The 72,089-nt window shown below is 35.3% G+C and overlaps 2 protein-coding genes across 2 annotated transcripts; both read left to right on the top strand.

Annotated features, from left to right (window-relative positions):
* The first annotated feature begins 13,440 nt into the window (after positions 1–13,440).
* On the top strand, positions 13,441–17,355 carry LOC136222959 (beta-fructofuranosidase, insoluble isoenzyme CWINV1-like). Its single transcript, XM_066010660.1, has 5 exons — positions 13,441–14,303; positions 14,379–14,537; positions 15,847–16,103; positions 16,203–16,293; positions 17,052–17,355. The coding sequence occupies exons 1-5, from the start codon at positions 13,446–13,448 to the stop codon at positions 17,229–17,231; spliced, it is 1,545 nt and encodes a 514-aa protein (XP_065866732.1). The 5' UTR covers positions 13,441–13,445; the 3' UTR covers positions 17,232–17,355.
* A 42,894-nt stretch (positions 17,356–60,249) lies between these two features.
* LOC136224152 (beta-fructofuranosidase, insoluble isoenzyme CWINV1-like) lies at positions 60,250–64,422 on the top strand. The gene is made up of 7 exons (XM_066012416.1): positions 60,250–60,484; positions 60,602–60,610; positions 61,145–62,007; positions 62,238–62,399; positions 62,503–62,744; positions 62,962–63,052; positions 64,064–64,422. Exons 1-7 carry the CDS (start codon positions 60,292–60,294, stop codon positions 64,241–64,243), a joined length of 1,740 nt encoding a protein of 579 aa, XP_065868488.1. The 5' UTR covers positions 60,250–60,291; the 3' UTR covers positions 64,244–64,422.
* Positions 64,423–72,089: the final 7,667 nt, after the last annotated feature.

Raw genomic sequence — 72,089 nt, 5'->3', positions numbered from 1 at the left:
TATATATGTTTCATCGATGATTGTTAAAACAATGTTTGCTTTCAAAGGGGCCAGAAATTACTTATGTATATTGATCTAATTTTGTTTAATCTAATTTTGTTTAGTGTCTACTAAAGAATTTGAATGATTTTGAATGCCATTTGAATGATTTTGAATGCCACCATCTCATAGGACAAATAGCCAATCTGCAAATGAACGAAATCCATCATGATAAAATATGTTCCACGTTTCATTCAATCGCATGTTTGTTTAGTGTAAAAACCTCAAAATGTTTCCACAAAAAAGAATCTGTTACAGAGGCATTCAAAATTTCCTCTTGTGATCCATTTGATATAATAGCAATATTTTTCTAAAGTCCTAGCCTAAGGTGGTTTAGCTCATGTTTGAGCTAAAACACAGAGGCATGATAAGATGGACTAATGTCGAAGCCATGTTTATCAAGTCGGGTTGTTAATTCAAGGTTCAAAGATGAGATAGAGTTGAGATAAAGAGAAAATTGAATATAACAACTTAAATTGAATAAATAAGGATGAAAGACAAACCAATGTTTAGCTCCTTGATGAATGGAACGAAATAACTTCAATAAAACTAAAGTAAAACGAAATATAAACTAAAACGCAATGTAAGCGAAAGTATAATATAATGTAAATCTAAGCTAGGGTAACTAATTAATACTGTTGCAATAATGAAAACTCCTATTTATAATGCTCTTGGTCGTCCCCAAATCTTATTAGGTATTCTAGCCTCTTTTTGATCAGAATAGAATGGATTAAGTCGGATAAGATCGAACCTCTTGGAATAGAGTTTTCATAAGAAACAATTCCTATTTCAGTCGTAGCTCGTCGAGCTCTAGTGCCCAGCTCGCCGAGCTACTTGGGTTTTTGTGTCATTCAAAGGTTGATTTATAACTCTGAACTTATGGCTCATTGTCGAGTTTAGACTTGCACACCGAGTAAGGAGATTACCTTGCAATTGGAATATAATCATGATTTGAAGGGTGTTAGAGGCCGCTTGAGTCTACTATACCTTCCTAGTATGTAATCAGTGGCGAAAACAGGATTGATCTATTGGACGGGCTAATTTTACACCTACGTGCGTATATTTTTTTCTCAACCGAATTCACTCAAATTTTATTTTTGTGTGTATATATATATACATGTTATCATCTGAGTGGTTCAGAACTATTTTTTTTGTAACACTATAAAACTTCTCAAAATTAAAGATAGATTTGGACTATAAAAATAAGATTTGATCGTTTTGAACAAATTTGAAATTTATCCTATATCTTATATTAATCAAATTTGATTTTGTAATTAGTATAAATTCAATAAACTAATTAACTACCGTAATTTTAATTTATAAAAAATAAGGGTCAAAATCATCTATGATAGGATAGGAGGAGTTTCGACGGACAGAAAGGTTGAATGTCTGCGCCCATGTACGTATTTAGGATAATGACTCTACCGGTTTTGATCACATACACTTTAATGATCATATAGTATTTGGTCATTTACCGTTAGATCTGAGTTTGTTAGAATCCTATGGTGGAGATTCAAACATCTTAAGGTTTGAATTTAATGTACTTCAATAAGGTAAGAGTTTTAATATCTCTCAGCCCATATTAGTGACTTAATTGACATCTTTTGAGCAGGCCTGAAATCCTTTGTTGCTGACATTGAATTTTTTCAAAAATAAAACCAAATCCACAAGCATTTTGTGTAGCAGCATTTCTAATACAAATGCAAGTTGACCAAACTTAATATATTACTTTAAAATGTAATATTTTATTTTCTTTGTGGTACACATACTTTTAAAAACTTTTAAAAAAATAATAATACTCTAAAAATTATCATTATAGTTATATAGATAATGTATAATTTATTTTAATTATAAATATAGTCACATTAAACAATAAAAACTGTGGTAGGATGTCAGTATAATTGGAATATTCGCCGCTTATCTTTTCTTTTCTTGCTAACCAATCTTTAATCAAAAAGCATTAAACAATAAAATATTTTAGGATAAAGTTCAAATAAAATCTCTATGGTTTTACTAATTTTCAGATAAAGGACCGTGGTTTACTTTTTGTCAAAACGAGGACTGACGTTTTCAAATTTAGCAAAATAAAGACTTTTTCGATTGATACTATTAAAATCACCCTTGACGACTTCAAAAATGACATATTTTAAAAACTACTAATATTCTAAGCAACTTTAATTCTTCAACTTTTTTATTTCGAGATTATTTAGATGATATTTGATAAAGAGAGAAAGTTAATGTTTAGAGAGAGAAAGTTCCAAAAAAGATGATTTTCTAAAATCGAAAATGTAGTTCCATAGAAAATATGGCATTGAACAACTTTAATTTTTGAAAATTTTCATTTTTAGGTCGTTAAAGATAGTTTTAATAGCATTATTAAAAGTGTGAAACCTCAATCCTCGTTTTGACAAAAAGTAAACCATAGTCCTTTATCTGAAAATTAGTGAAACCACAAGGGTTTTATTTGAACTTTACCCAATATTTTAATGTTTAATTTTGTATATTTTTTATTAAAAAAATAGTAATGGTGTGCCAAAAACTAGCAATATTATTGTAAAAAAAAAAAAAGCAATCATTGTCTCTAATGCAAATAACTCTTCTGAACACTCCTCGTTAAAAATGCTCTAAGCAACTAGGGCTGTAAATGAGCCGAACCGTTCATAAGCAGTTCGATGTTTGGTTCGATAAAAAACTCGATCATGCTCGGCTCGATTTGTAAACGAGTCGAGTTTGAACACGACGAAACTCTCGCGAGCAGACTCGACTATAGGTTCATGAACATGTTCATGAGCAATCTCGATATAATGTTCACGAACATACTCATGAATATGATTGGTTCGGTTATTTTTTTAATAATAATATTTCTATAAGTGGGAAATGTAAAACATTGTAGTTTTGTGTTAAATAAATTTCAAATTAATATAATTAACAGACATAATTAATGAGATACTCACAAGCTCGTGAATTGAGTTCGAACTCATCAATTTTCTAACGGTCTAAATAGATCAAAGTTCAGTTCGATTCGACTCGACCCGATTCAATTATAAGCAACTATACATTCTTGATTGGATCCCAACACAGTCGTACCGTGATTTAAAAAAAAAAACAAAAGGTGTGTGATGATAGAAATTTTGGAAAGTAGGAGCATTGATTATTTTATCAAAAATTACTCAAAAATAGTTAAAAGGAGCAAAAGTACTGTTCTTGACAATTCGTTCTATCTTCGTGACACTATAGCAATTTATTTATGTATTTTTACTACCATATAACGTGAAAGCTGGTGCTTACATAAATGATCAATTTAATTATTTTACTATTTCATTTTGTAACGTGATATTGTTTTGAAATAAAAAGACATCCTAAAGCTCTTAATTATTTCGGTTTTGATGCATTGAGCTCACAATCTGTTATTTCAATAAGTTCTTGATTTTTTACCATTTCTTTATAATCATATCATACGTATAAAAAAATACTCAAACTATTAAAAAGGCAAATTTTGAATGCACGTATAATGAATAACGTTATGTTAGTTGTGTTTCACATTAAAAGTTGACATTTATTATTATTATTATTGGGGTCTTAATGTGATGAAATAAAAAATTAGAAACTTAATGTTGAAATGAAATAACACAGTATATCAAAATCAAAACCATCAAGTTGTCAGAGATTAATATAAGATATATGATTGAGCCTTAACTATAAGCTCGAGCTTATAGTTAAGGCTCAATCATATATCTTATATTAATCACTGACAATCTCATCATGCATTTTGTTTATTTTTTTTAATAAATTAATATAAAATTACATGTATAACACATGTTTAACAACAAATTATATAATATCACATGTAGTTTTAGAATAATTTACAAAAGAAAATAAAAATAAAAATAAAAATAAAAATAAAAATTAAGGAATTAAATTGTAGTAAGGTCACATTAGATTTTGGAGGGAAGATAGATTTGCCAAATGTGTGAGTTTTGAGTTTTTAGAGTATGAGCTGATGAAAGCTTTGATCGTGAGAATATTATTATTATTATTTTTTTTATATACAAAGTTTAACCGTGTGATTAATGATCAAAATGGTGATTAATATTTCCTTAATTAAGGAGTGTTTGTTTATCTACTTTTCACTTTTGTTTGTCTTTTCACTTTAAAAGTGAGAGTTTCAGGTATTTGGTTAGGAACTTCATTTTTTTTTATACATGAAAAGTGACTTAAATCTCCGTAAACAGAATTTTCTAACAAAAAATAGTAAAAAGAAAGGACGAAAAATGTTATTCTCATAAATGTTCAATGTTAAATAGCATAAAAAATGTCCTGAAAGCTTAAAAAAAAAAAAATAACTCATGTAAATTAAATAAAAAGTTATTTATAGTTTTAAGGATGTAAATTGCATAAAAATTATTTTAGGAGATTAGGGGGGTGTTTATTTAACTACTTTTCACTTCCTGTTTGCCTTTTCATTTTAAAAGGCATAGTTTTATGTGTTTGGTTAGACTTCTCCTATTTGCTTTTTACAGTTGAAAATCAGCATTAAGTGTTTAGTTAGTGACCTCCTGTTTGCATTTTACACATGAAAAGCAACTTTTTACAAAAGCAGAGAATCTCTACTTTTTGGAAAAACAGTTTTTTCCAACAGCAACAGCAATTAGCAAACCATAACAGCAACAACAAACAGTAGATAAAACAAACGGGCCCTAGGAGAAAATGATCCAATAAACCGAAATTAAAGTTGTAGGTTGATCCTTATCTAAAAATGTCCAGAAAGCAAGATTTAAGTTTCCCTTTTTCTAGAAAATGAAAATGTGGCCTACTTTGTAGTTTGAACACTTGTAAAAGAAATTGAATATGGCCTCTTGATGGAAGGAAGGAAGGAAAGCACCAAAGATTCTTCTTCAAAAGGAATCGATTTGTTGGAGATATGTCAATTTTATATATTTCACAATTATACCATGTCATTATTTATATGTTTCTCATACATTTATATATTTATGAATTTATCTCAATTTATATAAAGCCTTCGGTGAATCTCTACCTTAGGATTTTAATCAGCCTACATCTAACGGTGAATGACCAAATTCACAATGGTCATTAGGGTCCATGTGAACACTACTGTATAATGATAATTATATTTTTATTAATTGTTAAATTTGTTAACCAAATAATGTAATCAATATTGTAAAAAATGTTACGCGCTAGTTGGACACACATGACTCTCTACTATTGTTCAGATTTTGGATTTTTTTTTTTATATTTTCTTATTTGTTGATAAACAAATTATTATTGATATCATACTAAATAAAGAGTTAGGAGAAACTGGACACAGGGATCAATAAGAGGTCTTCTACGAAAAGCATAACCTCCAGGACACTTGTTCCATTTACATAGTCCAGCTTCCAAATATACACTTTTAATCCCTAAAAAGCGCCATAACTTACGGTAAAAGGAGACAAGCACAAAAGCGTTCAGATATATGGGCCACTCAGACATTGACACGTGGAGATCTATACATTAGCAGGTACCTTTCATTCACATCTATAATAGTGATTCTCAAAGAAGCACATGATACAAAATCATTTTGGCTTCATTTTTCTTTCTAAGTCCCTTTTACTTCACTCATAGTAATATCACTAACTTAAGTATTAGAGAAGAGATGTCATACACCAGCCCTTCTCTGATGTATTGTTGATTCATTCTCAGGTGAATCCAACTCAGCCTATCAAGCCTACATTGTAGATTGAGAGACATCAAATGGTATGGTGAGCGCAGAGCTTACTTAGTAAGATGACCCAGATGAACAATTTTGTACTTCAACCTGTCATTCAGTCGGTTTTAGATATTTCAAGCACTTCGGCTACTCAAACCAGAAATCGTGGCATCGTTGATGCTAGTGACAACTTGCTAGAGCCATTGCATATTATGCCAACATTGGATCAAAAGTCTACAGCTTATTGGTACTACCAGCTCCTCCCAGGTTCTATCCGATCATTTAACCAAATGTCAAACATATCTATTCTTAATTATATCTATTCCAGAAAGTAAGACAATGCAAGATCTGAATTAGTTAGTGCAAGAACTAAATGAATCTCTCAAATAATGGGTGGAGCGATTCTATAGAAAAACCATCCAGATCAAAAATCTGAACATAGATGGAGTAGTAGAGGCAATGACCAGTAATTGCCGAAATAAAGACTTATTTAAAGAGTTGAATACCCGAAGGCCAAAGACGTTTCCATATTTGATGAGGAGAGCTCGTGACTTCGTTAAATGGGATGGACATCACCTCAATCCCTTGCTTAAGGATATGCTGGAACCAATCAATCATCTTAGAGAGTCTAGAGGCAACGGGGGCAAGAAGGAGCATAGAAGATCTAAAGAACAAACAAATCAAAATTACACTCCTCTGAACACTCCTTGAAAAGAAATTTTGTATTGGGTGGAAACAAACATACAACACATCCAGTACCCCCCGAAGTTGAAATCCTCTAGCATGCGACACAATGGCATGTACTGTGAATTCATAAGAGGCGAAGGTCATGACACCGAAAATTGTAGACAATTAGCTGCACAACTTAACAAAATGGCCGAAGCATGAAAGTTGGACTAGTACATATAAGTTTTGCTTACTGACAAAGGTTAAAAATTTCATATAGAAAACATGTTGCAATATTATTCTCAATTGAGAAAAGATTTTTTTAATAAGAAGTTTCTCCAGACAACTATTGTACCATATGTGGCTAGTTAGGTGAACATGACTTGAACCTATTATATATTGTCAATTTGTGTTAGATTGTTGGAGGCTGGTGGTGTTGAGGTGGTGGAGCTTCATATTAATGATTTTGCTCATGGTGTCCTCCATATTACAAGGGCTCCCACCTTAGCAATTCAAAGATTATTTTTGCATGGTGTTGTAGACAATTTGGTGCCTGCAAAATCAATGGTTCTGGAATAGGAAACTAACATCGACGAGTTAATATATTCCTCACTCTCTCAATTTTCTCTAGGTTTTCCAAATGGGTAATTCTACTATCATCCGCGTGAGGAAAGGAAGGCCAGACTTGCTGTCTCATTATGGCTTCCTCTAGCAGATGAGTGCATGAAAATAACCATTGATACGAGTTTGTAGATTGCTGATAGAAAGGTTAACCGAAATTTTAGAGGTCAGATTGTAAGACGTAGCCTATTCAGTAGTGATGATCGAGGCATTGGAATGTGTCTATTCTCTTTTCTCAAGTTTTTACCCTTATAATGGCGTGGTGGAGTCCAGGTGATACGCCATTCAGATGACTTCCTTGATACGCCATCGCTTCTCAGACCGTCCCAATACGCGGTCGTTTGGCAAATATCCTCTTTGATCCCTCTGATAATATCTCGATATTATCAGATCCATTCAGGAATCTATAAACATGTTAAGAGCAGAGCATGTTATGCAAATGGATATTATACGAGCTGAACACAAAGAAGCGAATGAGGTAGATGAGGCAAGTAAGAAGTCTAGCAGACACAGTTCCATGGCATGTTCTACCAAACATCACATCGTCCGAAATTGTCCAAGAAAAGAAAATGCGTCGGAGGAATCTCAACATGAAGTAGATAGATGCCGATCAAAAGAAATGACTATTAGTCATGTGTATCGAAGGTGTCGACATTCAACAACACCTCATAAGCAACCTCATCGAGTAGAAAAATCAAGATCTCTAAAGGGACGCAGAGGCGTTAGTCATGATTCCACCGAATCCCTACTATGTAGATATGAGGCTAGCTATCGTAAGCCTGCAAGATCAAGATCTGCAGAACGAAAGAATCCTATATCTGATCCAAAGCCAAAGGTTAGCGAAGCAACTTCCCTCAAAGATGACATATACAACCTCATCAGGAAGGAGCTTCATCATGCAATGATGAATGGATGAATGATGTCACGAATTCCTAAAATCACAGATGTGGATACTCCTCTGTGTGTAGAGATAATAAATCAGTCCATGTCTAGGGGAATTAAGTATCCTTTATATTGAAGGATTACAATGGTATGACCGTTTCTACTCTTTTACATGTAAAAAAGTTTCATAAGGCATTGTAGACAATGATGACAACAAATGCTCTTTTGTGCATACTCTTTTCTACAAGCTTGAAAAAATCTGCAACTTATTGGTACGACTAGCTCCTCCCAGGTTCCATTCGATCATTTAACCAGATGTCGGACGAATTTGCCAATCACTTAATTACATCTATTCCAGAGAGTAAGACAATGCGCGATCTGAATTAATTAGTGCAAGAACCGAATGAATCTCTCAAATTGTGGGTGGAGCAATTCAATAGGACAGCCATCCAGATCAAATATCTGAACATAGATGGAGTAGTAGAGGCAATGACTAATAATTGCCGAAGTAAAGACTTGTCTAAATAGTTGAATACCCGAAGGCGAAAGATGTTTCCAGATTTGATGAGGAGAGCTCGCGACTTTGTTAGATGGGATGGGCATCACCTCAATCCATTGCTTAAGGATATGTTGGGACCAGTCAATCATCCTAGAAAGTCTAGAGGCAATAGGGGCAAGGAGGAGTGTAGAAGACCCAAAGAACAAACATATCATATTTACGCTCCTCTGAACACTCCTTAAAAAGAATGTTTGTATATGGTGGAAACAAATAGACAACACATCCAGTACCCTCCAAAGTTGAAATCCTCTAGCAGGCGACACAATGACATGTATTGTGAATTCATAAAAGGTGAAGGTCATGACACCGAAAATTGTAGACAATTAGCTACACAGCTTAACAAAATGGTCGAAGCAAGAAAGTTGGACTATTACTGTAGTACATATAAGTTTTGATTGCTGTCAAAGGTTAAGAATTTCATATAGAAAACATGTTGCAATATTATTCTCACTTGAGAAAAGATTTTTTTAATAAGAAGTTTCTCTAGACAACTATTGTACCATATGTGGCTAGTTAGGTGAACATGACTTGCACCTCTTATATATTGTCAATTTGTGTTAGATTGTTGGAGGCTGGTGGTGTTGAGGTGGTGGAGCTTCATGTTAATGATTTTGCTCATGGTGTCCTCCATATTACAAGGGCTCCCACCTTAGAAATTCAAAGATTATTTTTGCATGGTGTTGTAGACAATTTGGTGCCAGCAAAATCAATGGTTCTGGAATGGGAAACTAATACCGACGAGTTAATGTATTCCTCACTCTCTCAATTTTCTATAGGTTTTCCAAATGGGTAATTCTACTATCATCCGCGTGAGGAAAGGAAGGCCAGACTTGCTGTCTCATTATGGCTTCCTCTAACAGATGAGTGCATGAAAATAACCATTGATACGAGTTTGTAGATTGCTGATAGAAAGGTTAACTGAAATTTTAAAGGTCAGATTGTAAGACGCAACTTATTCAGTAGTGATGATCGAGGCATTGGAATATGTCTATTCTCTTTTCTCAAGTTTTTACCCTTATAATGGCTTAAAATTTTGTAACTATTACATATAGATAAAACAAGATTAATACATACCTGGTGAATGATATAATAGCCTCAGCTCAGTTAGCAGAAAACCAAGAAAAAACTCATAATTGTATAATTAATTAATATATTTATCCATGTGACTCATACCATTACAATATCCAAATCAATAATACACATTAAAATCAAAATATCACTTTTTGCTTGGAAAAAAGAAGAAAAAGTATCCAATTAATTAATTTATCAAAATCGATCATATCCACAAAGAAATCCAAATGCTTCAATCCATAACTTTTCAAACTAATCTACCAAAAAATAAAATGTGAAACATTCTTTTATTATTGGAAGGTTAGGATCAACTAATTAATTAAATTATTATTTTTCAATAATATAATCAAATAATTAAAATTTCATAAAGCTAATAAAAAGTATATATATTCTTTATCCATAAAATTTAATTGATACGATATAAATTTTAATTTTAATTTCTTTTTTTCTCCTTATCAAATTCTTATATCCTTATCTTATAAATGTGGAAATATGTAATTGTCCAATATCAGCTCACTTTTCACTTTTCAGCGCTGAAAATAAGTTGCGACGCAATCCTTGACTCAAATTATTATTATATTAATATTTATACACATGGAAAACACAATTTAAAATTATATTTACATAATTTAATTTCAAGAAAAATTATATGAAACTAACATCTAGAAATTTCAATAATAATTTATACCCGACATAGGATCTGTGCAATTTCCACGCACGAGGCCAAGTTGGTATAATAAATTAAATGAAAAATTAAATAAGTAGAATTAAATAATTTTTACTACAAGATCTAGATCAGATTTTGGTGGTCATAAATATTTATGGACATTATTTAAGATAGAGGGCAGCTAAAATACCAATTAAAAAATGGAAATCTCATTTGAAAATTTTCTTGTAATTTACAATATGGTTTTTCTTTTTGAATAAAATTTACAATATGGTTTATTCATAATATAAACCATTAAATTGGATACTCATTAAACCAACTCGGGTGGGAGGTTTTTGGTTGTTACAATCCTATGTGTGATTCTTACAAACTATTACGGTGGTTATTACAAAAATCTGTTTGTTACAGATTTAAGTAACATAGACTAGATAACTCCCTAAAATCCAAAAAGTAGAAAATTGAATGGCACAGACGGTGATGATGCGCCAGATATGGGGCGTTAGTTGCCGTTCCATGCCTTCAATTTCTGCTTTATTGAATTGGTAAATTACAATTGTGAGTCTGAATAAGTTACGTTTTGATCCTGAAAAATTACAGTTTTGATATCTATTATTAATTAATATATTTTTTTAACTCCATAAAATTTTGAAAAATTTATCCCTTTTAATGGAATGTTACTTCCTTTTGTTACTTACCTTACATAAGTCACAATGGTTGTTACCAACCATTATGGATGCTTTAGTGGTAAAAAAAAAATAGACTAATATATGGTGATTGATTAATTGGATGTTAACATTAATTATTTTGTAATACTGAAATTGATGAAATATTGATGTAGACATAGTGTCACTAATATATAAATATTAGATCTTTGAATATATATTATTATCCATTGACTTTTTGACTTCAAAGTAAAACAACTTAGGCACAAAATTTCCAGGATGCTGCTGACTAATAAATATAATAGTATCAAATGTAGAAAATTCAACAAAATTCTTTTAACTTATTATCTTCATATAACTCTTGAAAATTATAATCAAAGATTATTATTATATTATTATTAGTAGTAATTATTTAAAATAAATAAATAAAAGTCATCTCTGGCACCAAACTTGTCCTATAAATAAGTTGTAGAGTTGTCACAGAAATATACATTATTCATTTCAAGAATAATAAATTAGAGTAAAAATGATGATTTCATGCTTCAAGTTTTTTATAATTTTGTTAGCTTTTCATGAGATTGAAGCTTCTCATCATGTTCATAAGAAGCTTAGAATCTCCATGGAAGAATCTGCAAATAATGTTGCTTCTTCATCTTCCTCAAATCAACCTTACAGAACAGCTTTTCATTTTCAACCACCCAAAAATTGGATGAATGGTATATTTTATTTTTATTATTATTTATATATAATATTATTTATTTAATCTGATATTCATGTTCTTGTTTCTTGTTTTCTGGTTTTTGTCAACTCTTTTGCAAAATGGGCCACACAGATCCAAATGGTGAGTTCTTTTCTGCCATGGTTATGTATATTTCTATTTTTTTTTATTTAATCTTCAATTAAAAAAAAATGGTTATATTTATTTTTTATGGGGGAAAAAAAACAAAATTAGGGTTGCACATCGATGACATGAATATTTAAATTATCATGTGAATTTTACTGATAAGATAAGAGCATGTCAATCATGATTGCCAGTCTTGTGATAAAAATTAAATACCAACAAAAAGTAAATTAGTACAAGTTTCAGAATTGTCACCTTCGTATATAAACGACAATTTTTCATGTTTTATTTTTCAATTTTTTGTTAAATATGGTAAAAGAAAAAAATTATTTTTATAAGATTCTTATAGTAAGATTAATTAGTCTAATTCATTAAGAATTAGACTTAAAGAGCCCATGAGAGTTGACCTAAGTTGATACTCTATTTGTTTAGTTTGGGCTTCAAATGGACTTAAAAACAAAATTCCAGATTTTGTATTTGATTTGAAATCCAACCAATATTTCTTGTCATTTATTGAATATTATATTTTTTATTATTTGAATATTTGCATATTAAGATTATATACTAATTAAGGTTATAAATGTCTTCTTCCAAAAAAAATAATTTATAAATGTCTTATGGTTACTAAAGTAGGTGGTATTTGTTTACCTATTTTTCACATCCGGTTTCTTTTGAGAGGTTTAGATGTTTTGTTAAGAATTTTCTATTTACCTTTTATATATGAAAATAGCTTTTCACAAAACAAGGAATTCTTGCTTTTTTGGAAAAACAGTTTTTTTTTTTTCCAATAATAAACCGTAACACTAAACAACAGATAAATCAAACAGACCGTTAAATTAAAAAATTTGAATTTGAATGTTTATTAAAAGATTACCTAATAATTTCAAACCGATTAATTATGTTTATTTAAGAGAAATTGTATTCAAATTATTATAAATTGCATTTATTGTCATTTAACTTTACTTTTTTTACTAATAACTAGTTTTTGACCCGTGCGATGCACGGATTCATCTTAATATATAAATATTAACAAATAATGAAGTGACACATCAACTTCATCGTTAATGTTTTATATTATATATAGATATGCAGAGAATTAGAGAGATTTTAGGAATTAATTTAAATTATGTAGAACTTTTAGATATAGATATGCAGAGAATTAGAGAGATTTTAGGGATTAATTTAAATTTTGTAGAACTCTTAGATATAGTACGGATAAAATAATTTTTTTATAAATAAATATAATAATATAACTAAAGTTAATATATTATATTCTATATTATATTTTTTATCAGTAAAAAAGGATGAAGTGACACCTCAGCTCCATCGTTGCTGTTTTATATTATATATAGATATGACTATTAAATTTCAAAACTTGACACAAGATCTTGTTAAAAAATTTCAATTATTAATATTATAATATCTTATGAAAGTAAACGATATTAAAATGATTATTTACAATTTTAAAATGAAAAAATAAAAAGCTCAAGGAGTTAAATTGTTTCAAATAACCACGTTTTTTATTTTTAAAATCATAATTTTCAACATTATGCAATTTAGATAAATAAAAAAAAAATTGATTGAAATGTGTTTTTTTTAATGATTGACATTTTAAGAAACTAAACCACCTCAAAATAATAAATGATATAAATGTGTTTTTTTTTCCTTTTCTGAAATGATTAAAATGTGGATTTAATTAAGGAAAGATTTGATTAAAATTTACAGGCCCAATGATCTACAAGGGAATTTACCACTTGTTTTATCAATACAACCCCAAAGGAGCAGTATGGGGTAACATTGTGTGGGCCCATTCAACATCAAAAGATCTTATTAACTGGACCCCACACAAACCAGCCATCTACCCATCTCAACCTTCCGACATAAACGGCTGCTGGTCGGGATCCGCCACCATCCTCCCCACCGGGAAACCGGCTATCATCTTCACCGGAATCGACAAAAACCATAACCAGATCCAAAACTTAGCCTTCCCCAAAAACCCATCCGACCCATATCTAATCGAATGGGTCAAATCACACCATAACCCGCTCATGACACCCACCCGAGAGAACCAAATCAACGCGACCTCATTCAGAGATCCAACCACAGCCTGGTTAGGTCCAGATGGCAAGTGGAGAGTGATTGTCGGAAGTAAAGTCAACGATGTAGGAATGGCAATTTTATATACTAGTACCGATTTTGTCCACTGGGTTAAATCCGAGAACCCGTTGCATTCGGCTCCGGGTACCGGAATGTGGGAATGCCCGGATTTTTACCCGGTTTCAGTTGACTTGGTAACCGCTGTGGATATGCCTGTTTTAGGACCAAGTGTTAAGTTTGTGCTTAAGAAGAGTTTAGACGACACTAAACATGATTATTACACAATTGGAGAGTATGATCAAATTAAGGATGTCTATACACCTGAAGATGGATCAGTTGATGATGGGTCTGGATTAAGATATGATTATGGCAAATTTTATGCTTCTAAAACATTTTTTGATAGTGCTAAGAATAGAAGAGTTTTATGGGGTTGGGTTAATGAATCTTCAACTGATCAGCAAAATATTTTGAGGGGTTGGTCTGGAATTCAGGTAATTATTTAATTTAATTAATTTTTTTTTTTAATTTTAGAAATAAATGATGTAATTTTTAATTATGAATTGCAGGCAATTCCGAGAAATGTTTATCTAGACAAATCAAGGAAGCAGTTGGTGCAATGGCCAATTAAGGAAATTGAAAAGCTGAGAAGAAATCCTGTCTATTTGACAAATAAAGTGCTTAAACAAGGATCTGTTGTTGAAGTCTCTGGCGTTACAGCAACACAGGTAAATTAAAATATTTTGAATTAATCTTTAAAATGACCCTTAAAGTTGTTAGGTATTATCAATTTAGTATGCAAATTGAAATTTAGATATCAATTTTTGACTTACTAGTGATATTTATAAATTAACCTAAATACAAATAGTTTTAATGAATTAAGAGTCAAAATATTTTTTGAGGTTGCCATTGAGGATTACTTTAGTTCAAATGGAAATTTAGGTATTTTGTTATTCCTCAAAGAATATTTTGATGGATTGTTAGGTATTAAAATTGATTATATTTGGATTAGATAAATTAGTTCAAATGGAAATTGGATTAGATAAATTAGTTCAAATTTGATGGATTTTTAGGTATTAAAATTGATTATATTTGAACTAACTTAGAATTAAGTTTACACCTAAATTTGAATAAAGTAATTTTGGACTAATTTGAATAAATTTTTTTTGAATAAAGTAATTTTTATCGAAACAATACTTTAAAAAAGATAAAATTGAACTATATTATTAAATTGCTGTCTCAAGAAGTTGAGTGGTAAAATTTGTAATATATTGTTAACAAAATTGCCATTGGGTGAACTCCATGGCAAAGAAGTGACTCTTTGTAACCCTTTTACAAGGGTTATATTCCTCCTATTATTGGTAAAGTTTGCATAAATGAAATTAGGAAGGTAAAGGAGCTGAGCCTGAATCTTGATAGATTCAGTATTGACTCGTTAGTATCTCGAGTTTAGTCTTCTCGAACCGAGTTTTGACCGAGCCGAGTTTTAATAAAGTTCATCATACATGCATAAAATAAATATTGTAAGAGACAAAGAAAAAACCTTATAACGTATTCCATATCAGTTTAAAATATTTTATAAAAATCACATGTTATTGGCCAGAAAATTTTAAAACATTTTTTGTGTTATTTTTCTCATGAGTTAAATCTCATGTGGGTTGTGAATTGCAATGAAAAATTAATACCAATGACTGAAAGAAAAATTTAAAACAATAAAATATATATTAAATATAAATAAAAAAATTAGAAATATATATAGTAATTAAAAAATAATCGAGCATGTTCACGAGCTTTCGAGCCGAACCTAAGGAAGCTCAGACTCGGCGCGTTAGTGCTCAACTCCATTCCGAACTCGAGTTGAATTTTATCGAGCTGAACTTTGACAGAGCCGAGCTCAAATAGTTTGCGAACTATCAAGACTCATTGACACTCCTAAATGGAACAATATGTAAACCTAGACCGACTAGAGGTACTTTTTTTTTTCCACTTAACTTTTTATTTAGTTTACTTATTGTAAAATAAAATGGTGAAATGCAGGCAGATGTGGAGATATCATTTAAGATATCAGAATCAGATCTAATGAAAGCAGAAGTCATGGAAGCAAGTTGGAGAGACCCCCAAATTTTATGTAGCAAAAGGGGTGGTTTGGTAAAGGGAAGTTTAGGTCCTTTTGGGTTACTTGTTTTGGCATCAAAAGATATGCAAGAACACACTTCTATTTTCTTCAGAATTTTCAAAGCCCAAAACAATACTAGTAGTAAATATGTGGTTCTCATGTGCTCTGACCAAACTAGGTAATTTAATTTTCTAATTTACTTTTCAAACCCATCATCATCAATTCTTTTAATTCACCTTATTAATAATTTTCAACAACTTATTATTATTATATGCAGATCTTCACTTCATTCAGACTATGATAAGACTACTTATGGTGCTTTTCTGGATGTCAATCCTCTTACTAATTCTCTCTCCTTGAGAACCTTGGTCAGTTTATTTTCATCTTCTTTCTTCGCATATTCGATTTAATATTTAGCACCAAAAACGAATTATTTAAAAAAATTATTCCCAACATAGTAATGGTTAGAAAATAATTTCATTGAACGGGTTGTTTTTAAGTTTGTAGTTAAAAACAGTTTTATTATGGTGGATCCACTGCTGCAATGGTATCATTACAGTGCCTTAGATGTTCGTAATAAAACTATTTTTAATTACAAAGTTAAAAACAACCTCAACCATAATTTTTATAAACGACCCCTTTACCCAACCAACATTATACTACCTTCACTATTATTACCACTACCTCCTTTGACATTTTCAACCTCTCTTGTAGATTAGTTAGGTAAATAATTTAGTTTAGTAACCAAAAGAAAAGGTAAATAATTTAGTAGCTAGGTCTAGTCCACTATTGCTTAATTAGGAGCATTTTATTATAAACAATTAAGTAATCTGATCCCAATCTATTTTTAGACTATGGATATTGCTATCTAATTCCCAACCTCATATTAATTTACATGTGCACTGCATAATTAGATGATGGTTTTTTCCCTTTGTATTATTGGGGCTGTAACTGAATGGACTGCTCAGGCTCGGGTCATCAGAAAATTGACAAGCCCAAGCTCAACATTCTGTTCGCGAGTTTGTTAATGACCTCGTTCACGAACTTTGTTCGCGAGTAGTTCGCTAATTCAGTTCATACACTTTGTTCGCGAACAACTTATTAATGGTAGACACTATATTTACAGATAGATCATTCGGTAGTGGAGAGCTTCGGAGGAGAAGGAAAGAGTTGCATAACAGCAAGAGTTTATCCAACATTAGCCATAAATGAAGGTGCCCACTTGTATGCTTTCAACAATGGAACTCAATCTGTCACCATTTCCAAACTCACTGCTTGGAGTATGAACAAGGCTCAAATCAACTGATATATATTACAACTAATTAACAAATCTTTGTTATCAGTTTTTTTTTTTTTTTTAATAGATATATATTGTTTCTGAATTTTCATATAGATTGGGTTAAATATATATATCATTTTTACTTTTTCTATTCTTGTATGGGTTGGAAAATTGATTTTTTTTTTAACTCGTGATTGTTTGCTAAATTGAGGCTTAAATATATAATGAATAGATGAAATTTTGGAAATCAAGTAATATGTCATTGTGTAATGAGATCTTTCCAGCGGTATAATATAAGCCCAATATGGATGAACGATAAATGAAAAATTGATGCTTAAAATAAATCACTTGAAATGATATTATTGAGGAATAAGAAACCAACCCCACATTGCCTTTCTAAGAGAACTTTGTATATACAAGGATCTTTTAGAGGATCTAAGTCATAACCAATTAGAAGCCTCTTCCGTGCGCAGGGGTGCATATCATATCCTGCTGTGTTTGGGGGTGTACATTTATGACGTGGGCAATGCAAATTTTGTCCTCTTGAGTCGGCCTTTGTTTGGCTTAGTCTGTAATATATTTTTTCCTCATATGCCATCTACCTATTTGAAAGGCACCAAAATTTTTCCCGTTCATGCTCCGTACTTGTTCCTCATTTTACAAGGGTAGTTTTTGGGTAAAGAAAAAGACTTAAGACTTGTATGAAAGTATGTATTGTGATCATAAAAGAGAAGAAATGAAAAAGCTCAAAATATATTAAAAAGCAATTGAGGCTTATATAGCCGTTATAATAAAGAACGAAGAAAGAGTAAAGTAACACTAACAGCTCGAAATGACTATGACTAATTACAAAAATAGTACTCAAACTTTTCTTAGCTAGCTAATTACATCTTAATAGTCGCCTATCAAATTGGGAGTGTAAGTAAAAACAATCCTAACTTGGATAAGGATGATTGCATTTGAGCACAAGTGCTTTGTAAGCAATCTTCAAGTTGTTCATGTGTTGGAACAAAAGGAGTGATAATAAAACCTTCAACCATTGCCTCCCTAACTAGGTGACCATTTATATCAATATGCTTCACATTTTCATGATTGCCTACAATGAAAATTGCGGCATAATTGTCACATTTCAATGGAATTCACAAACAGTTGTGGTCATAACTCGATTTTCTGCCTTTGTGGATGATTTTCTCACTTGTGGGATTCGCAAACGTCGGTTCTCCATGATTTTTCTTTTTTACTGATTTTATCTTTTAACGTTTATTGATTTTCTGAATTTTGTTTTAATGGAACCAACCGTTTCAATTGCTCAACATGGGTTTTTTCATAGGTCCTCTGACCCAGTGTCTACACCTATATGTGTGGAGAATAGTGACTGTCCAGTCTCTACCAATAAGCTCAATGCAAGCGAGTATCAGGCTGTTACATGAGCTGGAGTTCCCACATCTTCTATTTAGCCATTGGACATCCAATGATGAATCAGTCTCGACAACAATATTTTTAATCCTTATGTTCCAAGCCAGATCGAAACCTTTATAAACGACCCATAGTTCCACAAGAATGGCAGAGCAGATTTCGATGTTGATGAAAAAACCCGACACACACTTGCCTTCTGAATTTATGATGACCCCACATCCTCTTGCAATACTTGGGTTACCTTTACTACTTCCGCCCGTGTTCAGCTTGAAGTAAGGAAGAATAGGAGCCTGCCAACACACCTGGATATCTCTTCGTGTCACAAGTAGACGACTAAGATCCTCCCCAATCCTGAAAGCGTTAGAGGTCTTGTTTAGATTGGAGACGAGGAAGCCAATTTGTGTTCCGATCTCTTGCTCCGTCCCCTCGAATATCTTAATGCAACACCATTTCCAGAGCCACCATACCGTGGTGGAGAAAAGAATTTTTCCATATACTAATAAACTCAGGATGAACAAAGGATTTAATGTTAAACAAAATCCAATCCTGTAAATTTAAAGAGGTCCAAAAATTCAAAAGACTATTCGGAATGAAATGGTCCAAATTTGGCTATTACAATCTATAGCAATCTCTAAAGGATATGCAAGGTTGTCTCAGAATGGGCATAACAAACGAGGCACATATCAATTTGGCTAAAGCAATGCCTACTCCATTCATAATTGCCTTAGAAATGTGCAGATTTTTAGAGAAACTTTCAGCTGTCGAATGATCTTCCAGTCGATGTCCTGCAAACTTTCCAAAGTACTTAATTGGGAACAGTACGCATACTTAACTATAAGGGAGCCATTAGGGGAAAGTGCCCAACACATTTTATCTAGGTTTGTAGGATCCATATTAATCATCATATTATTTAGCATTTTAGCAGTTTCATGGGTGATATACTTATTAAGCAAATCCCACCTCAATCCACTCGAGTTCCATTAAAAAGCAATGATGTTAAACCTCTCCACAAAGAGAATTTCTATACTAGTAATGGCTGATATAATTGGTCTTTCCAGTAACCATTTATCAGTCCAAAGGAATCTATTAACTATAGAATGATTTTGCAATATTACCTATTAAATAAAATTTGTTTATTAATGGATTACTAACCGAATCGATAAATTTCAATTTGGTTATCGAGTTTGATTGAATCGAATTTAAACCATGTGCCCATAAAGTCGCTCACCGCCAATCTAGCCAGTCGTCCATAAATTTACACCCCAGATGTTAATTTATGTATTATCCCTTAGAAGTGATATGAGTTTCTAATTACACCCCGTGTTTAAGGAAACAACAGCCTAGATTGCTCAGTCTTCACATAGACGTGCAAAATCGAGAATTCATTCTGATTTTCCTAAATTAGACCTTTTTTGGCGATTTGGGAGGTGCTTAGGCTGCTACGATAGCGCTTGACAAGAGTTTATTATATTTTTTTTAGTTTTTTTTTGCTTGATTACAATTTACTTGCATGATTGTTGGTGAACTGTGTTTATTATTTTTAGATATTTTGAATTATTTGTGTTTTCTACTTGTTTCCATGATATAATTTAAGACTTCAAAAATATTGTTTAATGGTTTTTGATGAATTATATTACTTGTGAACATTATTTTTATTTGTAATCTGAATTGTTTTAATGATATTGTTGTTGAAATATTGTCATCTATATATTTTTAAAGATATATATTATAAATATACATTTTTTATATTAAATAATTTTATATCATTATTTTTAGATAGTATATATATATTTTCATTATATTTGTATTTTTTTTGTCAACAAATAATAAAATATAAAAATACAAATTCGATTAATCTCCAATGACCCTATTGACCCAACTAGCGTCAAATATATTTACAATCTTGAGCCTTTTTGTTTCGGCTGTTAGCTAATAGCAGTTATTGTTAGCTGTTTGTTATTGCAGTTAGTTGTTTGTTGTTATTAATAATTTTTTTATTAGCTGATTAGTTATTAGTGTTTGGTAAAATCGTAATTATTATTATTATTAGTATGTAATATGTCTAATTAACAAATAAATTATAAAAACAAAAATTTAAACAAATTAATAAAAATAACCTAAATAACTAAAAATACAAAATTATTTGCTATCAGTCAACATTGCATGGACCTGTTTTAGTAGACTTTAATTTCTCTAGGCTAACTTTAATTAAAATTCAGCAGTCTTCATTAATTAATGACATTGATAGATAATTAACTCATTACTTTTATTAACAATCAGTCAATAATAATAGAATTATGCATCCCCTATAAAATTATAACACAATTTTTCCTACATTTGACAAATCATATAGGTAGTTACAATTATATAGTCAAGTTTCATTTGTGATTTACACTCTACCACATCTTAATAATAATAAGATAATTAAACAAACAAATATCAAAATAAATGATAAATCTTTACACTTTCAAAATTTGAAGGATTAAATTTTAACTTTTAATTTTTATGCATATTCAACTTTTTACTGACGAAACATTAATAAGAATTTCAATATATGTGAAAATTAAAATCCACAGGTTTAATATATATAAAAAATAATCAAAAGTAATCTTTAGAACACTAAAAATTTAAAGACTTCTGTTTTTTTTTTTTTTTTGAAGAATTTTTTTTTCAAAGACTTAATTATGAATTTACAAGTAAATAAATTCATAATTATGAATTTAACCTTAATGAAACTATTAAGTATTAATTAGTCTAAGCTAGGTCCCACTTTTCATTTTGAGTATGACTTGTATATACAGTAAAACCTCTATAAATTAATACTCGATAAATTAATAAACTCTTTAAAATAATAATTTCTTCTGGTCCCGACTTGGACCAGTTTAAAAAATAATCAATTTTAATAAATTAATAAGATAATAATTTTCTGGAACAACTCTTTATAAATACATTGTATTATTACCTTTATAAATTAATAATTTCTCAAATACATATGCGAAATATATATAGATATACATACTTGGGATAATTTAGCAAAATATGAATCTATAGTATTTTGTTTTTTCTTGAAATTTAAATCTAGTTGAATTTCATCTCTGACTATTCTCAGTGCATTTAAAAGTTCCGGTGTATTGTTGTCAAATTTTAACAAAAAATTTTATAAAGAGTGTATGATGCTATAACTTCTTCATTTCTTGTGACTGTGATAACTTGCCGGATCCGATTTGATATTCTCTGCCAGAGTTACCTGCAAAACAGAACCGGAGACAGGATCTCCGGGAAAACTCTCCGACGATCAAGTCAGTTTTTGTAAGAAGGTTGGTAATTTGACAATAGTATTGCGGGGAAAATTGTGAGCGTACCTTTTTCCCTTGTTCTTAAGGCCTTTTATAGGTGTTTTTTAGGTAACCGCCGAGGGCGGTTACTCCTTAGTGGGCCACGTTCTGAGGGCGGTTCCCCCTTTTTAGGCCATGTCCCTTTCGTGGCTTTCATGGCAACGAACGTGGTTCTGAGTGGGAGTCTTGATGCTCCGTTTAGGAATTCGGGGCGGTTACTCGCTTCACCCGTTTTCGCTTATTCGGGTCCCATTCGGGGCGGTTACTCGCTGCGCCCGCTTCCTTTATTCCGGTCCCATCCGATCTTAGACCATGGGTCTAAGTATGGGCTGGGCCTGCGAAATGAATATGACCCGGTTTAGCCTCGCGGGTCATCACATGCCTCCCCTTTAGTTTGATACAAGAGCCCTTTAGGGTCTATTCATAGGGGACGCTTCGTTTTTGCTTGTCTATTGAAAATTCAAAAACTTGTGAATTTTTCCTCTTTCGTTGTTTCTTTTCCGGCGTCATCTTTTCCGGCGTTGACCTCTTATTTCCGTCACTTCTCTGTGTTGTCTTTCCCATGTAAGTTTTCCTCTTCATAACTTGTACCTTGTTCGGCTTTTTACTTCTGTTTATTTCTTTTCCTCAACATGTCGAACCCCGACCTCGACTTCGCACCGTTCGATGAGAACTACGTCCGCGAGGTTTCTCATGAAGTTGATGAGATGGTTGATGAAGTTTCAACCAGTTCTCATGGGTCTGATTCCCACCCCGCTGACTTCCTCCATCTGGCGAATACAACCGACGAGGGTCTAGATTTTGACCCTAAGAAGTTGATTCCGCCACCTGTCCCAACCCCCCGTTTGTTACCAAAGAGGGACATGTCGGGAAGCCTAGTTTGTCGCGAGACCATTGAGGATTTGCGGGTGCAATATCCTTGGCTCCAAGGTCTCGAGACCATCATTCCCGGGGAGGATAGAGGACCGGGCGATTACCCAAAGGGGTATTTCACCATTTTCGTCGCCCAAATTATCTGCGGCTTCACTTATCCGCTGGCGGATGAGATTGTTTCCGTCCTCGGCGGTTACGGAATCGCACCCGGGCAGTTACATCCAAATGGATGGGCCGACTTGACCCTGGATAAATTTCTGGCGGATTGTTTGGAGGTTCCTTTCTCGCTCAAAATTTTCTCCAAGCTTCATCATTTCAAGAGTTCGGTGGGATATTTCACATTCATCCGCCAGAGCGGATACTATGGTTTTGACGAGAAGCTGAACAAGATCCGCGAGTGGGATCGCTCTTACTTTTTTATCAAGTTTAATGAGGGAAATCTGAACTTCCTTCGCCGTTGGGGCCGGCCCAATGTGAAGAGTTTGAACTTCGGTTACCCCAGCAAGGAAGAATCCGCTGTCATCGAGTTCCTGAAGAGTACCCCTCCTTTTGTATGGACATATGATCAGGCCTTCCATATGCTAAGGAGCCGAGTAGCGATTGCCTACCGCGAGGGGGATCGCGTGGTCTATATCCCTTATCGCGCTTTTGTACAAGGTACTTTTTATTTCCAAGTTGATGATTTCTTTTAACCCTTTGCAGGGGTGATCCTTTATCTCAAATCGCTGCAGATCGGGAGGCTAAGGCCCTAGCGAGAAGGAAGAAGCGGATGGCAGGAACCGCTTCCGTTGTAGGGGCGGATTCTTCTGGAGGAACGATTCCTTCCATTGAGGCGGCTTCTCCTATAAGGGCCTCCGTTTCACAAGGTCCCGCTTCTGCCTCCGAGGATCTTCCTTTGACGAGGAAGCGGAAGATAAGTGCGGATACAGAGTCTTCTCGTCCCAAGAAGAAGAACACCTCCGTGTCCCTTACTGTTGGCGGTACACCCGTATCCGCCTCATCCAAAGGAAAGAGCAGTACCCCAATTCACAAGGTATCTTGATCTATTCCCTCTTTCTATATTGCTACTTTTTTCCTCATGAGCTATCTGCTGTTCTCTTGATATTTTTCTTTACGCCTTTGCAGCCAATTCCCGACATCACCGGATGGTGGACTAGGACCTTTGGCATGGCCGTGAGTTTTTCTTGCAAGGACATTGTCTCTTCCATATGCAATGTCCTCGGGCGGCTTCCCTCTGCTTCCCGTGTGCACGAACAAGTACCGCTCCCTACCGCTGTGGAGGGGATCGAGAAGCGTTCTGTAGAGGTATATTGTTGCTTGTCATTCTCTTTCAAGGATCTTGCGTCCATTGTAACCGCCTATTTCTATTCGCCCTTTTTTATTCGTGAGCCGTCTTATATGCAGATTATCAATTTCGCTGAGGGCATTCTCCGAAGGGATGCCGAGCGAGCCAAGGAGTTGGAAGGTCTTGGTACTGAATTGGCGACTCAGAAGTCGCTTTATGATGATGTCCAAGGGAAGGTGAAGGTCCTAGAAGGCGCCCTTCAGAAGGCTGTGAGCGAGAAGGAGGAGGCTCTTAAATCTCTTCAGGCTAAGTCCGATGAGCTGCGAAAGGCCCTCGATGATCTAGCTGATTCCAAGGAGACACAAAAGAAGAGGGCTGAGGAAATTCTGGCTGAAGACGGTGCCCGCATCTACTGGTATGGGGAGCGGATTCATGCCGCTTATGAGCATGGACATCAGGGTCTCGTACTTAACCGCCCTAAGGTTCCCATCCCTGAAAAGGATTTAACTGAGAAGTGGGACAAGCTGGAAGCCGAGGATGCTGATATGGATGAGGTGCTCCTCTTAGATTGGAAGAGTTTTCAGGAATCTCCAATTATCGGCGAGATCCCTACCCGGAATGCGAAAGAAGGGGCACCGCAGGACATCTCTCAGCCTGAGTAAGAGGTATCGCCCTCTGAAGCAGTTATTGATTCGAGGGTTGAGGATTCGCTTGAAGTAGATCCGCCCACTGGAGGAGATGAGGGAGTCGCTGGAGGCGAGGAAAGCAATAGGGGTGAAGGAGAGGAAGCTGTAGCATAGTTTAATTTATATTTGGACTTTTTGTATGTAACAAACTGCCCGTCTATATTAATTTTCTTTCACTTGCCGCTTTGCCTATACGTGCGATTATTGTCACTTTATTTTCATGTATGATCCTTGCCTTTTGCCGACTTCATACTTATAATTCTTCATAGTAATTTTTGCTTTCGCTAGGGTGGCCAAACCTTTTTTGCAGTTTTTGAGTACTCGTTTATTCGCTTAATTTTATGCCTTACTCTATTATTTTTCTTTCGAAAATAATATAATCATAAGGTTAATCATAAGGTTTTGCGAGTGATGCGTAATCATGCATCCGCCTTTCTTTAATAGGCAACACATTTATGTGTTTTTTGAGTTTAACCCTAAGGGTTTTGCGAGTGATGCGTAATCATGCATCCGCCTTTCTTTAATAGGCAACACATTTATGTGTTTTTTGAGTTTAACCTTAAGGGTTTTGCGAGTGATGCGTAATCATGCATCCGCCTTTCTTTAATAGGCAACACATTTATGTGTTTTTTGAGTTTAACCCTAAGGGTTTTGCGAGTGATGCGTAATCATGCATCCACCTTTCTTTAATAGGCAACACATTTATGTGTTTTTAAGAACAATCCGCCTTCGGACGTAACATATTGAATAAATGTAATAATTGAATACCTTTATTGATAAAGAGAAAAGGTTTATTACATAGGTACACCAACTGTGTGGGATCAAAGCCTCATTAAAACCTTTTATCAGAAAACCCAATGGGAAAAACTCATAAAAGGAAAAAGAGTACTCGTCATTTCCTCGAACTACTCGGCCTTTTTATATAGGCGTAGATTCTCTAGATTCCAGGTGCGCGGGAGCTTCTTTCCGCTCATTTCTTCTATTTCAAAAGTGGCTGGTCCCAGCTTCTTGGATACTTTGTATGGTCCGATCCAGTTGACGCCCAGCTTGCCTTTGCCATCTCTGGATTGTATTTTATCCGCTTTTTTCAAGACCAAGTCGTTCTCGTTGATTATTACTTTTCGCACTCTTCTGTCATGATATTTCTTGATTCTATTGCGGTACACTGCCATTCGCATGTAAGCTTTTTCTCTTCGTTCCTCCACAGAATCCAAAGCATCTCTAATGTTGATAGGATTTTGTGTGTCGCAATAATAAATTATCCGATCTGTGGGCGACTTGATTTCAACAGGTAGGACTGCTTCGGCTCCATAAACTAGCGAGAAAGGTGTTTCGCCTGTTGCTGCCTTTACAGAGGTTCTGTATGCCCACAACATATGGGGTATCTCATCCGCCCAACCTGTTTTTTTGTCTCCTAGCCGCTTCTTGATGCCTTGAATCATGGCCCTGTTGGTAACCTCCGTCATACCATTCGATTGGGGATGGTTTACGGAAGAAAAATGATTTTTGATCCCCATGCTTTCGCAGTATGCTTTGAACTTGGCACAGTTGAACTGGGTGCCACTGTCGGTTATGAGCTTTTGCGGGATTCCAAATCGTATGATAATGTTCTCTCGTAAGAACTCGATCATTCGCTCAGGTGTTTGTGCGGTTACTGCCTCCGCTTCTACCCATTTGCTGAAGTGGTCAACTGCGACTATCAAGTACTTCCTTTTCTTTGTCGTTTCTAGGAATGGGCCCACTATATCGATTCCCCATGTTGCGAATGGCCACGCCGTCATTATAGCGATTTGTTCGGCTCCGGGAACATGCTTTTCATCCGCATGTATTTGACAATTGTGACATTCCGCAACCATCTTCTGAGAATCTTCCACCACCTTGGGCCAGTAGTATCCCATCAGTTTGACCTTTCTTGCCAACGCCGCCGAAGCTTCGTGCGCGCCACAAATTCCTTCATGTAGTTCTCATAGCACGTAGTCTCCTTCGTTGCGACTAATGCATTTCAACCATGGACATGTGTACGATTTCCGATACAAAGTTCCATCCCGAACTAAGTATCGAGCTGACTGTCCAATTAGCTTTTTGGTTAAGCTCTTATCAACCGGTAAATCTCCCTGCTCCAGATATTGGCGGATGGGCATCCGCCAATCTTCATCGTCTTCCAATTCTTCGATGACCATAATCTGATCAACCTCGAATGCTGGTGCCGATTTTATTTCCAAATTGCATGCCTTCTGACTCCATGGTTCTCTACTTGCCGCTGCTTTTGCCAATTCGTCAGCCTTTGCATTTTGGCCTCGCGGAACATGCACCATCTCCCAAACGACTCCCTTGTGCGTTAACTCTTGTGTCAATCTGCCGACTACCTGATGGTATTTTACTAGCTCCTCCTGTTTCACCAGATAATTTTTTATGATCTGGTTTATCATGAGTTTGGAATCGCTGTAGATTACCACTCTTTCTGAGGTGAGTTCATTGAGCAACTTCAATCCGCATATCATTGCTTCATACTCTGCGGCATTATTGGTAGTTTTGAAAGTTAATTTTGCTGCATAGCACAGGCGAATAACCTCCGGGCCCTTGATGACGACTCCCAGCCCAGCTCCATCTATAGATAATGCCCCATCTGTGTACATACTCCACTCTTCTTTTTGTGCCTTCGGACATTCATCGTCATCCCAGGCTGAATTCGTTCACGAAATCGGCGAGTACTTGGCTCTTTAGCGCTGGTCTCCCTTCATAGCGAATATCGAATTCTCCCAGGCGAATTGACCATTCCATCAACCGGCCGGATGCGTCAGGTTTCTGTAATACCTTTCGCATTGGGATGCCAGTTCTCACAATGATAGTATGCGCCTGAAAGTATGGTTTCAATCTAGCCGCCGTGGTTATCACTGCGAGGGCCATTTTGTCCAACTTCGAATACCGGAGTTCTGCATCCTTCAGGACTTTGCTCACGTAGTACACTGGATATTGTTGCCCTTCTTCTTCTCGCACCATCACAGTGCATATCGCCATATTGGTGATGGATACGTAGAGAAATAAATCTTCTCCATCCTCCGGCCTACTCATTAAGGGCGGATAACACAGTAATCGCTTTATCCCCTCAAATGCTTCTTGACAATCCGGCGTCCATTCAAAGGACTTGGATTTTTTGATGGCATTGTAGAAAGGTAGACATCTCCTAGCTGAGCATGATATGAATCGCCCTAATGCCACCAACCGCCCATTTAATCTCTGTACTTCTCTTATGCTCCTCGGCGTTTTCATCTCCATTACTGCTTTAACCTTCTCGGGATTCGCCTCAACTCCCTTGCCGCTAACAATGAAACCTAGGAACTTTCCCGCTCTTGCTCCGAATGTGCATTTCTCTGGGTTCAATTTGAGGCCATATTTGATTAGCACTTCCAGGATTTCTTTGATATCCTGCGGGTGGTCTTGCATTTTCTTGCTTTTGATGATCATATCATCAACGTAGATCGAGAAGTTCTCACCGGATTTGTCTGAAAATATCTTGTTCATCATCCTCTGGTATGTTGCTCCCGCGTTTTTCAATCCAAAGGGCATCACCTTGAAGCAATAAGTCGCCTGGTGAGTTATGAACGATGTTTTGATTTCATCCGCCTTCTCCATGGGTATCTGATGGTAACTGGATTTCACGTCGGTGAATGATAAAGCTTCATATCCTGCAGTTCCATCTACCAATATATCAATGTTAGGAAGCGGATACATATCCTTCGGACATGCCTTGTTCAGATCTTTGAAGTCGACGCACATTCTGTACGTTCCATTTGGCTTTTTGACTAGCACCACATTGGCTAACCACTCCGGATAGGTGACTTCTCGAATTGCATCTGACTTTAGCAAATCCGCCACTGCTTTTTCAATCGCCTTTTGCAGCTCAGGAGCATGTCCTCTCTTTTTCTATCGCATTGGGGTTGCACCTTTGTCTACATTCAAACGATGGGTTGCTACGTCTGGACTTATTCCTTTCAGTATTTCATTTGGGGCGGCAAATGCCGACTCACATTGGACCAGCACCTCGGCAATGGCTTTCTTCGTTTCTTCGGGGAGGCCCGTCGCTATTCGCACATTTTTATCGCTTGAGATGGCGAATAGTTCCGTTTCTCCCAATGCTTCCGCTGGCAACTTCTCCTCTACCCTATCTTCCTCGTCTGGCTTTGGTTCAAGTGACAATGTATAGGCCTGTTGAGATACAAGTTGATCACCTTCAACTATGACTCGCCCTTGGTGTGTTGGTAAATGTAATGTTAAATGCTTCATTGAGATGAGCGACTCCGTTTCTGACAGGAATGGGCATCCCAGAATTATGTTGTAGGCCAATGGGAGATCAACAATTGCGAATTCTAAATCACCTCGCCATTTTAGCTTTTTATCGCCCATTTCTGCCTCCAACACCACCTGTCCACTTGTTTGAGAGGATTGACCCCCAAAACCTGTTACATCCATGAATGTATGTTCCACTCGCTCGTCATTAATTCCCAACTTGTTGAATTCAGTCCGAGTAATAACATTACAAGAACTGCCAGTATCAATAAGGACCCGTTTGACGTCCCATCCTTCTACAGCCATTGTAATCACCAAAGCATCCGCATGCGGCTCCGTGATTCGTGCGAATGAGTAATTGAGGGCATCCCCCCTATGAGTGTTGCTTTTTCGCTGTTCACGGCGAGCTCTTTTTGTTGGAGGCTCATAGATCCCGCCGGCTATCACGTTTATCACTCCTTTTTTCGGCTTCTTTTCGGGCCTTGCCTCTTCTTCATGTGGTAACGTTGCTTTCTCGTCACTAGTCTCCTTTCGTACAAATTAATTCAGCTTGCCCCTTTCGATCAGCCTTTCAATCTCATTCTTCAATTCATAGCAATCGTTCGTGTCGTGGCCGTTCAATCTGTGGAACCTGCAATATTTGTTAGGATGTCGCCCCAAACTGGTTCGACCTTTTACCTCGGGGAACCGCACATCCTTCTTCAGGCGGCTCTTTTCGATCCAAAGTAACACCTCCTGGCGAGTCGTGTTTAATGGTGTCTGATATCCGCCACTTTGAAAGGGGCGATCGCCTCTTCGAACAAAATTACTTTTGGACTGGGTCTGGCGCCGATTGTCCGAAGTGGATCTAGCGGCATCTCTTTCTCGCCGGGTTTGAGCCCTATGTTCCCTGTTGACATCATCCACTTCCATGAATTCCTTTGCTATTTTCATGAGTTCGGCCACTGTGCGCGGCTTGTTGCGGATGATTTCCTCCCGCATACTCCAATCCGTGGTTCCATCTGCCATGATGTTGCGGATGCTCACGATATCCGGGTTTTGCAATCGCACCAGAATATCGTTGAATGCGACAACAAATTCCCTTAGGGAATTATAGTTCCTCTGTTTGATCTCCTTCAGCTGCCTATCCGTCACATCCGCTGCTTTACAGCCCACAAATTTCGCACAGAAATCCCAACTATATTGATGCCAATTGTGAATAGATTCTGCGGGTAAAGATCGAAACCAATCAGATGCGGCTCCGCCCAAAGTTGTCGAGAATAACCTGCAAATGATGCTTTCACTCGCTCCTGCAACATCCATTAGTTCTCTGTAGTTCCTGACATGAGCCTCAGGATCAGAATTTGGATCCCCATAGTATTTAGGTATCGCGGGCGCCTTGATTCTGTGATCTGGAATGAATTCCCGCAACGAAGGGGCAAAAGGTGAATCGCTCTGGACCTCTGCTCTCGGCCTAGCCGAGTACCCCATTCGCTCCATCATGCTTCGTAATTGATCTTCTAAGTCAATATCGGGTATTCGCCGGACTTCTTCCATCCGCTGCTGGTGAATTCTGGGTGGCATCCACCCGCCCATCGGTGTTGAGACGTGTGCCTGTTGGGGGACTAACCGCTGTCCCGTTATAGGATCAAAGTTCCATATGTGCTCTCGCCCAAGAGTCATCAACTCCGAATGTCTGTGAGGAAAAGGTTCCACTTGCTGTAGCGTGCACTCCTGGCAACGGTTGGGATGGCTGCCAGGTCGGATGTATCTTCGTAATGAGATCTGGGTGCGAGTAGTTAATCGGGTGGCTATGTGGGTTTGTGCGACTACTCTGGCCCACTTGATTTGGCGCCTGAGATGGCTGCGGGAGGGCCGATATGACAGGGATAGTCGGTGATTGTGTTGAGATAACCACAGGTTCTTGAGGAGCAGCCGCCACGACGGTATTGTGTTCGGCGAGGGCAGTTAGTAAATTAATCATTCGATCTCCAGCCGCCTGGCTCATGTTCGAAGCCAAGACTTGTCCTGCCATCTGCACGAAATCACTATTGGACATTTCCATCTCAGTTTGCACTTGGACTTCCAATAAGGGACTCAATTGTCCCGAAGGACCGGATGAGCTAGGCACCACAGGCTGTGTACTTACAGGTTGCGAATTCGCAATCCGTGGTCCCCTGGAGTTCATACTGGTTGATCTAGTGGTAACGCCGGTCGTTCGTGATGGTTCTGACATGTTCTTCGCGTACCTTTAACCAAATGTTGGTAAAAAAGGTCCACGCTCACCGCACCAATGATAACTTGCCGGATCCGATTTGATATTCTCTGCCAGAGTTACCTGCAAAACAGAACCGGAGACAGGATCTCCGGGAAAACTCTCCGACGATCAAGTCAGTTTTTGTAAGAAGGTTGGTAATTTGACAATAGTATTGCGGGGAAAATTGTGAGCGTACCTTTTTCCCTTGTTCTTAAGGCCTTTTATAGGTGTTTTTTAGGTAACCGCCGAGGGCGGTTACTCCTTAGTGGGCCACGTTCTGAGGGCGGTTCCCCCTTTTTAGGCCATGTCCCTTTCGTGGCTTTCATGGCAACGAACGTGGTTCTGAGTGGGAGTCTTGATGCTCCGTTTAGGAATTCGGGGCGGTTACCGGCTTCACCCGTTTCCGCTTATTCGGGTCCCATTCGGGGCGGTTACTCGCTGCGCCCGCTTCCTTTATTCGGGTCCCATCCGATCTTAGACCATGGGTCTAAGTATGGGCTGGGCCTGCGAAATGAATATGACCCGGTTTAGCCTCGCGGGTCATCAGACTGGTTTCAAAGGTACCAAATCATCCCTAACTTCATCCTCAATTGAATTTGCATAACGCTCGACACAATTTTTTCTAAACTTTGGACTTGTGAGCATTCATTGTTTTCACCTGGGTAATCCAATATTTGATTGACATTCATTTGATTGCGGTAATCAAGCTGATCAATCATTCCCTCAAGTTCATGAATGTCTTTTTTCGTGATTGTTTCCTCTAAATTCGTTATGATATATTCATCCCCTGTATGAATTTTGCAATGTTTTAAACAATTAGTAATTTAAAATTTATTTTTAAAAAATTTAAAATCACTCTATAAATTAATAATTATTAATTTATCGATTAATTAATATCTCTATAAATTAATAAAATTCCATGGTCCCAACATTATTAATTTATAGAAGTTTTACTGTATAACGAGTAATAAAATAGGTAGAGGCTATGATTAAACCATAACACACAATTATTTCTTTAAAATAACACACACAATTATTCAAACTTAGGGCTTGAAATAATATAATGATACCAATTAAGTAGCATGTCTTTGAACTTCATTGTGTAAGACAAATTGTGACACATGATCAATATTTCTAAAATCACTTTGACTTCATTAAATTTTTTTTTCTTCTGTAATATATATATAAAAGCTAAACTCTCATGGTATTTTTTTAAGGTTCCATGTCATTTTTTTTTTAATTTTCATAATCTTATGCTACATTTTCCATCCTAATTTAAACTCCATCTATTAATGGTTTTTAAATCTCATGATCCCTTCATTTTCCTACATTTTCGGTTTCTTTCTTAAAACTTCATCTATTAATGACCTTTAAACCTAAAAAATCCTTCATCTTCCTACCTTTTCCATTTTTCTATAATAAACTCTATATTTAAGGTGTATTGTTGTATTAAAAAAAGAGAGTTTTTGATGTTTGGTTAGGGAACTGTTTTTTGCTTTTTATACATAAAAAGTAGTTTTTTTTCCAACAGCAAGCAGTAGGTAAACTAACCACACCCTTAGATTATAAACCATAACCCCTCTCTCTCTCTTGTTAGATATGTAAATAATCCTATTATTTAGGATTATTTACATATCTAACAACATGTCGAATATGTCATAACTCCATTTAAACTTCATTTATTATTGACCTTCATTTTCTTACATTTTCCATTTCTTCCATAAAACTTCACGTATTAATGACCTTTAAATATGAAAATCCCTTCATCTTTCCACTTTTTTCGTTCTTTCCATAATAAACTCTATATTTAAATTATAAATCATAATCAGAAATTTGAGAAAACATCTTTGTAGATATATAATAATTGAAGCACATAGAGTATTCGGTCATGAAGAATACTATTGGGGTGTTCCAAGATATTCCCTGGTTAAGTGATAGCATATGAAACCGAGTATAGTCAAATTTTAAATGTGTGTATCTTATCTCAAGCGTTCACATAAAATATTTCTAACAACGATTAGAAATAATTATCCATATGGTGGTACCATGGTCGAACCGAGATGACTCTCTACTGTGGCATTTCACTTCGAATGGCGATTATTCAGTAAAGTCGGGTAATCGCAGACTCGAGTCAATGCACCTTGGAAGTGTGACGGATCAGGTGTGGCAGCGCATTTGTTGAATGTGCCTCCAAAAGTTCGGATGTTCACCTGGAGATTGTGCTCTAAGCTATTGACGCTGCAAATCCGATTAATGCAGAGATATGTTCCGACTCTTGTGAGTTGTGGGGTGTGCGGATTAGACGTACAACATGGATGCCATTTCTTTTTGGGGGTTGTGCATTCGCAACAACATGTTGGCTAAAGGCTAATTTAGCGGCTCCAAGGAGCGATTGGGACTGGGTAGAGGATTGGCGTCTCCATATGTTGGGTTCAGAGACGTTAGAAGAGGCAAGTCGGCGAGCGATGGTACTATGGGCAATCTGGTCGTACCGGAATGTGAAAATATGGTCGGGTTCAGTAGACTCTATGGAGAATGTTGTGGAATGGGCAAAAAGGTTGCGAGTCGACCGGCAGATGGCGTAGGAGGCAAAAAAGAAAACACAGTAGGGAGTAGTGATAACGGATCAGATTCGTTGGATACAACCACAACTGGCAGATTTAAATGTAAAATGGATATGGCGCTGTTCATCGATTCTGGGGAATTCAGAGCTGGAGCAGTCATGCGAGGTGATTCGGGCATATTTGGGGCTTGTTTCAATTGCTTCAATCAGGGTTGTCCATCCGTTCTATTAGTAGAAGCTCTAGCCCTTTTGGAAGTTATTCGGTGGTATGGTAGATTAGATATCCAACAGGTTGTGTTCGAATTAGACTCGAAGGGTATTACAGAAAGAATCAATTCAGTAAGCGTTGATGGTTCAGAAATTGGAGGGGTGGTTGAGGATATCCAATACTTATTATCAGAACACCATTATTATTCAGTGACTTTTGTCCCAAGATTAGCGAACAATGTGGCTCATATTATGGCGCGCCATGCACGTTCCAATGCTAAGTTTTTTAGTAATGCTTCAATTCCCAGTTATTTATATTCTGCAATATGTAATGACATTTATTCAAGATTAATTAAATTCAGTTTTTCTAAAAAAAAAAAGGTAATATACATACCATATATATAACAACTGTTAATAGAATAATCCCAGAAAGATATCCATCGCTGCTGTCCTAAGTTGGGAGATTTGGAATGACTGAAACTGTTGGGTATGGGAGCAACGCACTTCTAATCCGGGTATCAGTATCAGAAGGGCTACAACGCTGCTTAGCAGTTGGCAGTAGGCCCACCCTCTTTCTCGAGCATCCCAGGCAGTCCAATTTCCAGTTACGTGGCAGCCTCCCCGGGCCAATTCGCTCAAATTAAATACTAATGCGGCTGTGTTCATCTCAGTAGGTAGTTCAAGCTACGAGTTCGTCCTCTGCGATGATAGAGAAGAGTTTCTCACGGCCGGAAGCGGGATGATCAGCAATAACACAAATCCTTTGATAGCTGAAAGCATCAGTTGCCGAGAGGCCCTCAGCTGGCTAAAAACATCAAACTTCAACAATGTTCAATTGGAAATGGATTCACAGCTTTTAGTATTAGCATTAAATAGTCCTATTGAGTTAGTTTCCCCCTTTGGCATTCTCATTAATGATTGTAAAGCTTTGATAGTTGAATTAGCTATCGAGTCGGTTACTTTTTCCAAGCGATTTGCGAATCAAATGACTCACTTACTAGCAAGGATGGCTGATTCCGAGTCTGATCGTAGGGTCTGGGTGCATGTACTTCCTTTTTTCTTGTCACAGTGCTTGCTTCTGATCAGTTATAAAATTCTTTCATTCTTTAAAAAAAAAAACTGTTAACAAGTATATATATTATATTATATATAATAAAGAATAACAAATATAAATGCTATATATAATAACAAATACATAAATACTATATCAATATTATACTATATATATGTCACAGAAAACTAACTAGTATTTAATCATAATAATAATAATAATAATAAATAATAAATAATAATAAATACCATAGTATATAACTATATATAAATAATTAATACTATAATATAATACACAATATATAATAAGTAATAGAACTATATATTATATATGTAATATAAAGAAATAAAAACTATATATATTATATATATAATAAATGCAACAAATATATATACTTAATAACTACACATATTCCACAAAAGGTCCGACATTTTGGTTGGTAATTAGCACGCAATTGTCTCCCAACGCGTGTGAATCTTCAATTTCGTGGGTTACATGTATGTAGTAATTGTGTGATATGTAACGAACCTTGGGAGGATGAATGACATCTTTTTATTGAATGTGCAGGAACTATAAGAGTGTGGCAGAAGGCGGGACTTCTAGAACGAATTAATGCGGAGGCGGTAGTGGCTGAGAACCTGACAGCATGGTTTCATAATATGATTAGAGCAGCACCGAAACAAACTGTAAAAACATTTTTGATTCACCTCTAGAGTTTATGGCAAGCTAGAAATACCCGTCTTTGGCAGTATGCGATTCGCAGAACAGGTCAAATAGTGGCTCAAGCTTGCACAATACTTAATGATTGGTCAGAAGCAAATGCCTTGAGGAATCGGACTGGTACGGGAGAACAGTGGATCAGAAATACAATAGCAGGAAATATTTCATCGGCTGGTTGCACGGCTTGGCACCCGCCATCGGAAGGATTTCTCTCGTGTTGTGTTGATGCCGCATGCTTTAACGCTGATGGTCGTGCAGGGATGGGAGCAGCAGTACGAGATGCAAATGGACAGTTTGTAATGGGGAGATGTGCGGGTTTGTTATATTGTCCGACAACACAAGAATGTGAGGCCGAAGCTCTATTACATGCTATGCAATGGCTAGAAGTTGATGGAATAAGGAATGTGGTATTCGAATCTGATGTTAAACAAGTTATTGATGCAATAAATTCTAGCTCTGTTGATGATTCTGAATTTGGAGATAGAATTACTCAAATACGATCGATTCTAACATCAAATGACTCTTACTCAGTCAAATGGATACGACGGCAAGCGAATGGGATGGCACATGTGTTAGCACAGTCTTCTCGTTTATCCACTTGCCCTTCTTTTTTTAATTTATTACCGAGTTATGTTTCTGATTCATTGTTACAATTTTGTCATGATTTGACTCATTAATCCATTGTTTTTTATTCCAAAAAAAAAATAACTACACATATAATACATAATTAATATAGTTTAAATATATAATAAATAAATTTTTCAAAAAAGATATATAGGTGCCTTCTATGATTACTTTGTTTTTGATAAAGTACCATTACTTGATGTGTTTTCACCATTGGATGATGGAGCATAAAATTAATCCAATAGTGGAAACACACAAAGTAAGGCTTACTTTGTAAAAAACAAAGTAAGCATAGCCTTTACCAAGATTATATATATAATAAATAAATAAATACTAACTTTATATATAAATAATAGGCAAATATCATCTCTAACCCAAATGAACTTCAAAAATGCCAAAAAGTCTTTAAAAACCCTGTTGGTCCCGTGTAACGTGACAATATTAGTTCCAAGCGGCGGGAGGAGGGGGGGGGGGGGTTAGGAACTATTTAAAAAATTTCAAGTAAGGCTGACTTAATTTTTACAACTTAGACTTTTTCTAAGTCTATTAGCATAGTGGTACTGAGTATGTTTTAGATGCAAGCTTAGTCAACTGGTGACTAAGTCTGAATCTAACATTGAGTTAGGAGATAGCACTTGAGTCTATTCCTGAACTCAGCTTCACAGTTCACTCAACTCAGCTTATGTTCTTTTTAGTGTTTAACCAGACAGTATTATAGCAAGCAATATGTTAAGGAGATAAGAGTTAGAAAGATATTACTCAGCAGACGTATCCTGGTTCGACCTCTCCGCCTATATCTAGTCCCTAGAATTCCTTCCGTGCTTTTTAGAATCCTCTACTGAGCTCTTTAAAGGTAGAGCACAAACCTTTTACAATAGCAACTGAGTATACAAGAGTACATTCCTCTATTCCTCTACTCAATCCTATTTCTACCGCTGAGTACTATGACCGAGTACTCAGCTTCTCATTTCTATACTTCTAGAAATGATAAGTGTTTGTTTGTCCTAAACAACAATTGCTAAGACACTTTAGATGAATAAGATCACTCTAGACTATTAAACAATATTGGAATTGGTGTAAGATTTGCTTTGCTTTTCTCACAGAACTTCGAATATCAATTTTTGGTCAGCGTTTCGACTTGATTGAAGATCTGCATCGAATGAAGCGTTTGAGTGGCCTATTTATAGTGACACTTGATGCACCGGTAATTTCAAATTTCGAAATAACCGTTGGAGGGAAAAGGCTTCCTGTCGCTTTCACTCAGTACGTGCTCAGCGTCCTCGGCCAATCAAATTCTTGTATCTTCTGTCTTCGGCAGTACTCAGCAGCTTTTTGTCAGGCTGGACAGAAGGTTTCCACATTTATGGCAAAGTCTTCCAGACAACTTCCTGTGTCTTCTGAACTTTACCCAAAGTAGAAATACTTTGTCTTCAAGTTTGTTCAGGTCAGCAGCTGACCTGACTTCTTTGTCGCACAACTCAGCAGCTTCGTCTTGAACCTTTTGGACGAAGGCTTCTCGATCCTACTTCTTGCTGGGCTTGCGTTTCATTCAGCTTGAGCTGCGTTTTGATCTGCTTGGGCCGTGTGGTTGACTTAGGCTTGAGTTTCTCTTGTTGGTCTTTGGGCCTTACAACTTAATGTCTTATGAATTGAATAACTCAACATTGAACAAACACATTAGTATAAATAAATCAAAGCATTTAAATTTAATGTGTTAGAATATTTTTTATCATGGAGATTTAATTCTTGTTAAATAATTTTGTCAAATCAAAATCATGTGGAAAAGTGTTTCAACAAACTCCCCCATTTTGATGTTGGCAAAAATATTCAATAAGGAACTCAGTGTTGAGCTCCCCTATGACAATTGACCTTTCCTTAACTTTTTAAGATTCTCCCCCGTAAGGGTTGAACCACTGACTTAGTTTTACTCTAAAGATTTTAAGGTTTAATTTAAGTAAGTCTAAGGTCAGGTTTAGAGTAAGGTCAGCAATTGGAACATTTTAACTTTACTCAGTTTTGATACTTAGTTAAGCGGAAGATAAAGTTCAATTATCAGAGTGGAAGTAAACTGAGTAAATTAGTTGGGGCTGAGTAGTTTTACTCAGTGGCCTAGTACTTGTTTGATTTTTATGTTCATAAGTTTCAGATTACATTGTTCAATGAGTTTTAAGTAAGGAGACATATGAGAGAGGTCATGCATTAGATCAACACAGTAGATAAGCATAAAGCGATAAACAAATAACACAGTTGCTTGAAAGAAGATACGATTAATATATAAACTCAGCAAAACAAGACTCATAGCAGCAAACATCAAGATTTACACAAGTTAAAAAAAATCTATTTTCTAATGTTGACTTAAACTTGGTTCGATTTGGGCTTTGTTTGCTGACTAGGCTTCGTTGTATCTTGATGTTGAGTTTGTGTACTGGGAGGGACATCAGAAGTTGAACCGGGATGTTTCTTCTTTTGAGTTCCTTCTGCCGGTTGTTTGTCTTTCTCCCCCATTTTGCCAGCATCACTGGGCTGAGGGACAGCAGCATAAAATTGCCCTCGTTCAACAGCACGAGTCAGCAAGCTGGAATACTGTTGGAGTTGACTCGTACTGTGCTTAAGCCCGTCAAAAACTTGGATACCACCAGTCATGTTAGACGCTGGAATTTTCATATGAGCGCTTATGACACTGAGTATAAACTCAAGTGACTTGCCCATCCAGGTAATGGAGTCCGTCATTTTAGCGTAAGACTGATGGTACATCCTGAGTAGTGAAGCATCATAGTGGTGGCGCTGAGTGGATTGATGCTTGACATGCTAATAGGTAGACTTGGTGAGTTGGAAAATTTCAGTTGACTTCGCCTGGTCGGTTTGCATCTCTTCTCTAGTTAAGCTGAGCATGCGAATAGCTTCAACTATTTGTTCTATTGTGCATTGTGAGGAAGAGGAAACCAAGTCTTTGGTAGCAGTCAGCTCAGAATTCAGTTGTGTGAAGAGCTGAGTGACCTGAGCAGTTTCGGCTACTATTGAGTTGGAGGCAGATAAGGCATTTAGCTTTCCTTCAATAGTGTCCATGTGTTGCACTATGTGCAAATGAAGGTTAGCCATTTTTGTAGCAAACTCCTGCTTTGGCTGTTGAGCGACCATATCGGTTAGTACACATAGAAGCTCCTTAAGACCTTTGAGTTCGGTCAGAAGTTGTGTTATGTTACTCAATTGAGTAGGCTCAGCAGAATGACACTCAGCATCAGAGGCGTGAGTGCGTTGAATGTCTGCTGTCAGTTCTTGAGCATCTTGCAGGATTCTTTTCCCAGAATGGGAAGTAGTAAGGAAGCTCAATGGGTCAACTGATGGATTCTCAGGAACTGAATTCTGGTTAGCAACATGTGTTTGGACATTTGGTTGCTGACCAGAAGTGGAGGTGCCCTCTTGATTAAGTGGTGTTTGAGCAATAGGAGTGGCAACCTTGGAGTTTGGTTCGTCAGTGGAAGCTGAATTGTTTACTTGCTGCTCAGTTTGAGTCGGAAGTGTTTGCTCAGCAGAAGTATTTACCTGCTTAGTATCAACTTGAGGCTGAATTGGGATAGTTGGTGGAGTCAGTTCAGAGTTGACTTGAGCAGGAGTATTTTCCTTTGCTAGCTCATTGTGTTGAGCAGCAGGAACTTCGAACACTTGCTCAGTAGAAGATGGAGCAGCGATGTTGGCAGAGATCTGACCCTTAGAGGCGTTAGCTTTGGCATGTTCCTAACTACGAGAAATAGAGGCTTGTTTTTCCTTGACTGGTGGCGTTGATGCAATTGATTTGGAAAAGAAGTTGAAGTCCAATGTAGTCAGGTCAACAATAGGATCACGCAGTGGGGAGTCATCCAGTACATCAAACACGGGCGGTTTGCGTGACTTCCTTTTGAACCGTTTGTCACTACCTTCCTTTGATAGTATTGGAGAAGGAGTTTGGTCAGCAGTGATGATGTTTGTTGACTTAGGAGAGACATTTAGATGGACATCCTCAGTAGACTCTTCAACAGCCGTATTGTTAACAGGAGACTCAGTTCCTTGCTCAGCAGCCTGCACTTCAGCAGTTGAGTTGCTGGGTTCATTCTCCTTTATCTTCTCAGCAGAGACAGACTTATCCTATTGACCACTAGGAGTTGTTTCAATTCCATCAATTTCCTGAACTCGTAGGAAGAAGGAGTCCTTTGGAACAACAAAGTCTAGAGGAGTTGCGTTCAGAGGTGTAACTCCAAAAACCTTCTTCCTCTTTAGGGGTTGCTCAGTTTCCTCCTGTTCATCCTCAATCTCTTGGACAGCGGCATGTCATTTCTGGGAAGCCTTAGCAGGTTCAGCTTTCTTCTTAGCTGACTCAGCTGGAGAAGGTTTGGTTAGCACCACTTTAGTTCTCTTTGCAGTCTGAATCACCGATTTAGCTTTCTGTTTAGCTGATGTGTCTGCTTTTCTCTTTTTCCCTTTACTGGGTAGCTCAGTTTGCTCTTCATCTTCTATCACTATTTCCTTTCCTTTCTTTGATTTGGATTTGAAAGGAAGGTTGTGTGCTAGTCCAGTAAGGATCTCAACGGTGATTTTCGTCCCCACTACACTTTCTTCACCCTTGAAGCTTATCTTATGATCCTTGAGGATCTCAGTGATGAGTGAGCCCATTCGAAGAACTCCAGTGCTTCGTTGAATTGCCCCGATAAAAAATACTGGCATATTTAGGGGCTGGTAATTCAGCATGTGCCAGATGAAGCACTGCTCGAAGTTGGATGCGGAAGATGTGGCATTGACCTTGGGGAAGAGGTAGTTAGTCAGAATATAGTGAGTTTGTCTTTGCTGCTGACTGAGTGAGGTGCATGAAACTTCACCTACATGCCCTTCTGGCTTACAGAACTCGGTATTGTACTTGACTCGTTTATAGTCATTGGTTTTCCTTAACTCAGTTCCTTCCTCTTTCAAGTCTAAAAGTATGGCCAGGTATGAGGGGTTTATGATGATTTGTTTGTCATTTACGTATGTTACCATGTAATCAACATCGTCTTTTGCAACCAGCAAGTTGGAGTAGAACTCAGTCACTAGTCTTGGATAGGTCAGGCCGTTGAGGGAGAAGAGTTTTGTCCATCCATTCTTTGAGATCCATTCGCTGTTGGGTTTCTCAGCTTCAACGAAGCTTTTAGAGAACCATCGTGAGGGGATGACATCAATGTCCTCAACGTCTGTAAATACAGACAGGAAAGTTCTTTCCTTAGGCTTTTTGTCCTTGTTCTTCTTCTTCTTCTTTGAAGGGGTTGAGTGTTCAGTGTTAGGGTTCTCACCGAGGATTCTAACCTCAGCCATTGGTTGTTCATGCTGATCATGACCATATTGAGTTTCTTCTCCGGAGGTTTTATCGTACTCATGCTCAGCTGGAGAAGGAGGGTCGATATCTGATCGGTTGTCCTCGTATTGGTCATTGGAGAGATTCTGGGAATCAGACATGGTGTTCTTGAAGGTTTCTTAAGAAATGCAGAGGGATTTGGGATTTGAGAGAGAGAGAGAGAGTTCGAGTGCAAAAATCAAGCGTTGAAAGTGAATAGTGAGAAATCTTTCACTACTTATAGCCGGTAAGTGTTGATTGATAGGTCGGGGAAACGATGGGAATTTGAACCATCGATAGTCAGTTATTACTGACACTAATTGCGAGAAACGGCGCATGGTTTTACTAATGATGACACTTACGTCATCCTAGAGGCTACTTAAAGACGCGTGCAAACCCTAATTGTTCAAGTTGCTTTACTCAGCAACATAGGTACTCAGCAGTTCAAGTGCTGAGTATATGAGTTAGATTTATAAATTTGCATAGTAAAAAGCACTCAGCATGCACAACAACTCAGTATGTAACAATCACTCAACATGAATAGTACTTGGAATTTATTGAAGAGGATTAAACATCATGACGCTTACGTCATCCTAGAGGCTACTTAAATAGGCGTGCAAACCCTAATTGTTCAAGTTGCTTTACTCAGCAACATAGGTACTCAGCAGTTCAAGTGCTGAGTATACGAGTTAGATTTATAAATTTGCATAGTAAAAAGCACTCAGCATGCACATCAACTCAGCATGTAACAATCACTCAGCATGAATAGTACTTGGAATTTATTGAAGAGGATTAAACATACCGATAGCTTCCCTTAGTATGCAAAACTATTCACAAGCCAGCGGCGTCGTGAAGATATCAGCAAGCTGCTCATCCATTGGGACGTAGGTCAGCTTTATCTCACTTTTGAGTACATGATCTCTGATGAAGTGATGTCTGATGCTGACATGCTTCATCCTGCTGTGCTGGATTAGGTTCTTTGATAGGTCAATGGTGCTTTTGTTGTCACATTTGACTTCAATCATTTTAGTTTGAATGCCATAATCATCCAACTGCTGTTTGATCTAAAGGACTTGGGCAACACAACTTCCAGCAGCAATGTACTCAGCTTCAGTGGTTGACAAGGCTACTGACAACTGCTTTTTACTGAACCAAGACACAAGATAGCTTCTAAGGAAATGACATCCTCTTGAAGTGCTTTTCCACTCAAGCTTGTCTCGTCTATAGTCAGCGTCAGTGTATCCGAGAAGTGTAAAGTCATGAGTGTTGGGATACCATAAACCTGCATTCACTGAGCCTTGCAAATATCTAAGGATTCTTTTTACAACTATATAATGAGAGTCCTTAAGTTAGATTAATATCTTGCACAGTAGCATACAGAGAACTGAATATCTGGCCTGCTGGCTGTTAGATAAAGTAGAGAGCCAATCATACCTCGATACGATTTGCTATCCACCGACTTACCGTTTTCGTCAGCACAAAGGACACTGTCAGTGCCCATTGGAGTTGATATCGACTTACAATTTTCCATTTCATATTTCTTCAATATCTCCTTCGTATACTTAGTCTGACTGATGAAAATGCCATTTTTACCTTGTTTGATTTGAAGTCCAAGGAAGAAGTTGAGTTCTCCTATCATTGACATTTCAAACTCAGTCTGCATCTGCTTACTAAATTCTTTGCACATAGACTCATTAGTAGCACCAAAGATAATGTCATCAACATATATTTGTGATAGCAGGGTATCCTTACCCTTTCTCTTAATGAATAAGGTTGTATCGACTTTTCCTCTAACATAATTTCTAGTCAGCAGGAAGCTAGTCAGCCTCTCATACCAAGCACGGGGTGCTTGCTTGAGACCATACATAGCCTTTTTGAGCTTATAGACATGGTTTGGGAACTTTGGATCCTCAAACCCTAGAGGCTGATTAATATAGACCTCCTCGTTTATAACTTCATTAAGAAATGCACTTTTGACATCCATTTGAAACAGTTTAAAATTCATAAAATTGGCATATGCACATAATATTCTAATTGCTTCAAGCTTTGCCACTGGGACGAAGTTCTCACCATAGTCAATACCTTCCTGCTGACTGTAACCCTGAGCTACAAGTCTTGCTTTGTTTCTGACTACATTCCCTTGTTCATCCAGCTTATTGTGGAAGACCCATCTTGTTCCTAAGGTATGCTGGCTTCTTAGATTTGGCACTAAGTCCCATAATTCATTCCTCTTGAATTGATCAAGCTCCTCTTGCATTGCACCCATTCAGAACTCGTCGTTCTCAGCTTCTGCAAAGTTCTTTGGTTCCAGAACCGAGACGAATGCTACATTACTGAGGTATCTCTTGAGTTGATTTCTTGTCATCAGGGTATTCTCAGCAGCATCGAGAATGGCGCTTTCAGAGTGTCCTCTTGGGATTCTGATTTCTTTTGGTAGTGTAATGTCTTGAGCTGGTTGTGTTTCAACAATCTCTGCAGGTATGGATTGGTCAGCGAAAACAATTTGAGTTTCGTTTTTACCTTTGGTCAGCCCTTGAAGTGGTAACTCAGCGGCTGCACTTTGGTCAGCAGGTGCTGAGTACGGATCATCCCAGTTGGTTGATTGACCTTCCCTGCATGGTTAGTTTCATCGAACTCAATATGTACTGACTCTTCTAAGACCTAAGTTCGTTTATTGAAAACTCCATATGCTTTGATGTTTGCTGAGTAGCCTAAAAAGATAGCTTCATCAGCTTTTGAATCAAACTTAGCAAGGTTGTCTTTTGTATTTAGAATAAAACATTTACAGCCGAAGGCACAAAAGTATCCAATGTTGGGTTTTCGTCCTTTCCAAAGTTCATAGCTGGTTTTCTTCAATATGGGTCTGACTAGAGCCCCATTGAGTATGTAACATGCTGTGTTAGCAGCTTCTCCCCATAAGTACTTTGGAAGCCTATTCTCACTCAGCATTTTCCTGGCTATTTCAACCAGGGTTCTGTTCTTCCTCTTAACTACCCCATTTTGTTGAGGAGTTATAGGAGCAGAAAAATTATGGTCAATGTCGCTGGCTTCACAGAACTCAATAAACTGTTGTTTTTTGAATTCTCCACCATTATCACTTCAGATGTGAGCTAGTTTTATGTCTTTATCATTTTCAAGTTTTCTAACTAATGTTGAAAACATCTCAAAAGTTTCATTCTTGCTAGTTAGCAGAATGATCCAGGTGTACCGAGAAAAGCCATCTACAATGACCAAGGAAAATCTCCTGCCACCCAGGCTCAGCGGCTGGACTGGTCCGAAGAGATCCAAGTGTAGCAACTCTAGTGGACGCTTGGTTGAGACAATGTTTTTACTTTGAAAAGATTTCTTGGTTTGTTTTCCTTGCTGATAAGCATTGCATAATTTTTTTTTAAATTTGCACAATGCGCTTACATTAAAGAAGAAAGAAAAATCCCCACCAGACCCGGATGTGATTCGAACCTATGACCTCCCAAGGCATAGGTAAGCTCTCAACCACTAGGCTAAGAGCTTCACCACAAGCATTGCATAATTGATCCTTTTCGAACTTGAGTTCGGGCAATCCCTCAACTAATTGCTTTCTTGCTAATTTGGCTAGGAGGTCCATGCTTACATGACCAAGTCTCATGTGCCATAGCCAGGAATTTTCTTCCTTTGAAACTAAGCATATATTTTTTGAAAACTTCTTTTCAAGATTTAGCATGAAGACATTGTCAACACGAGGGGCAGTTAAAATCAACTCATTTGTTTTCCCCTCGAGTATTTTACATCCAGTGGCATCAAATATAACTTTTCTACCACTGTCACACACCTGAGCTACGCTCAGTAGGTTATATTCAAGTCCTCTGACTAGGGAGACTGACTCAATAGTAGGATTACGACCAACGGTTCCTGAACCTACTATCTTACCCTTTTTGTTGTCTCCAAAACTTACGCTTCCTCCTCGTTTAAGCTCAAGCGTGATGAACTGAGTTTCATCACCCGTCATATGCCTCGAGCATGCGCTGTCAATGTACCACAACTTTGACTTCTCAGCACACCTCAGGCTGACCTGCAATATAACTAGTTATCTTTAGGTACCCAAGTCTTTTTGGGTCCTCGTTTGTTAGGCACAGCAGGTGATACATCATATTTAATCTTGTGATGGCACACATTGGTGGTGTGGCCAGTCTTCCCACAGAAGTCACAATGGACCTTCTGCTGGGGAGTCCATTTCCGCTGACTAGTACCTGAGTACTCAGCATACTGATGGAATCTTTTCTTATTCGAAACCTTCAGCTAGTTCTGAATGGATGTGATGTCCTTCCTCAGTTTCTTAGAATCTGATTGGACCTCAACGGATTGAATCATTATGTCATTCTCGTTCGGGTGGATAGAAACGTCTCTTCGTAACGGATACGACCCTTCACAACGGACACGACACTTTAATCACGACTCTTCAACATCTATAAATAAAGATTTGATTGAGAGTTGAAATATGAGGAGAGAGTTAGATTTTAAGATTAGTGCAGAGTTTATGCAGAAACTCTGACTCAGAAATGAGTCAGAGATTAGAATTCGATTTTGTAAAAAGCAATATGATGTACACACATTGTTTATCAAATAATTACAAACACGGTAGCATTTAGATTTGTTCATATTAGTTTACATTTTGGTAGTTGACGACCCATCTCTATTCCGAAGATTCAGCGAGAAGATTTAGTAGAGGATCCGCCCCTGAGCCTGACAAACTCTAACGAAACCCAAGGAAAGGATTGACAACCCGTTCACTTGCAAGCCGTCGAAAGTTTCCATGCTTCTTGTTCTCTATAAACTTGTATCAAATTCATATTTCATCTAATAAAGTTCATTCTATTCGATAGATTTTTATGTAGCACTTTAGTAAATGTTCCGAAGTGAGTTCTGGTGTTTTCATTAAAACGTAGTTGAATTCAAAATCATTACAAGGAAACTTTGTTGAACACTTAGACAAATTGATATCTCGGTAGAGTATTAATTTGGTTAAGGAAGCAATCTAACCGGTAGGGGATTGTTGCGTTCAAAGCCTTTTAATTAGAGGAATTTACGTTATTTCATTTTTATAATTTATACAAAGTTTAAAGTTGTTTTCTTTGCTTAATGCAAACGAATACATTTGTTTACTTTTCTAAAGAACTAAACGTTTCTGTTTTGCAAATTCACCCTTAAATCAGAAGTGGTTTCTAACATTCGTCATACTCTAATCTAATTCTTATTTTAGCAATTTTAAAACCAAATCCAATTAAACGATTTTCCATATTATAAACCTTAAAAGTAAATCTAACCAATTCAAAATAAGTTTTCGTTAAAAAGCGTTCCCTGTGGGTTCGATATCTTTTATTACTACAAGCGTATACCGTGCACTTGTGGAAATCGCTCAATAAGGGTCCACCTCCACGGACTGTGAGTCCACGATCGACGTCCTAGGGCCCGTTTTTAGACGTGCCTGTGACCAAGACGGTGGGACCGATGCTAAATTCGACAATTTTTCTTAGCTTGACTAATATGAGCCTGGCGTTTTCGTTGGAGCGAATTGTTTGGGATTTTTGTGAATTTTTTATGTTTTGTGTGAATTAAGCGTTTTTTTTATCATTTATCGTAGGTTTTCATCACAGGTCCTCCACCTCCGGTGTCTACACTTGCTGAGTAAAAAATAGCTCGATATAAGTCAATTACTGTCGGATCATGTGTTCCCCGGCCATAAGTTCCCTCAATGGCTTCCATGAAGCCTTCTTAACGGGTTTTGTGTTCCATGAAGTCCAAAAGGGGAACCCCTCGAGATAAAGGGCTCCTTCAAGTGGTATCCCTTCCTTGTCCTTTATAGCATGAATCCAGAACCAATATGGTTTGAAGTCCTTCACGCTAGAACTTGTGTTTGAGATGAAGGGTTTCCGTTCGGAAGGAGTCTTATTGAACCAAATGGCGTCGTCAGTAACCCTAGTTGTGGGAGTCCATATTCTACGTAAGAGAGGCCCCGTCATGACAACATTCAGATCATCACAGTCCTCATCTAAGGACAGAAGGTTGAGCCAACCGTTCGGCAAAATCCGAGTAAGGTAGAGATCACATTCGTTCAGGACATTCATAACACCATCTAAGAAAGGCAGCCTAACCCTTTGCTCCAAAAAAATCCTATAAAAATCCAGATTACCCTAAAGAGCCTGGGTAATTATTTGGTTAGAACAGGGCATAACGACCTTTAATTGACTAAACTCTAGGTATTTAGACGTAAGTTCAGTCAAGGAAAATTCATCCATGAATAAGATTTGTTGGAAATTTTTAGGTTTTGGATCAAAAGTCTTTTTAGCTTTGCTAGTGGTGGGTTCGTCAGAAGATGAAGTCCTTTTAAGAGCCATACCAGAAGAAGATAAGCAATAAAGAGAGATGTTTTGATGCACTTACTTGGCCGAAAAAGAGGAAAATCGCCGGAGATGAAAAAGGTAACACTAAAATTGCAGCAGAGGTTTGAGAGGGAGATAGCGCAAGCAGGAAGAAAACAAAGGGGCATCACCAGGTATTTATAGGAACTCTCAATCATTGGAAACGATGACGGGGTTTCTCCAACCCATATTTAATAAAAGGAGTGATGAGGTACAATATTAGAAGAGTCTCGAACAATCACGCGCAGAGTAAAAAGATCTGTTTGACATCTGGCGTGACGTGCACAAAAGAAAAGGTGCAAGTTCATAGGCTTAGCTACCTAATGCTAGGCCCAAAGCGTGGTAGCATGCGCTTCGTCAAAATCCTCGAAAGAAAAAATGACAACATTTAAAGTCCTTCACGAAGTTCATCTAGCAAGATAGTCGAACGTAGTTCTCCAAGCAACGCTCCGAACCCTAAAGATCTCGAACGTAGATTGAAGGGAGGCATATGATACCTTAAGAAATATTCTATAGGAACATTCTTTACACATGGATCAACATCACCTTTCGGATAAACAAGACTCGCATGAACCGTCCGATCTGAAGAAATAAATATTCTCTAAAGATGTGAATGATACCATTCAACCATGTGGATGAACATCCACCATCCGTCCCAGTAGTTGTACGGCTTGGAAAGGAGAACCGTTGGATCAGGATAAACGGTTACGTGAAGAATGTCAGGTACAGAACATGGTGCGTTGCGCCGCGTGACACCGCAGAGGCCCAATAAAATGAGGACATTTTGCATCACGTTTCCTATGTGACAAAGGGCGCCACCTGACTTCGTTGCAGTCTGATGGTCGCAGAACCAACCCCGATGAATCATTATGGCACATTTCCAGGACTACGACAGTTACCCCTTGTAATAATTATAAATAAATAAGTGTGTTTTGCACATGAGGTGTGTAAACACTACACAGTTAACAATATTTCTATTATCTTCAACCAGGGGCGGATAGGGGTGAGCATGGTCCTGTTCGGTCTAAAAACCAAACCAAACTGAATTGGATCGAAACCAAATTACCTCTATTTTTTAGGACCAAACCAAATCAAATTATAATTTAGTTTGGTCTGGACTGAACCGAATTACTTCAGTCCGATCCGATTTGGTTCATATTTGGACCAAACAAAACACTAGAGATCTAAAACTACTTTGCCTTGACTAACTAAACAATTATATAAAGACAATAATCATATAATTAGTTTTTCTTTTGTATATATAATTAGTTGAGAGAAAAAAAAACATATTTAATTGTTTTTTCTTTTCTATATATAATTAGTTAATTAATTTAAAACCTTAAAACTAAAAGTAGTACATATTGTATTTCGGTTTGGTTTTGTTCGGTTTTGGACCGGACCAAACCGAACCAAAAATCAAACTAGCTTAAAAATGAGGACCGAACCAAACCAAAATATAATTCGGTCGGGTTTGGTTCAATTTTTTCGGTTTTTGAATTTTCGGTTCGGTTCTGCTCACCCCTAAAGGCGGATGTGAGGTGTCAAATGGGGCATTTGCCCCCCTTCATCCGGAATAATAATAAAAAGATTTAGTCTCAAATTTTTATAGGGAGCAATTTTACCTCTAAGGTTGATAAATTGGGTCAATTTGAGAAATAATTCATCAAACTGTTTTCTCGGTCATGAATCTTGTCATCTAGACTTCATACATGAGTTATTTTATCAGTAACAAATCACAAACATATGTTGGGATGTGAAAAAATATTAAAAATATACTGTCTTTTGTACGAATTAGACAAAATAATTCAAAAAATTCACCGAATTTATAAATATTAATCTCCAATTTTATTATTAAATTACAAAAAACATTATATCATTTTTTTAGAACAAATTGATATGCAATGGGCGCAAAATAAAGAAAAAAATAACTGTATTTTATAACAGTGTCTAAAATTAATCCAATTTATCAATGTTAAAGGTAAAATTGCTCTTGGCTACAAACATTAGGAGTAAAATTGTACCATTTTAGACGTTAGAGGTAAAATTGCTCCTGACGGGTATTTTTGCACCTTAACCCTAAAAAGAAGCAGTATAGGTAGAGACAGCAGATCGTTTTCAAGCTATGACAAATCATAGATGTCAATTGTCACCTCGTAATCGTCGATCTACTTAGAAGTTTTTCTTAAAACATTTTGTATCGAATAGCAATTATATACTAAAGTATATTTTTTTCAATTAATACTATTTTGTTAAAAACAAAAATTACACAGAATTTTGACCCCTCTTCCCTCCCTCAAATCTTGAATCCGCCACTGTCTTCAACATTTCTCAATTTTTACTAACTTAAATATCAAAATGAGTTTGTACGACATAGCTCCCTTACCAACCAGCTATTATTCTCATTTCGAATCGACAAATGAGGTTCCTCAATAAGTGTGGAGGCAATTGTAAGGCTGATATTGTAACCTTGTACAGTGGTAAACTAGTTCATAGTGTACGTAGTATTATTCATTATTCACACCAATGTCGGACATGAATGGAAGGTACCGACATACTAAGTCTGGACACCACACATCAGCCATTTGGCATAATTGAATATCTAATCAGATTCTTGGCAGCTCACCAATATTAATGTTCGTCAATCGGACCCTTTTTTTTTTTTTGTAAGGACATATATTTATAATGCAGATAGCATAGTCTAGATTGCAATTAATTTCAATTTTATCATTATTACCTATCCCCCTCACTAATACTATTCACCAAATGGCTTTTAATTTCTATAAAATATCCTTTCCCAAAAAGAAAGAAATAAACATTGATTGACAGATTTTTTAGAATCACTCTACCTAAATCTATCAAAATAAATATCTATGAATTTCTGTTCATAAAATCAGTAGAGATATGATTGATATGGAAACATATTTAGATTCAGATATTCTTTAAAATAAATATTATACTAATTACTAAAATTAATGAAATTGAGGGTAGATTACACTCATGCCCCTCAACTTTGCTCTTATTTCATTATGGCCCCTGAATTTTAAATTTTGATATTATGACCCTTGAATTTTAAAATTAGATATTATGGTCCTTAAACTTTGCATTTTACTAACATAACGGTTCATTTTACTTTTGACCAAGTTAAATACTTCAATAACAGGTAACCTGCCATAATGGAGCCGGTGTAATAAGATTATAATGTATAATTAACCTTAAGGATATTGTAGTCTCTCACTAATCAAAGTATCGGTTGTATATTAGTAAATTGGTTAGGATAGATTATGCAACTTTTTCATTCTCTCTTTTGTAACCGCCATCTTCTTTCTTGGTTCTTCCTTTATTTTCTGTAATTTCATGATACTTGTTGTGGTATCAAAACACTTTCGTGCATCATTAAATTGATCTTTTGATCTTTTTCTTCATCTTATTTCTCCCTTTCGAGGAATTTATTTTTCATCACTTGAATCGATTTTGATTTCAAGTTTCTTTTGTTCGATTTTGAATTCTAATCGATCTTTGTGCTTTTTTTTCTTGAAACTGTATACAATGAGTCGCCAAGATCCACTAATAATAGTTGCGGAAATAGGAGTTATGGTAGATCCTTCAAGTTGCTACTACATGCATCCAAGTGAAAATACAAGCCTAGTGTTGGTCGCGCAATTGCCCAATGGTAATAATTACCATTCCTGGCATCACGAGTTCGTAGAGCTTTACGAGCTAAAAACAAATTGATGGAACTTTAGAGATTCCTACAACTACAGAACCAAACAAAGCTACCTAGGAGCATTGTAACTCTGTGAGCTTTTCTTGGATATGTAGGCCAATTGTTCCTTCTATTGCACAAATCATACTTTGGTTTGATAATTGTGCCGATGCTTGAGATAATTTGCAAGAACGAGTTGCTCAAGAAGATTTTTTATTAAGATTTTTTTAACTTCAAGAACAGTTGTACACTTTTACTCAGGGATCTTTATCAATAACTGATTATTACACTAGTTAAATGACTTTACGGGAAGAGCTAATAAACTTTAAACCTTTTTCTATTTGTAAATATAATCATGCGTGCAAATGTGCTAATCTTTTAACAAAAGTTAAGGCATATCAGGAGAAGGGTTATGTTATTCCTTTTCTGAAAGGCCTAAATGTTGATATTCGAATGTAAGGTCTGAAATCTTCTTAATAAAACCTTTACCATATATCAAAACTTTTTTTTTGTCTTTAGTGTTGCAACATGAGAGGCAAAATGTAGGTAATATTTTGGTGATAAAGCCTTCAATCGATCTTGCTAAGGGTCAGTTTTATGATAATAAGAAAAAAGGACATAAATACGGTCATTATGACAAACCTGGTCATACAATGGATCAATGTTATAGGAAACATGGGTTCCCTCTCAGTTTTAAGTTTACGAAGAATAAGAAAGGTAATACAAATGGAAATGTAGTTACTGAAGAGCATTCTCAGCCAACTCATTTTCCATCTTCTAATGTTTCTTCATTGGTTGCTCAATCACCATAAGGAGACAATATGAGCACTGAAACTTTGTCAAAGGCACAATATGCTCGATAGATGGTTATTCTAGATGCAAATGATGTTGTTTAAGAACCAGTAGGCCATGTTGTGGGAAATATGATTTCATGTAACTTTGACTCTCTAGCTTATGTTTTTAATAATGTATTTATATCCATTTTATCTACTATGGATGTTAGTTGAATTTTAGATTGTGGTGCCATATACCATATAGCTAATGATATTACATTATTTAGTGCTCTTAGAGAAGTTAAAAATATTGTTGTTAAATTACAAAATAGTCAACAAATTGTTGCTTCTAAAGTTGGTAATATAGTAGTTAATTCTATGCTTATATTATATAGTGTGTTTTTAATTCCTAGTTTAAGTTCGATATTTTGTTTATTAGCAGACTAGCTGAACAATCTAATGATGGGTATCTCTTTGTTGTTGTTGTGTGCCTTATCTAGGACACTAATCCTTAACAGGCGATTGGTTCAGCTAAGGTCTGTAACCGACTATACATCATGCCTTATAAAATCTCACCTTCAGTCCTTTTAAGTTATCTTTCAGTTGTTTCTGCTCAATTCAATGAACCAAAACCTTTTCCTGCCAAGCAATTGTGGCATTATAGGTTAGAACATTTTCCTTTGCAAAGTTAGGTCTTATATGTGATATTCGTGTTTCTGTTCAGTGTAATAAAGATGAGCATTTCAATTTTCATGTTTCTCCTATAACTAAAATGAGAAAACCTTTTCACTTAGTTTTACAAATATTTTGTTTATGTTTGATTTAGTTTATCTTGACATTTGGAGGCCTTTTAACACAGAATCAAATGTTGGTTATAAGTATTTTTTAACCGTGATAGATTACTATAGTTAGATATACATGGGTGTATCTTATTAAGTCTAAATCACAGTCTACTAAGTGTATATAAACGGTTTTTACCAATATTCTAAAGTACAATTTTTTGAAGAAATTATGAGTTTTATGAGTGATAACGATTATGATTTACAACTCACTGATTTCTTCCTACAAAAAGGTATCTTACATCAATTTTCTTGCCTATATATACACCTTCACAAAATATCATTGTTGAGAGGAACATGGGCGTTTTATTAAATATGGCTAGAGCTTTAAGGTTTCAATCTTCTTTTCCACTTTCTTTTTTAACAGATTGTGTTTTGTACGCAACCTTTTTAATTAACATTGTAAGTTAAAAGTTTTTGGTTGTTTGGTTTATATTGTTAACTTGAAAACATGAAAAACTAAGTTTGATCCATGGGCTATTCCTTGTGTCTTTATTGGGTTTAAGTCACAATTCAAGGGTTAGAAAGTTTATAACTTAGAAACCAATACTTATACTGTTTCTAGAGATTTTAGATTTGTAGAAAATCTTTTCCTTTTAGAACTCGGGTTTGGACTCTGTCACTTAAGTGACATCAACCTTTAAGTATAAAATTTTTAGTTATCTTATTTTCATATGATTAGGAAATACACCAAAAACTATTGATTTGATACCAGTGCAATCTCAAAACAAAAATGGCATCACTTATTTTGAGGTACAACCTAATCCATAACATTTACCCATGCATGTTTTAAATGATTCATTAACTCATAATGATAATGGTGTTGATCAAGCTTTATCTTTGCATTTTTTAAATGATTAATTGGCTCATAATGATAAAGTTTTTTATTGAAATGCTTTAAGTTATGAATCTTTTGATGGCCAAACTGGCCTCTGTTAATGTTCAACAAGTTACATAACCTCGTGTTATTGGTAGAAGGTTTGATAGAATTATGAATAAATCTGGTTATCTAAGAGACTATCATTGTAATCACATTTCTTCTTTATCATCTATTAGTGTTCTTTTACACCTCCAAAACAACATAAGTATCATTTATCTAGTGTTATATGATATTGATATGAATTTTTATCCTTATCTTCATATATGATTTTTAGAGTCGTTTTTCTTAATTTAAGTCATTTTTCGTTTCTTTTCTAGTTAAAATACTTTTTAAAACTTGTTTAGTGAGTTCGAGTCAAAGTTAGTGTCCTTTTAGTTACCTTTTTTGCTTACTTTCACTCGTTTTACTTTTTCCTAGTTAATAGTTTCACTCACTTTCACTCGCTTTCACCTTTTCTTAGTTAAGTAGATTAATATTTAAAATATTTAATCTCTTATATCTTTCTAGAATTCTATTTTCCTTAGACTTTCTAATAATGTAGTGTTTATTAGAATTTAATTAAAGTGTGAATTTTGGCTTTGAAATTTGTATATGTGAAGATAAAAATTACCTTTTGAAATATCTAATTTGAGCTTTAATTATATTATTTCGGTTAAAGGAGAAACGACAAGGAAGAAGGGGACATAATTTGAGCTTTAATTATATTATTTTGGTTAAAGGAGAAACGGCAAGGAAGAAGGGGACATAGTGGGAAAGAGAGACAAAATGCAATAATAAGTTGAAATTTGGCCCAACACATTGTGTTGGATGCAGATTCAGCAAAAATGCATCTTTTTCCACAACACCATGTGCTTCCTCCTTCGCGTGGGCTCCATTTTCTAAATCAAATTCAAAGTCTTCTTGCTATCTAGACATATTTTCAAAGTCTTCCCACTTTATTTATGTTCAATTTTTCCACTATGGCTTGTAATTTTCTCTATATAAACTAGTTTAGAATCCCATCTTTAGGTATTCAGATTCTCCATAAGGAATCAAAGTTGAAATCTGACTCACATATAGCTTAGGAGTAGTTAAATATTTAATTAGCATAAGTACAAACCGTAGTTAGTTACCATTTAGATAACGACGTAAAATCGAGTAGTTCAGTACTTGCGATGTGAATCCGTGGATTCGATCTGGACTTAAACCTGATTTATTACTTGATAATGATGGGGTACATGTATCCCTTAGTTGAGCATCCCTAGCGACAAGCTCGGGAAAGCGCATCAAATATACAAAGCTATCTTATGCACATAAATCATATGTTTTGAATCTTATAGTGTAATTCCAGAACATAAGAATTATAAAGAAGCAATTAAATATGAGTGTTGGAAGATAACAATGGTTACTAAGTTAAAGGCTCTTGAAGCAACACAAACATAGATTCTCACCCTTTTATCTACTGGCCAAGAAACTATAGGGTGTAGGTAGGTGTTCAAAGTAAAATTAAAGAGCGAGGAAACATTACAAATATACAAGGCTAGGTTGGTAGCTAAGTGTTATGCTCAATTTGAAGGGATTGATTATTTCGATACATTTTAACATATTGTTAAACTTAGTACTATCAGGCTAGTGTTGTCTATAGTAGTTATCAAGAATTGGCCACTTTATTAATGTGATGTGAATAATTCAATCCATGGGAAATAAATGAGGAATTCTATATGCATCCACCTTTAAGTATGTTATTGCCTCAATCTAACCTTGTTTATAATTTACAAAAGTTTCTATATGGTTTAAAATAGGCAAGTATGTAGTGGTTTTCTAGGTTGTAGTGCTCTTATTCAAGCATGGTTATGTTTAATGTGAATTTCATCATTCAATATTTATAAAACATCACAATCAATGTACAATAGTTATTTTAGTCTATACTAATGACATTATCTTAACTAGTAATGATTTAATAGAAATTGACACGGTTAAGGCTACTTGGATGCTGAGTTTAAGATAAAGGATTTAGGTACTTTGATGTTTTTTATGTGATTGGAAATTACAAGGACAATATATGATTGAGCATTTCACAATGAAAATATGCTCTAGAATTGTTAGAAGATGCATGCTTTTTGGAGAGAAACTGACAAACACTCATATGGACTCCACACTGCAATTGTCCAAGAATCAATGAGTTCCACTGCTTGATCCATCAATATATAGAAGGATTATAGGGAAGCTTATTTATTTTTCCAATACAAGGCAAGATATTACATATGTTGTCAACACCTTAAGCCAATTTTTATCACAACCTACAACACATCTTCAAGTAGCCAGAAGAACCTTGTTATACATCAAAGATGGTCTAGGAAAGGGTTTATTTTATTCAATAAAATCAGAGATACAACTGAAGGCTTTCACAAATGCAGACTGTGGTGCTTGTGCTAGTACAAAGATATATATTACTGGTTTTATGTCTTTTTGGGACAATCTTAGTGTCTTGGAAGAGCAAAAAGCAAGCTATAGTCTCTTGAACTTCAACCGAAGCAGAATACAAATCCATGCCACCTATCACAACAAAAACAAAATGGTTCTATTATATTCTTTAGGCCTTAAAGATCCATCATACGCTTTTAATTCCTCTATTATGCAATAATCAATCTACCATCTACCTTACCATTAATTCCACCTTCCATAAAAGGACGAAACATAATCATGTTCTCACTTTGTCTGAGAAAACAACAAATAAGGCTTGCTGCATCCAATGAAAGGATGTAACGCATTAAATTAGATTGTCACTTCTATGAAAGGATGAAACACATTAAATTGGATTAGGTAACTTTTTTATTCTCTTTATTTTGCAACATTCATCTTCTTCCTTGGTTCTTACTTCATTTTCTGTAATGTCATCAAATTTGTTATAATGGAAATGATATTTTAAGCAACTTTTCAATTCCTACTTTTTTTTTAAGTTTTGAGGTTATTCAGATGTTGTTTAGTTAAGAGAAGAAAATGATTGTTTAGAGATAGAAAAGCTCTGATAATGGTGATTCCATGAGAATTATGGTTCTAAACAACTATAATTCTTCAATTTTCCATTTTAAAATTGTCATCGGTCATTTTGACTTAATAAAAAAAGGAGTCATTATATTTATAAAGTGTAAAGTTCATGAGTTATAAATTATGATATCCAATTTTAAAATTTAAGGGTCATAATAAAGGTAAGAGTAAAGTTGAAGGGGCATATTTGTAACTTGATTACCTAAAATATAGATGTCGAGGTTGTGTCACATTCCACAATTTGGAAAAAAACAAATATAATATCTAATGGCATCCGCAAGTTGAAGTGATACGTATTATAATCACTTGGACAATATCTAGATCTTACATCGAAGCAAAATATAGATCCATGGCATTTGTATTATACATCCAAGATGATTCAGGAAATGATTTATTTTATTCGACAAAATTAGAGATAGAATTGAAGGCTTGTACAGATGCAGACGGGGGGAGGGGGGCGCTTGTGCTAATACAAAGAGATATATTACTGGTTTTATGTCTTTTTGGGACAATCTTAGTGTCTTGGAAGAGCAACAAGCAAGCTACAGTTTCTTGAACTTCAACCGAAGCAGAATACATATCCATGCCAGCTATCACAGCAAAAATAAAATGGTTCTGTTATATTATTTAGGCTTTAAAGATCCATCATACGCTTTTAATTCCTCTCTTATGCAATAATCAATCTAACATCTACCTTACTATTAATTCCACTTTCCATAAAAGGACGAAACATATTAAATCATGTCCTCACATTGTCTGAGAAAACAACAAATAAGGCTTGGTGGATCCTATGAAAGGACATAACACATTAAATTAGATTATCACTTCTATGAAAGGATGAAACACATTAAATTGGATTTGGTAACTTTTTTATTCTCTTTCTTTTGCAGCATTCATCTTCTTCCTTGGTTCTTACTTCATTTTTTGTAATGTCATCAAATTTGTTATAATGGAAATGATATTTTAAACAACTTTTTAATTCCTGCTTTTTTTTTTTTTTAGTTTTGAGGTTATTCAGGTGTTGTTTAGTTAAGAGAAAGAAAGTGATTATTTAGAGATAGAAAAGCTTTGATAATGGTGATTCCATAAGAAATATGGTTCTAAACAACTATAATTCTTCAATTTTCTATTTTAATTGTCATCGATCATTTTTTTTTTGATAAAAGTGTCATATTTCATTCCATAGAATCATAAAGTACAAATACAGCACAATAAAACTTCTCACTCATACAGGCTATAGCCAGTATAAGATCCACAAAGGGAAAAAAATAGACTACAAAGAGCAAAAAAAAAAGACTACAAAGAGCAAGATAAAGACTACAAAAAGCAATAAAAAAATCACAAAGGGTACAAATACAACAAAATAGAAATCATATACTTCTCGGAAGTCGAATCCCATTGAAAAACAGCTGTAATCCATTCTTCATCATCTAACCTCTTCCGGACATTCGGATCTGAGTCCTTTCTTTTTTTGCAACCACGCAAATCTATCGATCATTTTGACTTAATAAAAAAAAGGAGCCATTATATTTGTGAAGTGTAAAGTTCATGAGTTATAAATTATAATATCCAATTTTAAAGTTTAATGGTCATAATAAAAGTAAGAGTAAAGTTGAAGGGGCATATTTGTAACTTATCCAAAATATAGATGTTGAGGTTGTGTGACATTCCACAAGTTGAAGTGATACGCATTATAATCACTTGGAAAAAAAACGAGTATAATATCTATGGCATCCGCAAGTTGAAGTGATACGTATTATAATCACTTGGACAGTCTCTAGATCTTACACCGAAGCAAAATATTGATCCATCGCATCCGTAAATTCAAAAATACAATAGTTTTATTATATTTTTATGCCTTAGACATCCCTCATAAGCTTCCAATTTCTTCATTCTATAATAATCAATTTACCATCTACCTTATCATTAATTCTCCTTCCATGAAAGGACGAAACACATTAAATCATATTGTCACTTTGTCCGAAAAAAGCACAAATTAGGATTTTGGTGCATCCTATTTCAATTTTTACTGCCAATCAACTAGCCGACATTCTAATAAAAGCTCTACCAATGAAGTTATTTAAGTACTTTTTAGGCAATTTTGATGTTCTCACAATACGCACCCATCTTGGGGGATAATAAGATTATAATATATAATGAGATGTAAGGGTATTTTAGTCTTTCACTTATCAAAGTATCGATTATATATAAATAAATTGCTTAGGATAGATTAAGTAATTTTTTCGTTCTCTTTCTTTTGTAACAGTTATATTCTTTCTTGATTCTTCCTTTCATTTTCTATAATTTCATCAGCCTTTTTACAATAAAAATAAAATTTTAAACAACTTTCATTCTTAATTTTTTTCTTTTTATGATTTTAAGGTCATTTATATATTGTTTAATTAGAAAAAAAAAACTCCAAAAATGATAGTTCACTGTGAAATATAATTCTAAACAACTTTAATTCTTGTTATCATCAGTTATTTTGATTTAATCAACGGTACAATGAGTCATTATATTTGTAATGCGTAAAGTTCATGAGCTATAATAACTAATTTTAAAGTTTAAGGGTCATAATAAAAGTAAAAGTAAAGTTAAAGGGCTATAAGTGTAATTTACCCAAAATATTGATGTTGGGGTTGTGTCACATCCCACAAATTGAAGTGATACTTATTATAATCACTTGGAAAATAACAAGTATATCATCTTTATAATTTTGAAAATCACAAAGTAGGATTACTTATTTTGTGATATTATTTTTTGGCACCAAACTTGTCCTATAAATAGGGTGGAGGCATAGAGTTTTCTCTTCATCAATTAATCACCAGGGTTTCATAGAATATTAGAAAATGATTTCTGGGTTGAAATTATTATTTTTGTTTGCAGTGTTTTTAGGCCAAAACGCCATTGTTGAGCTTCAAGCTTCTCATTATGTGGATGAGAAATTACAACAATATGCTAATATTAATAATGTTGATATTTCCATAAATCAACCTTATAGAACTGCTTTTCACTTCCAACCAGCCAAGAATTGGATGAATGGTATGTTTAATTCTGGATTATCACTAATTAATCCTCATTATCCATTTCCACAAGCTCTGATTAATTTTAATTTTTTTTTTTTTTTTTGTTGCTGCTGCTGAAAATGGGGGCACACAGATCCTAATGGTGAGTTCATGATTTTCTTCCCTGGTTTTATTTCAGAATTCTTTTTAGTATAAAAATTAATTAATTTTTTATTTTTGATAATACAATCTGTTCTAACTATTGAAAATCATGTGTTTTAATGGGAGGAAAGTAGAATTTTTACAGATTAATGACCCATAAATCAATTTGGGGAGCATAATTTCTCCATAAAGCTCGAAATTGCTTATCTGTAATTTGCTAACTTTAGATCAACATTATCCATTCTCTATGCTTATTTTTTTCTTTTTTTCTTTTCTGAAAAATTTGTGGTTTTATATATATACACGTATGATTTTCACCTGATTAGTGATGGATAAGTATAAATTTAAACCTTACAATGATTTTAATCTCTACTGTAAAATTATATATATTATAATAATAAATGATAGAAATATTGTCTAAAATATTTTTATATTTAATGTTGACTACTAATATTTTAGTATTAATTAATATCATAGAAATAGTTTAATATTAATAAGTTGAGGTAGTAATTTGTAAATAATTGAATAATGGCAGGACCAATGATATACAAAGGAACATACCATTTCTTCTATCAATACAACCCAAAAGGAGCAGTGTGGGGTAACATAGTGTGGGGCCATTCAACATCAAAAGATCTTGTTAACTGGGTCCCACATGGGACAGCTATGTTTCCATCTCAACCTTCCGACATCAAAGGTATCTGGTCTGGTTCCGCCACCATTCTCCCCGGCGGAACACCGGCGATCCTCTTCACCGGCGTCGACAAACTCGACAACCAGCTCCAAAACCTAGCCCTCCCCAAAAACCTATCCGACCCGTACCTCAAACAATGGGTCAAATCACCCCGTAACCCGCTTATGTCACCCAGCCCGAATAACCAAATCAACGCCAGCTCTTTCCGGGACCCGACCACCGCCTGGATCGGCCACGACGGCCAATGGAGGGTCACAATCGGAAGCAAATTTAATTCTCGTGGAGTTGCGATTCTTTACAAGAGCAAAGATTTTGTTCATTGGATTAAAATGAAAGAGCCGTTACATTCGGCTCCGGGTACCGGAATGTGGGAGTGCCCTGATTTTTACCCGGTTTCAGTTAACCGTGGTTGGGATATCCAAAAACCGGTTATAGGAAAAGGTATTAAGTATGTGATGAAATTGAGTTTGGATGAGACGAGACATGACTATTATACGGTTGGGGAATATGATATTGTGAAGGATAAGTATATTCCTGACCCGGGTTCAGTTGATGGTGATTCTGGATTAAGATATGATTATGGAAAATTTTATGCTTCTAAAACATTTTTTGATAGTGCTAAAAATAGAAGAGTTTTATGGGGTTGGGTTAATGAATCTTCAACTGATGAGCAAAATGTCTACAGAGGTTGGTCTGGACTTCAGGTAATCCTTAATTAGCTTTATCCTATTTCTTAATTTTTAATTAGAGCAAGGACTAATTTTGAATTTTATTTCTGACGCAATTTGCGTCGATAAATTCATACTTCCGTCGGTAATCTCACTCTATTCTAAATGCACTGACGGAATACAAACGAAATTATCCGTCAGCAATACTTAGTCCTAAATAAAATAGGTAATTTGTAACATATTTTGGTGGATTGAAATTGTTGCAGGGATTTCCAAGAACAATTTATCTAGACAAATCAAGAAAGCAATTGGTACAATGGCCAGTTGAAGAAATAGAAAAGCTTCGTTCAAATGCATTCCATTTGCCTACTTCCAAAGTCCTTAGACAAGGTGCTGCCATTGGAGTCTCTGGGATCACACCAGCTCAGGCAAGACATTATCATGATTATCATTAACTAATTCCTAAATTACTTGTGATTATCCAAAGATTGATTAACATAAAATTATTGATGTTTTTGTGAATTTAAACAGGCAGATGTGGATATATCATTTAAGGTATCAGATTTCAGCAAAGCAGAAAAACTAGACCCAAGCTGGACTAACCCACAGCTACTATGCAGCAAAATGGGTCACTCGGTTAAAGGTGGGTTAGGTCCATTTGGGTTGCTAGTTTTGGCTTCCAAGGGCATGAAGGAATACACTTCTGTGTTTTTCAGAATATTCAAAGACCATAACAATAAACTTGTGGTGCTTATGTGCAGTGATCAAAGCAGGTTTCTTTCTTTCCCAATCGCTATAGTTCCCGTAGACCCAACCAATGAAAAAATGAACGCGAGTACGCGTTCATTTTTTTATTGGAGAGTAACGGTTCAGATGATGTATTGACGTGGCATCATCTGAATGGTACCAGATCAGTCTGGTTCGGGACCAGTGTAGAAAACCGGAACCATTTTAAGATTTATTAAACTTTTATGGTGTTTTTGTATGTAGATCTTCACTTGTTCCAGATTATGATAAGACCACATATGGTGCTTTTTTGGATGTGAACCCTCTTGGTGAAGAGCTGTCTTTGAGAAGTTTGGTGAGTTCCATTCGTGTCAAGTAATACATTTTAATAATATACATTTTGTAGATATGACAATATTGGAAAACCTTATCTAAATGAAACATAGGGTCTTTGAAAATATTCCCAACCAATATTATATCATAACTTTTAGGAGAAGAAAGCAATATTATAGCTTTCCTTTACCAACCATCTTTACCTTATTTGTGTTCAAGGATAAAGTTATGTTATTTTTTCTATTTAAGTTCATTGTTAGACCTAACACTTAATAATCTATGATATATAGCTATTCAAAACTTTCTAAGGGTTTATTCGATTCGGTTGTTGATGTTTAATGTTTGTTATTGCAGGTATTTGATAGATTTTAACCGATTTTTCTTAAAAACATATATCAGTAGTTGTTTCTCAATTCTAACCAAACATGAATTACAAAAAGGAGAACCAAACAGGCACTAAATAACTGTTTGATTCTCTTTTTTGTAACTTGGTTTTGTTTTTTCACTTCAAATAAAGGAACATTAGAGTTTGGTTAGGATGGAAAAACAGTTATTTTTAGCTATTTCGAAAGAAAAATCAACTAACTTCTACCTATTATCAGTAACACCAAACAGTAAACAACTAACAATACACCGCTGAACCAAGCATAACATATTACAAACTTTTAAGTGGATAATTTTAATTTGAAGAGTAATAATATTATATCCCATCTTCCAAATTAAAGTGAAAGGAGATTTTCACTCAAGAAACCATTGGCTACTTTTCTATGATAATGCATGCTATCTATGAGTCCAATTTGGTACACAAATTAATTTTTCATGTGATAGGGAAGTCTAGGTCCACTAAATCTATATATTTAGAGTAGATCCCACACATTTTTAAGATTCCCAAGTCTATTCTTAAAATTGTAGGATTCCTCATACCTAACCTTAAGTTAACATGTGCATAAGTTGATGCTTTCTTCTTTTCATTTTCACCATTTAGGAAAATATGTATGTTGATGCAATAAGAATAATTGTCCTATATATACAGATTGATCATTCAATAGTGGAGAGCTTTGGTGGAAAAGGGAAGTGTTGCATCACAGCAAGAGTTTATCCAACATTGGCTATAAATGGAGCTGCCCACTTGTATGCTTTCAACAAAGGAAGTCAAACTGTCACTGTCTCTAAATTCAGTGCTTGGAGTATGAAAAAGGCTAATATCAACTAATTTATAGTGTATGATCATATGTACTATTACTCCTTAGTTTAATTTTCATTAGAAATACTATGCTAATAATAATAATGATTTAGTAGTTTTTATATGTTCAATGTAGAAAATCCAATGGCTTTGTACTTGCCAATGAGAGCTTTAGAATGAAATAAGAAATGATTTAGTTGAGCTTGTTACTTTCGAAATTTGCATTTTTAACAGTTTTTATAAATTTATATGTTTAGTACATATTTAATTAATCATATTCAAGATTATAAACATGAATCAACTCACGTAATCACATCAAATAGAAAACTGGCCAACTATAAAATTGGTTTTACAATATATATCTCTTGTAGAATTTCCAAATGTAACCTCTGTTCCAAAAAATTCAAGAAGAAAATCCAGAGAGAAGATCAATAGAGTTGGAGTTGTATGTGTTTCTTTCACAAAGTCTGTTTTTCACATAAAGAAAATGTACATAGTTATTTGATAATAACTTCACTTTTATATTTTGTTAAATGGATTCGGTCAGGTCCATCAACAGTGACTTCTTTTAAATTTTTAAGAAGTTTGAAAGCGGAAATTTCTTTATGTGTGATGTAAATATAGTGAATTTGACTTTATTTTGAAGTGTAACAAATATAATCGCACACATATGAAATAAGTAAACTTTTTTTTAACTGAATTGGATATTCACAACTAATTTTGTAAACAGAGGTTTAATGAGACCGAAAATAAATAATTAAGAATTTGTAAATTAGGAACTCAATCGGAATAATTATGAGCTTCAAGATGCTTTTTACCTACACTAATTGGTGCATATTTTTTAAGGCTCCTCGGATCATCAGTGTCAGCTGGAAACCTCCTCTGTTAGGATGGTGGAAGGTTAGTACGGATGCCTCTGTAATCGGTTCTCCTGGGCCAGGTTGTGGTGCCTTTGTGTTTCCTTTGGCTTCCTCTTTCTCATTTTTATAGCTGAGCTGACAACAACTATCATTGCGGTTAAAACCGCTTATGACAAAGGATGGAGGAATCTTTAGTTTGAAAGCGATTCTACTTACGTGGTTCATCTTTTCAGAGTTCTTAATTAGTGCCTTGGACTATAAGGGATTAACTTCGGTGTCTGTATTTGCTGAATTCCGTGACTGTGGTGGTTTCACATATATACAGCGAAGATAATCAAGTTGCTTATGCGGTTGCTAATTACAACCATATTGCCTCTGAGTTAGAACAGTGGAATTCTCATTCTCCTTTTTGTTCTCCTTTTTAATGATAATTTTAGTGGTAGTAACTTGTATCGATTTTTTTTTTTTGCATTTGCGGTTTGCTAGTTAACTTTTTCCTTCTCTTTTCTTAATAATATTAGTCTTGGATTTCAATCGTTGTCTGGAGATGCCAACCTAATTGGGAAGTCCAACTTCTTCCGATTCTCAATTACCATCTTTTAATTAATTAACATAGATTGGGAGTAGTTTTTGCCTAAACTAATTGGTTTCTTTATCTTTGTTTTGTTTGCATAAGTAATTAATTAAAGAACACTATAAAGTGAGTGAGAAGGATAAAGAAAGTAGAATGCAAGTACAGCACTAACTCCAAATGGTTTGGCAAAAAGGAGTTGAGTAAAGTTTGTAGCTTTGCATTCTATATATAATTCCAAAATTTATATCTCCTAATTTAATAATGTTAATGCTAAACACTTGTTAAGTAGGAAAACATACTAATGAGAAAAAGGATAGTTTAACTTACAAGTTTAAAGTGCCTATTTATCACTTCAAACTTGGAGGTCTTTGTTTAATAAGGTTCATGATGTAGGATAGCATATTAATCAGGATAGTTTAACTTATTAATTACTTGAAATTTGGAAGTGATTATAATCATCAAACTGATATCTTTAGTTTAATAATGTCAATGCTAAACACTTGTTAGTTAGGATAACTACCACACTAACCAGGATATGTTAACTTACAACTTTAAAAAGTATAATTTGAAAGTGATTAGACCAACCAAGTAGATCTCACGGTTTTAGAACGATCTACATAAGTTTCAATCACTCTTTCTCCATTTTCGATGTGAGATTCAATTCATTCTTGCTTTCATTATCATCCCTTAGAATCACTCCTTCTTCAGACCTCAACCTCATCGCCAACCACTTCAGACCAGATCGTTACATGTCCACTAGCTTCTGTCTAGTTTGTCTCCTAACCACACATCGTGCTTGGAGAGTTGGCTTCGATAGCCACGGCTTTCAAATGCATCTACATGTATTAGAATCCACATTTCTAATAAGCGTCAATCATTCTATCTCCATTTTCGATGTAATATTGGGTTCGATAATGTCTCTATCGCCATCCTTTATTGTTCGAGCTTTAAATTCTAGTGCCACCAACTCCAAATCCAGTTGTTAAAAGTTACAACTTTTTTTTGTCAAATATAATAAAAAAACTCCTAACGTTAGGGAAACTGTAAAAGTAAGAAATGGTATAATTGTATCCTTACATGTCCACTAGCCTCTGTCTGGTTCGTCTCCTAACAACACATCGTGCCTAGAGAGTTGGCTTCGATAGCCACGGCTTTCAAATGCATCTACATGTATTAGAATCCACATTACTAATAAGCGTCAATCATTCTATCTCCATTTTCGATGTAAGATTGGGTTCGTTAATGTCTCTATCGCCATCCTTTATTGCTCGAGCTTTAAATTCCAGTGCCACCAACTCCAAATCCGGTTGTTACAAGTTACAACTTTTTTTTTGTCAAATATAATAAAAGAACTCCTAACGTTAGGGAGACTGTAAAAGTAAGAAATGGTATAATTATATCCTCAATGTTTCCAATATTAAGCAATTTTGGGCTCAAATTGTGGCAGAGTCAGCCGACGGCTTGAGAAGCGCAAAAAAAAAAAAACAAACCCAACATGTATGGACTGAGTTTAAAATGTTTTTGCCTCTACCAAGACGAAAACCATGTGCAAGTCCTTCATCGATGCAATCAGCACCTAGTAAATGAAGATTGAAGCAAGTATATGGGTGATTCCTGACAGCCGAGGATGTTGACACTCCTATACATCTACCTTTGGATCCAAATAAGAGTCTCGTTTTCTAGATTTTATAACATTACTCCTTATACTATTATTTAAACTCAAAATTATTCCAAATTTAAATATTAAAAACAAAAAATTTTATGTTAGTACATCTACATTTCTCCAAAACATTAAATGCATATTTGGACATTACCTGTAATAAATAAGCCTTTGCATTGGGTAGGTGTTAAGCTAAAAAAGGAGTGGTCCATTAGAAGACTTTTTGTTTTGTTAGAATTTTTAAAATGATTGCTTTAATTATTAATAAAATGAAACCATTGTAATGGATAGTGTACTTAATTAATTAATTAATTAAGAAGATGAGTTTATATATATAGAATTAGCAATGTGACAGAAACAAAAGTATATCTTATGATTGAAGAAGTATATGTATATATGTCTAGTTTAATAATGTTAATAATGTCAGACACATATAGCACATTAAAGAGGATAGTTTAAGTTATTACATGGTTAAATTGAAGTTGGGTTGGTAGGTGATCATCATATATTTCAAACTTATTTTAAAGGAGGCCAGAGAATGGTAGACTGACAAATATAAGTTATTAAAAGAGAGGATGTATGGGGTAGTTAGTTGACAGTTGGTACAGTTGGACCAATCACATGATTACATTTATGTTTCAGAAAAAATTTAATTATGTTGTGAGCTGGACTCTGATGCTTCCATGTCTCTTTATCAACTAAAGTAGTAGTGTTCATCTCGACTCTGAATGACCAAATGAATTTTGGTCATTTACCGTTAGATCTATCTATGCTCATTAAATTCATTTGGTCATTCAGAGTCCAGATGAACGCTATTGTCAACTAAAGATGTTTGGAAATGATCAAATTTTATCATCAATTTTGAACTGTGATATGGAAAAAAATTAATACAATTGCTTGTCTATTAATTGTTTGGAACATTACAACACATACTCATCCCGCCATGTGTTTATAATTCCACAAATTAGTGAGGTTATCAGGATCCAAACCCTTGACTGTTTGGTCCAAGCGGCTCTGATACTATGTTATAGAACCGATTGAACTAAAAGCTTCAGCTTATAGTTAAAGTCTAATCATAGATCTTATATTAATTTCTGACAGTATCCAGTAAGACTTAAGAAGCCTTTGAGTCCCTTAATAGCATTGGGACACGGCCATTTAGACATAGCAGAGAGCTTTGCAGGAGATAGGAAACATGAGGCACTTCAAAATCACATTTGGATGCCTCTGGCAAATAATTTATGTTGAACAAGTAGTTGAAGGAGATGCTTATAGTGGTTAGTCTCCGTGCAACTATATCAAACTGTTATCAAACAACATAACATCAGTAGAAATTTTCTTAAATAGGGTGCAAAGATAGAATTGATTAGAGATTGGAAGGTTGCTGTTACATTCACTATGCGGATAACCCCTTCAGATAATGGTTAAAACCCGTCATCTCGATGAATATAAAATTGTTACGGGACTCGCTGTCGTCTGATGCCTTTTTAGATGACGATTGTCTTCTGTCATTTGAAATAACTTCACATGACATCAGCCTATTGGTACGCTGTCATCTTATGCGTATTTCGATGACGGTTTATTTATTATTCTCGTCACCTATATGACCCTTGAATAACAGCTTACTAAATAAATGTACGGAAAATTGGCGTCTTGGTTTCATTGATGACAGTTTGCATATTAATTTATGTCGATGTAGAGTGTTTCATATCACATAAGTCTTATTCAATTATGTCAATGAGTTTTTTTTTTTTCAAATAATAGATTTTATTCATTATTTGTTTCCTATTGTTCTTTATATGACATTTTTTTAATTTAATGTGGCTTGCTTTCTTCTTTGCCTGATATTTCAATTAAATTTTTTGATTTTATTCGGATTAGATTAAAAGCCAATTCATGTTTTTACTTAAATAATGAAATAGACATACTCAATAAATATAAAATTTATATATCAAAGATTTCAAATCAATTAGAGACAAATTATTGCTCATAATCTGTATACACAAGAGTTTAAATCAATTTCTGAAAAGAGTTAAGAATAAATATAAAAACAACATATTCTATGTGAATTACATAAGGTTAATCTTCATTCCCCAAAAAGAAATCCTCAAGTGTCTTGTTATCTGTATAGCAAAAAAACAATCATTAATTAGAACAAATAATCCATAATTTCAAGGCAACCCTAACGCAGCAAGTATACTCCATCCTTTCCTCTTCTCCATGATCTTTCACTTTTCCATCCTCAAACCAGTATAAATAGAACGTGTTTCACACTTTGTGTTTTACCCTAATCTTAGAAAAGTTCAAACAAAAGCATACCTACTGTCTTCACTTGATTTCGTCCACGGACGCATATGGTTGGGCTTGCTCCAACTCGCTCAAGAGTCACACAGGTGGTTTATGAGCATTCAAGGTATCTCGTTTACCTATTTATACAGTCGTCTTCTTCCTATGTTTCTTCTTATTCATATTTGATGCATGCAGTCCTTTGGATGGAGACATTTTTAGATGGGATTAAAGATGAGAGGCCTCCAATACACCCTCTATGAAAGAGGTGTATATGAACTACATTTCCGCTTCCTTATTCAATTCCCCTATAGACCTCCAATTGTAATAACACAAACTATCCAATCCTCCATGAGGACTCTTGGTTTGATGGGCTTTGTGACACTTAGCCCATATTGAGTCAAACCACCATACACGCGTAAGCCGTACCGAAGTATCCTAACTATCGACGATCCACTAATTACTACAGCATACCCTGCTAGGGTTTGGCGCATACTGTAGCACTACTTGGAAGGAAGAGGTGTAAATTTGGAAAGAACATTTAAGCTACTCAATATTTCATTATCCAGATTAGTTTAAGTGACACAGCTTTAACATTTAACATTTAACAATCGCGGGTGATTATATGGTGATCGATGCTACTTATATATGATGTTATACTAAGCAATTGTAATATCAAAATAAACATAGAGACTTTATGGGCCTTTTAATACATCCTAGTGAAAAACTAGACAACTTGTCTAATCTTCACGGACTTGCATCTGAACTCCTTAGACTCCCACCATGGACTTGGGTCATCTGGGTTTCTCCATGATCAGTTACAATTTTGAATAAAAAACTATTCTAAAATTACATTAATAAATCAATGACACACATACCATATTTTCCAAATTAAATGAAATACAAACTGTCTTTATTTAGGGTCCATAGAATTCTATACAGAAGTTGCTCCACAATAAAAACATACAAATATAATGCATGATTATGGCATTCCAAAGTCATCTATTAAAATTAAGCCGAGTTAATTAGGATGAAATCGTTAATTTTACCATGTGTGACTAAGGCCCATAAAGGCCCAATGGTTAACATCCATTTAATTGCAAAATTATAATTTTGCTCCCATTGATTTTGGGTTATCACAAGTCTAAAATTTAGCCCGTCCAATTTAAACCGGTGTCACGGTCTATTGTGCAAATTTCACAAATTAACCATATTCAATTTTATACAAATTATCAATTCGATTAAAAATAAAATATACAGCCAAAACAAAACGTTTTAATACCAATTACTTTTAAATAAAATACGTTTAATTAATTAAATAGTATTAGGGCTTATATTTAATTAAAATTATCCGAGAAAAATTTAAAAGGTTAAATCTGTCCCAAAAAATCCAAATTTAGAACTAAATTTAGACTCGACACGGCCCAGGACAGCAGTCCCACGGCTGTTGTTCCGTGATCCCAACTATTTTTTTTTCTTTAAATATTGCTGCTGTAAATTTTTTAATTTATTGTTTTTAAAAATAATTTTAGAACAAAACAGTTAAAATAGAGAAAGATAAATAAATAGAAAACTTCGTAGAACAATTTCTACACGAGGAATTAATAGGGAATTTAAAAAAACAGAATTGGAAAAATAACTAAAACCCATATTTTTTTCAATCAATCAAAACGAACTAAACCAATGCTTTGATACTACTGTTAGGAATTATAATCAGTTAATCAATTGTAGCGTAGTAGAATTGTGATTTAAAATTCATTTATAATCCATTTTATTTGATCTTTGTCCGTTAACCATTGATTGAATAAAACCGTTGCAATCCATTTAAAAATAAAATATACATGTTCTGTCTCTTCTAGAGACGGCTGAAGAATCCACAAGATAGTTGATCTCCAAAATCAAGTGCACGAATAACTATCGAGCTGGAACTGGTGCTAGCCGACGAACAGAACCAAAACGAAGTAAAAAAGGAGAGATGGAATTGTTATTGGCCGAATTACTCTTTCACAAAACACGGGGCCGAAATTTACAGTTGGTAAGTTAGGGTTAGGAGTTTCAATTTATCTATATATATTGTCTTAAATTCCTAATTGTATTATGGTTTATTGGTTAATTACAAATTCAATCCAATCCTAATCTATCTACATAAATAAATACGACATTTTACTGTCAATTAATTAATTTCATCTCTCTATTGTACTGTTCTATAAGTTTTAACTCGGATGTTCTATGTACACGATCCTATGGATCTGTCCTTAGTTAGTAGTGGGCTACGGCCCGCAGACTGTAAGTAGGTTTACTAAGACAGAGTATCAATGGTCTAAAGATGCAAAGATCTTGTAGTTATCTCTTATCGTCTTTTACCATTTGATATCGATATAATAAATAAGAGGCATGGATGTTGTCATCCTCTCTGATGTTTATAATATTTCTTGATCTTAGTAGATTGATGAATCAGATAAGTAAACTACTTACCAGGGTATGGCCATACACTTA

This window comes from Euphorbia lathyris, chromosome 3, assembly GCF_963576675.1.
Source record: "Euphorbia lathyris chromosome 3, ddEupLath1.1, whole genome shotgun sequence".
Taxonomy (NCBI): domain Eukaryota; kingdom Viridiplantae; phylum Streptophyta; class Magnoliopsida; order Malpighiales; family Euphorbiaceae; genus Euphorbia; species Euphorbia lathyris.
This window is presented reverse-complemented; position numbering and strand designations above follow the sequence as displayed.

Coding starts and splice junctions, on each gene's coding strand:
- LOC136222959 (XM_066010660.1), top strand. CDS start 13,446: ATGATCTACAAGGGAATTTACCACTTGTTTTATCAATACAACCCCAAA. Junction 14,538..15,846: donor CTGGCGTTACAGCAACACAG/GTAAATTAAAAT, acceptor GGTGAAATGCAG/GCAGATGTGGAGATATCATT. Junction 16,104..16,202: donor ATGTGCTCTGACCAAACTAG/GTAATTTAATTT, acceptor TATTATATGCAG/ATCTTCACTTCATTCAGACT.
- LOC136224152 (XM_066012416.1), top strand. CDS start 60,292: ATGATTTCTGGGTTGAAATTATTATTTTTGTTTGCAGTGTTTTTAGGC. Junction 62,008..62,237: donor GAGGTTGGTCTGGACTTCAG/GTAATCCTTAAT, acceptor AAATTGTTGCAG/GGATTTCCAAGAACAATTTA. Junction 63,053..64,063: donor AGCTGTCTTTGAGAAGTTTG/GTGAGTTCCATT, acceptor CTATATATACAG/ATTGATCATTCAATAGTGGA.